The sequence below is a fragment of the Macadamia integrifolia genome, unplaced genomic scaffold (assembly GCF_013358625.1).
Source record: "Macadamia integrifolia cultivar HAES 741 unplaced genomic scaffold, SCU_Mint_v3 scaffold1901, whole genome shotgun sequence".
Lineage (NCBI taxonomy): Eukaryota > Viridiplantae > Streptophyta > Magnoliopsida > Proteales > Proteaceae > Macadamia > Macadamia integrifolia.
The window spans coordinates 6791-77465 of record NW_024868410.1 but is presented as its reverse complement, the minus strand read 5'-3'; the positions used below and the strand labels follow the sequence as shown (position 1 = coordinate 77465).

Genomic DNA, 70675 nt, shown 5'->3' with positions numbered 1-70675 from the left:
CAAAAGCCTCCGGTACTTTCCGTGAGAACGCTCTGGTCAGTGTGTTCTTCGAACAAAACCAACATGGGGAGAACTGTTATGTCGATGCTCTAGCAACAACTTTCTTTGTTTTGAAAACAGGGAAAGTAACATCGCATGTTTACCGTGATAAACTGAAGGCTCCAAAGTTTGTTTAAAAGGGACCTATAGTTTATTTTATGCTTTTGTTTTAATTTATTTTAGTTTGCTTAACTTATGTTATATATCTGGTAAAAATATATATGCCTGAACTGTAATGATTTCATACAAGATTTTGTACATACAACTCATATCCCATTATATTGCAGTATTATGATACATATAGTATTATATTGCAGTAGACAAAATTCGAAGATCATATCCACATGAACAACATAGTCAAAAATAATGGCAAAAGATTACAAATCACATGAGAAATCATAGAATTCAGGTGGTTTAGATTTCGTGTTTCATATGTTTTTTTTGGTAATTGCAACATGTTGGTCACAGGTTCAAAACTTGAAAACAGCCTCTTTTGCAAAGCATGGGGGAAGGCTACGTACACTTGCCCCTCCCAGACCCTACAATAGCGAGAGCCTCGTACACTGGGTTGCAAAAAAAAAAAAAAAAAATATAGATTTTGTTCTCCTCCCACAAATGATTAGCTACTGAATATTTTTTGGTGATTTTGGACTTAAATATGTTGAGATGTCAAACCCGGAAGTTCGGAGAAGAAAGATTTGGGCTTTGTTGGTCGACAAATCCAGCTTTTGACTTGAGAGTAGGATGTTTAGAGCATCAAAAACATGGTACAGTGTATGAAATTCCATAAAGAATACCAAAGATCGTAGGTGATATCAAGGAAAAAAAATAAAAATTCAGATCATGGAAATGAAAAAGTTGGAAATTTTACACCTCAAATTGGGTGGATCAGCTACCACCTATCAACACCCAATCCACTTTGCCCACTCCTGATCATGCTCGAGGGATCAGTAGCAGATTAGAGGAATCAGCTGGGTGGAGGGAGATCTTGATACTGGGCGGATCTCCATTTTTGGTCAATCCTGTATCGGCATATCTGTGCAAAATAATAATAAAATGGTAAAAAAAATCTAATTTTTAAAGAAAACCAAGGATGTATTTATATAATCCAGACCAATACGGGCCAATTAAGATCAGAATCGATTGAAAGAAAACATTGCTCTGAATCGACATCTATGAAGATCGGCCAATTCAAACTTTGCCCAAATCAATTTAAATTGATTAGTGGCATGTAGCCTCAACGAAATAAAAGCTATGATTACATAATGATTTTTTTATGTATCTATTTCTCACTTTCTTTCTTCAAATTCTTTTTTTTTTTCTTGGCTTTCAAAGATAGTTCTTTTATGACTTGCAAACATAGTGACTAGTTTTTGGACTCTTTTCTTTACCTAGTTGGCTATGTTATGTTTTGTTTTGTTTTTTTTTATTATTATTCTTTTTATCTTCTTCTTAGTTCAATTTTCTTCACATATATTCTGCATTAAAAATCTCTTATTCTTTATCCCCTCAATCCTAATATTAAACCAACACCTATTCTCCGGCATAATGAACCATGATTGAACATTAACCCTATCCAGCCTGATTGAAACCCTCTTCCAACTATCCGTTTTGATTGGAGAAATTCAATCTGAAATAACCCCCCCCCTTTTCCTCTTCCAACTTTTTGATGGATCTGGTCAAATTCAACCTTAGAACCTTGACTTGAAGAAAGAAAGTACCATTGCTTGTTTTCACGGAGGTTGGTTCCAAAGGACTCCCTCTTGTAGAGATTCAGACACTCATACTAGAAACATCAACATTCTTCCATTTTCTTTCAGAAGAAGGGGAAGACATAATCATATTCCCTTCTAAAGCCAGGTGGCACAAGCAAAAAGGTTTCTTATTTTACAGCCAAATTAGGGTCAATCAGCCACAAATTTGTTAATTAATTAAGGAACCCAGGCAGTGTAATTAGTTGGCCAACTGGTCTGAGAAGTTATAAAGGATTGCTTTAGTTTTAGAGGCCTGCGACATTAAATGATTCATGGATGTTCTATGAACAGACTTGATATAGGACAATTCAACCAAAAAGATCAAATATATCAAGAATAGTTAGTAATCCAAACACAGTCACGGAAAAAGCAGAAAAAGAAATGCAGAGAATGAGATGGTACAGAGCAAGCAATCTGAATTGAGAGAAATTAACAGATCCCATGAAGCTAATTCCTCTGGATCAAAGAAGTTATAATACTTCTTCTCATTATGTATAACAAAAAGCTTGACTAACACATTCAAGCTTTCTTGAGCATTTCGTCGAACACCACTGGCTCCAAATTTCCAAAGCAAGAGAGACAGAGAATGGGTCATGGAATGGGGTGATCCCTAATCAAACTTTGATTATTATATAAGTCTCTTCATTTGGACATTTTTCTTGTCAAAAAAAAATAAATAAATAATTGCCTGGAGTTGCAGAAAGAGAGAATACAAACCTAGTATATCTCAAGGAAGGTCACGGTTTTCCTTTTATGTCAGGTTCAGTCACCCAAGTACTTCTCTTCAAGGATCAATCGAGGCCTGAAGTAGGCTTCAACCACGTCGAGTCACTGTCAAGGGTTCTCAAAATGGGGATCGAATCGGTCCATTTGGTGGCCGACCCCGATTCCCGTTCTCTTTTTTTTCTGTCAAAGAAAAGCTTAAAATATATTATCAAATAACCACGTACATTACTTCTAAAACTCGGATTGTATCGGTCTGTATTGGCTGAATTGGAACGTTATTCGACTTTGGAACCATCAAGATGGAACGGATAAAAAATCTAACCCCAGAGCAAGAGAACCGGAAGATAGCTCTATGCAATCAATGGATATGGAATAGTGGACTTGCCCTTAGCCATCATGATCAGTAAGAGAAGATCGTGTGGGACGCCGTTGTTGCCGTCGTTGCTAGTTGGGCCGGACGGATCCCAATTCTGATTGTCCTGATCTCAATCCCGGTACACATGTATGGTTAAAAAAGAAAAAAAAAAGTGGTAAACCTGTCGAGGCCAATCCATATTAGGATTGAAACGCTATCGGCCTTGACTGATCTCGTGATCGTTCCTGAGTTCTAGAACATTGCTACATAATTTAGCAACGTTCTTTAAAATTAATTGAAAAAAAGAATGTTATCTGACTGTATTAGATACATCTTTGTACACGAAAAAGTGAAACCAAACTGTAAGAAAACACTCAAGCCACAACTATGTAGAAACCGCACGGGTCGAAAGCAAGGGTACTGCCCAACAGATTGCAAAAGGCAAGACATGTTAGGAGTATTGCATGCATGCGATTTATTAAGGTCTATATTCTAAAGGATCTCGTAATTATCTCATATATTGATCAAATTTCAATTTAAAATTAGCATATTATAAGTTGTTTTATCACCTTGTGAACTTGTATAAGTTTGATCCATTTTTTACCATATCATACATACCTTGAGGAGGGGAGAGGGGAGAGGGGAGAGGGGAGGGGAAATATCTCTAAGCTACTGGCAAAGGCTATGCCAGCAGCTGTTCTCTATCTCTCTTAGCCTACCTTTTTCTATTGACAAACCATGATTTACCTCCTTGATTGGTAGGTTCTCTACACCGCGAGTTCAGAAAAACTCTCTCATGCTCAAGTTGAAATTTGAATATTGAGATAGGTATGAGATTCTCTACAATATTAATTGACCTCTATCCCTCATATCTTGTAAACTTATGGAATTCTATCCCCCTCATAGGGGCTTATAAATATGGAATTCTATCCCCCTCATAGGGGCTTACCTCCTATATTTATAAGGACTGAGTTACTTAGCTCCTGTTGTCTCCCACTCCTCCACGTTCTCCTCCGGATTTGTGTATTGGAGGGGCAATATTCTGAATATTCTCCCCTTTCAAGGAGTTATAATGTCACACTCCGTTCTCACAGAACCAGACTGGTGACCGAGTTAACTCCTGTTAACCAAAAACCTACTAGGATCATCTGATGCAGTAACCACAACACAGCACACACACAACTATAGAATGTAAAGTCTGTATTTCAGCGAAAGTTTTGTATGTATATATCTGTAAATAACCTAATACTCTTAATACCCAAATTGTGTTATATAGTATATTTATATGTGAGCCCGTAGGCGTGATATATACACAAGAAATACAATTTAAATATCCAAAGCACAAAAATGGCAACATAACAAAATAATCAAAAAGAATCCTGGGTCGGGTATCACTATTGCAGTACTGCAACACAGCTCTCGCCCGGGCTCTTAGCACCATGCCCAAGATCTTCAGGGACCCACCGTCCTCAATTGAAAATTTTACAGTGAGTCCCGGCTCTAACTCCTCAGTCGGATAACCTGTAAAATTATCTAAAAATCAGGATTGGGATCTGTCCGGACCAACTAGCAACGACGGCAATGACGGTGTCTCACACGATCTTCTCTTACTGATCATATATCCATTGATTGCATAGAGCTATCTTCCGGTTCTCTTGCTCTGGGGTTAGATTTTTTATCCGTTCCATCTTGATGGTTCCAAAGTCGAATAACGTTCCAATTCAGCCAATACAGACCGATACAATCCGAGTTTTAGAAGTAATGTACGTGGTTATTTGATAATATATTTTAAGCTTTTCTTTGACAGAAAAAAAAGAGAACGGGAATCGGGGTCGGCCACCAAATGGACCGATTCGATCCCCATTTTGAGAACCCTTGACAGTGACTCGACGTGGTTGAAGCCTACTTCAGGCCTCGATTGATCCTTGAAGAGAAGTACTTGGGTGACTGAACCTGACATAAAAGGAAAACCGTGACCTTCCTTGAGATATACTAGGTTTGTATTCTCTCTTTCTGCAACTCCAGGCAATTATTTATTTATTTTTTTTTGACAAGAAAAATGTCCAAATGAAGAGACTTATATAATAATCAAAGTTTGATTAGGGATCACCCCATTCCATGACCCATTCTCTGTCTCTCTTGCTTTGGAAATTTGGAGCCAGTGGTGTTCGACGAAATGCTCAAGAAAGCTTGAATGTGTTAGTCAAGCTTTTTGTTATACATAATGAGAAGAAGTATTATAACTTCTTTGATCCAGAGGAATTAGCTTCATGGGATCTGTTAATTTCTCTCAATTCAGATTGCTTGCTCTGTACCATCTCATTCTCTGCATTTCTTTTTCTGCTTTTTCCGTGACTGTGTTTGGATTACTAACTATTCTTGATATATTTGATCTTTTTGGTTGAATTGTCCTATATCAAGTCTGTTCATAGAACATCCATGAATCATTTAATGTCGCAGGCCTCTAAAACTAAAGCAATCCTTTATAACTTCTCAGACCAGTTGGCCAACTAATTACACTGCCTGGGTTCCTTAATTAATTAACAAATTTGTGGTTGATTGACCCTAATTTGGCTGTAAAATAAGAAACCTTTTTGCTTGTGCCACCTGGCTTTAGAAGGGAATATGATTATGTCTTCCCCTTCTTCTGAAAGAAAATGGAAGAATGTTGATGTTTCTAGTATGAGTGTCTGAATCTCTACAAGAGGGAGTCCTTTGGAACCAACCTCCGTGAAAACAAGCAATGGTACTTTCTTTCTTCAAGTCAAGGTTCTAAGGTTGAATTTGACCAGATCCATCAAAAAGTTGGAAGAGGAAAAGGGGGGGGTTATTTCAGATTGAATTTCTCCAATCAAAACGGATAGTTGGAAGAGGGTTTCAATCAGGCTGGATAGGGTTAATGTTCAATCATGGTTCATTATGCCGGAGAATAGGTGTTGGTTTAATATTAGGATTGAGGGGATAAAGAATAAGAGATTTTTAATGCAGAATATATGTGAAGAAAATTGAACTAAGAAGAAGATACAATAAGAAAACAATGGGGATATCTATAAACATACACACACACACAAAAATGAAGATAGCTGTAGAAAGTTGTCTTCATTTTTCAGTGTTGGATTTGTTGACAAGCCAAAAGATAGCCTTAAAAGCATTTTTTTCTTATCTGGTAATTGATGTGGTAGATATGGGGTTTAAGGTGCGGGAGGTTTTCTATGTAGCTGTTTAGTTTGCAGATTTCTGGATGCTGGACCTATTGAGGATGATGTGGCAAAATGTGTTTCAACTGGCTGGTGCTTGTTGAGTAGATCTCAGTCTGTACAACAGTAGGAGGTTACTGATGTTTATCCTCCCATGCAAGATAGAAGTCTTTAGGGTCTATCTGGTGGAAGGTTAGGGTTCCAGGTCTTGAATCTGCATCTAGATGCCTCAGCATCTTGATATAGATTTTGTTTAACATTCCTAATCCTTCAACAGGATGATGCTCCTGCATCCTCGCATTGCGTCTTAATTCCTTTCCTCCTCCCCCCCCCCCCCCCTTTTTTCTGGATAAACCAATGACTTTTATTGAAGGGATCTACCTCTCTAAATGCACAAAGACAATGTCCAGAAGACTTCGTGTTGAGCTATATGGGTAGAATACTTGTTATTAAATAAAAGTTCCAGCCAGTTGTTGCTGTATGGAGGATGGGTACCATCTTCCTCAAATTCTTTACTCTAAGAAGTCCAAAAAAGAGTCAACTCCTCCTTACCCGTGAAACAAGCTTCTTAGCTGGTTCCATCGAGTTCTCAATTTTCTCCTGTTTCTTTTGAGTAATGGAATGGTGACTGTTATATAGCATCAGGAGTTACCGAGCTATATTGTTCTTGTTTGCCTACCTGATTATTTGCAAAATTAGTCAAAGAGTAGCTTCTCAAAAGTCCCTTGTCTGTTTCACCAAGCCCCCATTTCTCCCTGGATAGAATCTTATCTCTCTGGTGCATGAAGGCAGTAAAGTTGGGAGATAATACACATGGTAAAGCATTAGAGAGTGTGGGCACCTCTAGCATCATCCAAACAAAGACCAAACCTTCATTAGAAATGGATAGTTCCATTACCTATTAGGGCCTTCTATTGGGTCTGGGCCAAATAAATTCCAATTTTCTCCAAAGCCCAATAGCTCTGTTCTTGATGTGGTTTTGATTTTTAAGATTGATCTACATCCTTCAGTCTTGATATTGAGTTAATCTCCTTATCATTGAGATTACAGTGAAGATAATATTCAAAGATAACTCGTGAATGTTGAATCAGTGAACTTTTAAAATTTATTTTTTATGAGAGAGAAGTCGGAGATGTCAAAAACTAAGACAAAGATGTCTGCCCATGCATCATATATTATTTTAAAAGCCTGTTCATTTTCCCTTCTCAGCTTTACCTTTGTGCCATAAAGTTTACTTGTATTCAGTTTAAGCAATAGATTTCATAACTAGCCCACTTTGCAGAGGAGAAAAAAAAAAGAGGGGGGGGGGAATAAACCAGGTGCAATTTAGAGGGAAAATGACATCATAGGGAATGAATCAAGTACAAGAATCATTTTAGTTGCATTTTCTAAATTGCCTTGGGAATGTTAAATCAGAAGTCTTTCTTTTTAATTTTGAATTCCATCTTAACAATCCTCTCTCCTATCACGGACTGTGTATGGCTCCTCTCTTGAACCATGTCTACAATATAGGTTTGTGTTTTGGTATTAATTTATGTAATATCTTATAAATAAATTTTCTTTGTGCTTCTGCTGCACAACACAAACATTGTAATTATTTGAGTTCTTGATGTAATTTAATCGCAAATAGGGTTCAGTTTTTCTCTTTCAAGAGTAGGAATTGAGTGGTTGAAGATCTATAATTATAACCAAGGCATTTGGAGTTGGTGGTGATCTTTCATTTTAATCAATTAAGAAGAGTTGGGTATTTTCTGGTTATCTATAACAATGCTGTTCACTGTTTCAGTTCTTTATCATTTATTTCTATTGCTGCTGCTAGTTTCTTGTGCTCTACTCTCTTCTTCCTTCCCACCCCACCCCTTTTTGGGGTGAGCTGATCACTACAATATCTGCTGCTGCCACTACCTGTTTTATTATTAGTTAAGTTGTTTTTTTTTTTTTTTTTTTTTTTTTTTTCTTTATGCCCAATAAAACTTCAATCTGATTGTTTAATGACAAAATTTTAGTACAAAATCTCCATATTTTAAGCCTGTAAATAATGCATAAAGCAGCTGATTGCCTAGTTTTTACTCTGGCTCTGGTGCTTGAAATTTTGGTTTGATGCTACAACCAGCTACAAGATTATTGGAGGTTTGCAGGCTCATGATTGTTTGTCAGTAACATATTCAAATTTTACTTATCTTTAATTTATCCTTGGTTCTCTATGTTACTTTTTCTAGTGAGGGAGCTAGTTACCTCAACAATGGTGCAAGTTCTTGCGTTGTCGTTATTCTATTATTTTGGTTTAATATCCAATTCCAAAAGGTTGAGTTTGTTGTTGTTATTGATCCAATTCCAAAAGTTTCATAGAGCTATACAAATTTATGGCATAGATAGATTCAATTTGTATTGCAAAAACACTCGTGATCATCCATATGCATTTTAAATACTATCTAATGTTTCCTTCTGAAATGGAAAAATAAAAACCGTGAATATACATACCATTTTTGAATGCTAAATATGCCAGTGACCCATCTGTAAAAATTTAAAGCAATAAGGTGTAATTATCTTAAGGGACTCACTGTTTCTGCTTAGTTAGAATTTATAAACAATGCTATTTCCTCTAATAAGTATTTATTCAACATTTATAATCCAAGTTATGGTCTAATCATTCTTCAGGCTGCCTTGAAGTAGTAAGAAAACTGTGAGCTACATAGAACTTAGATAACAGGTCAGATTTTCCTCTTCTAATAGCTATTTGTATTTTCTATCTTGAAAGCTCATTGATTTTAAAATATAGAAATCTTAAATTTGATCCATTTGTTCCTGCAGGGTGTTCAAATTGAAGTATAGGTAGCCACATACATCAGTAAAAGGAACCAGATCCTTTCCTTTGCCCAGGAGAGGAAGGAAGGTGAGAAAGGATGAACAAAAAGTTTGGTGGAGGGAAGCAACCAATTGGAACACCATCGTTAGCATGGTCATCCGTTGTGGTTGTTGTTTCACTTTTAGCAGGTGCCTCTGTTGTGCACAATATCTTCAAGCCTGACTTGGTAAATTACTCTTTCTTCCCTTCTCCACTGGGAAATTTCTGCTTACCCTGGTTGGGTTCCAAAATATATGATGAAAAGGTTTCCTCATACAACTATTTTTCTCACCTGATGGAATTGATGCAGACATTGCCAGCGATGGAGAATGTCACTGGGACTAAGGAACAAGCCCCTGGAAAAAATTAATAGTCGTCTCTTCAAGGCTCAATATGAATTTCTGAGATCGTTAGACTGCAGATTGCAGTATATGGACTCTTGACTTACCAAAATGAAGCAGGTTCTGGGATTGTTCCTTCTTGTGGATTCACATTTTTCATGTCGATTTGATTGGCATCACATGGCGTCATGAACGGGGACATAGTTTTGATCTTTAAACTTAATTATCACCATTTCTAGTGTACTCTTTTTCATACCCTGTTCTGGGTTTCATTACAAAGAAAATTTATCTCGTATTTCTGACAATATTTTGAGTTGCTAAATTGCTTTCATGGTTTTATGTAATAACTTTGTGGCAAATCGCTCTACCTTACTATGAGATGGTGATTCGCGAGACATGGCTAAAACAAGCCAAAACCCTTACTGGCTGGTGATTGCTTCTAATTTGGTTAAAATGAAAAGTTTATTGAGATCAAAGTTGAGCTTTATACAGAACTGCCAATAAATATTGGGAAGTTTCAATGATATGATTAGTATTCCTGTCTCCTTCAGTGACTCTGTTGTAGGTGTTGATGAAGACAGCATGAAGAAACAAAGTATGTCTTAGGGATCAAGCTCTCTCAAGGCATGAGCTTCAATTAACTCCATCGAAGAACACCTATTGCTCTTTCAAGACCTACAATCCAACAGTCTTTCCCAGCTCGTAACATTGAGCTTGGGGTTGGCTAATCTAATTAAACCCACCATATTTTTTTAAATGATTTTTTTACCTTTGGTTCAATATCAATACTGATACCGATACTCTCGATCGATGATTGGCCAGGTATGTTCAACTGAACCGCAGTTCTATGCTCTTTCGTATCCGAACAAGTGGTTTGTGACCATATCTTTCGCCTCTCAATATCCCTTTTTCAGAGTTGGGGCTTGGAGCCAATGGAAGAAAATGTTCATAAACTCAAAGGGTTAGTAACCAAACGGGTCCATGTAGATTGAAACTCATGCTATGCTGATTGTGGCTGATGTTGGTATTTCTTTCTCTAAGTTATAGAGCATATTCATAGAACCCTAAATACAACAGAGATATGATTTAATTGAATCGATACCAATACCGATACTTAGAGCCTAAGTATGATGCTGTTTTGATATTTGAGGGTGAGGTGGATTTGGAGTTTGGACACCATGAATGAAGAACAGCATAAGAGGAGATCTCTATTGAGGCTATTGAGCAGTGTGTGAGAGTGACAGTATTTGGTTACTTTGGAAACAATCCCACATCGGATAGGTAGGAACAATTCCTCCCATCAACAGAATTATAAAACTCTCACATCAAGCATTGATAAAATCACGCAGCCGTGCGGTGAGCACAGAGCGAACTATTCTTTCGCCTTTTACTAAAGAATACCGTGTGCTCGCCGTAAAAAACGGCATACGCCAATTTTTGAAGGGAACCCCTGGAAAGGGGGGCCCCACATGGCATATCATAAAACATTTTTCATTGTCTGCATTGACACCATCATATGGCCCATATGCCCACGTGTGCACTGCAATGGGCAATTATGATCGAAGATACCAATTTTTGGTTTCAAACTACGGACTCATTATTACAATGTCAATTGATTCGGTTCCGTTGGATTGAACTAGTTTGTAGAATTTTGGTTTTGGTGCAGTTGATCTTTTACTAATTGGATTGTTATCGATTCTTTTTCAAAATTTTCATATATATATATATATATATATATAGATACTTTTAAGAATGCTAAAAATAAAATTATTTATTTTTCCATTTTTCATCGTTTTTCCTATCCTTCCAAAATACTTTTTTTTTTGGGTTTAATTAAATATCTTATTTTGATTGGTCCATTTGATCAATCTGATTTGGTTTTGATTTGTATCTTGTTTTATAAAAACCTCAAATCTTGGCTACCAAGGTGTAATTTGTATCAGCATTCTAGAGGGCGATTATCCTCTACATTGAGCATCAAAAAAGAAAATTTTTGGTAAAAAAAAAAAGATTTCTATGTTCAAATTTTCTTTGCACAGATTTTTCTTGAAAACAAATGGATCATGATCTTCTCCAATGTGAGAGAGAGAGCCCAGCCACATTTAGTAGTTGGGACTTGGAAGTCTCTTGCGATGTGCCCCCAAGTGTTGGGATATGTGTCAGGGTGCTCAGCCAGATGTTTATTGTTAGAGAAATTTTGATTCAAAAAAAGATGGGCACCATATCACTTTCTCTCCCTCTTCTTTGGAAATGACCCAGATAGGTCTTGCATCCTAACATCTTTTAGCTTCAAGAAAACTAGCTGGGAACCCAACTCTCTCCCATTTTAATTATACTTGTATTTGACAAATTAATTTTTGAAGCAGTTTTTACAATTTTTTTTTTTTTTTTTTTTTTTTTTTTTTTTTGTCTTTATCAAATGATTGTGCTTGAAGTATGTAATTTAGCTTACCAAAAAAAAGAAAAAAAATGTAATTTTCTTTCAAAGTTCTAAATTTTTCTTCTTCTTTCAAACTTATATCTATTGTGACTTAGAATATTAATTTCAAGAAGTGTGTAATGCATGGATTTTAGATTCATCAAAGTTAGAGATCTTAGAGTAATAGATGTAAATATGGATTTAGGAGATGGTATTGGTATTGGTATTAGTGTTTTGGATTGGATCAGATCGGTGTGTATCGGTTGATTTTGCCCTTGTTTTTCTTAAAAAGTATAGTTTTTTATTTTTTTTTTATTTTTATTTTTCCCTTGAAATGATACGGATAACCAATCCGAATTGATCAGGGACCTAAGATTGGTATCAACTGATACCGATGTGATACAACTAATACGGTCGACACAATTCCAATACTTGAAACCATGATGTAGATAATGAGAAAACCTTGAAACTGATAGTGAAGGCCGATTTAGGAATGAGGTTGATGACTTTAGAATTTATTTAGAAATACCACCCTTACTATGATTTGTCTTCTCTATTAGTTTTAGATTTACTTGTAACTACGTGAAATTTAAGATATTCATTTTAGAGTTTTAGGCAAGTGTTCTTGAGAGACTTCTAGTGTAATTTTTTCTTCCAACATATTGAATCATTTCTTCTTAATTCAAAGATAAAACATATCATATCGTTGTGTTTATGCAAATTTATAGTGAAGAATATTTGGGCTTGGCCGGGTCAAGTGAGTAACTCCGTGATCCAAAAACCTAGTAGGAGAGCTGTCACCAGGATCACCGTTAACTCTTTCTCCAATGGTCCAGAAAGCGAGCTCTTATAGATTTTAACCGGTTCAGAAAGGACCATGTGGGTCCAGTTTATATTTCGAATCTGGAATTCTGGACCGACACGAGTTGGTGAAGGCTCACTCTACACTCTTTGGTCTTCGGCTTCATTTCTCCTAAGTTCTAATCTAGAATGTTCCATCGACGGAGCACAGCATGGGATCAGCGTCACTGTGTCTCTATCCATGGCTGCTTCGTCTCTCCGCAACTTTCGTTCTTTCTCGTTACCATCACAAAAGCTTCCCACCAAGAAAACGAGCACTCAGCTCTTCTTTTCTTCTTCCTCTGTCCCTTCTGGTTCTTCTCTTTCTGTTTCTTCGTCTTCTTTCAGATTGTTTCCAAGTGGTATATACAGACATGGGTTAGTTCCAGTAGTAGCTAATGATCTTTCTTCTTCTTATTCATCTAATTTATTGTCTGTAGAATGCCCTTCTCTTCTTTACTTGAATACCCTCTTCTGTAAATCTGACAACAAAGAACCGAAATGTAACTTAAGAAAACCCTACAACCTTAAGGTCCTTGTGGCCGCTGATGAACCTGAAGAGGCCTTGCTTAGGAGGTTCAGGAAGAAAGTAATGAAGGCTGGAATTATTCAGGAATCCAAGAGGAGAAGATTTTTTGAGAACAAGCAGGATAAGAAGAAAAGGAAGACCAGAGAAGCCGCTAGGCGGAATCGAAGAAGGTATCTTTTTTGGGTTCCCTGTTATTTTCCTTCTGGATTGTTTTCCTTTACGAGTTTGGTATTCTTCCGGTAGTGATTTCTCCATTTTGTTTGATTAAATTTATTTTTTTGTCTTTTGGCACCATCTCTCTGTTCTGTAATTAGGCAGAGCCGCGGAGAGAATTTTATTTCTATGTAGTTTTCTCTGTCATTTGGCTAGGAAGTTTTATTGCTTTCTCTTGTTTTACCAGTTTGATGAGATGGGCTTTGTGGGTTCTGGTTGTTTCCCATGTGGTCTTAGCTTCTAAAAATCTAAGTTCTTTTTGGTTTGCCTTTCTTGCATCTGAAATCTCATAACTTGTATTGCATTTACAGTTCCATTTATATGTTTAAGTGCTATCTTCGTTCTACTATGTTTTCACAGAAGGGAATCTGCTTCCAGTATGTACTTTATTTGTCTGTGCATTTTATTTGTTAGAAGAAAATTTTGTTCACTTTGTTTGTTTTCTGTTTGGTTAATGACTATTTCAGTTTTCTCATCCCTATTGCTCTCTGTTTTCAGGCGCCCATCATCGAGAACTACACCACCTGAGAAGAAAGAATCATCGAAGAAAAAGAAGGATGAAGATGAAGAAGAAGATAACTGGGCACTTCCTGAAGGAGATCTTCCATATTGATAACCATTTTTCGCCATTCTTTCTTTGTGTGGTAATTGCATCCTCTGAGGCCTCTTTCTGTTGTAAGTTTCTGTGTAAAATTCTCTTTCTTTGGCTGTAAAGAGCAAGGAGTTTTGGTTCCTCCTTTTGATTAACCATTTATTGTTCAGAAATAGAATAGTGTTGGCTGTATTGATTCTGAGATCTATGAGTAGCGTGTTCACCTGTATTAATTCTACGAGAATTCGTTTATATGATTTGAATGATTTGAAGAGCTAGAACCAAATGCAGGACCACACCGTTTTATATCCTAATTCCTGCTATAATTCAACTGAGTTGAAGGATACTACTTCTGCTTCTGTTTTGACTAATAGGAAGTGCAATTAAACCAAAGAAAGTAGGTCTTGTAGTTCTAATTTTCTATTTAAATACATACAGAAATAAAAATCCTGATATCAATACTACCATAAAGATCAAATGAAAGCATTTCTGTTGCTTCCTGGTTTCAAAGTAACACTAGATTTAATGAATATCAAATTGATCATCTGAAGAATGAATGAATCACACAGGAGCACAGTAAGTCAAAATAGGGGTGGGGTGGGTAGAACAGAATAATACTCTCGGTACGGCTATCACATCTCTGCTGCCCCATTTGTCACCAAAGCTACGTTTTTTATTATGCCTTTTTTAATCACTTGATGCTTTTTGGGGCCACAGAACAATAGTATAAATTGAAAAGTGAAGGTCTCAACGTTTTTGTGATTCCATGAGGCATGAGGTCATTATTACAGGGAGGCAATCACTATGTAACACCAAATTTTCAAGAGTAATGCCACTTTACAATCAGGTTGAGTATTAAGTGAAATATAATGTCCATATCTCCTCTTCTTAATTTGCTCTTTATATTCTTATAATATGTTTGATGATATATATTTTTGTTAAGATGGGATAAGTTAAAGACGTTTGATTATGATAGTAGGATCAGGAATATCCAATGTTGTTACATGTTACTTTCTGCAAGCTATCGAGCTGTATGGCTTTTTGGGTGGAAAAATAGAGCTGACATAGAGGTGTAAGGTTTTCCATCCAAGTGATCACATGGAAGTCCATTCCTATTAAAGGGGGAATTCTCCGTGTTTTCTTTTGTTTTAGTTCATGATCGAAGGTTGTTGCCACACCTATTGGTATACTTATGGTTCATAGCACATTTTTCAAGAAAATGGAGGGTTGCTTAATAGAATCATTGGAAGAAGAAATCGAGAAAATTCAGCAAGATTTGATGAACTGTTTGTTTTCTGCGGAGGGAATTAGTGTGAATACCCTTTGATGAAAGATAGATGAACTGCGCACCCTAATAACTGCTGATATGCACTTGATAAACCAAAACTATATGGGTATGCTTTAGTATCCAGGATCTGAAGGTGGAATAAGCATCTCTATATTGTTGGGCAAGTAAATATTGGTTAGATTTTCCTAGCCATACGATATAATGCAAATAGCAATACTTCAGATAAGGAGAAGATCGAGCTTTTTCCCATTAAGCTTTGGCAAGGTTAGATTCCTTGAGTTTGGTAAAGTACTTCGCTCGAGGTTCCGAAACTGTGAACATGCAGGTCTAGCTGGTGCACTTAAACAAATCTTACTTTGTAGAGTCCTAAGGGAAACTGGAGCATTTATCAGATTTCTGGCCTTGCTGGATCTTCTAAATCTTTTTTGCGTGTGTGACTGGATTGAGGAATGGAAACAAGGTAGTCTGCAGCTTCTCAAACAAAGCACTTTAATACAGGCTTTGATGAAGAATTGAAGACTTATAAGAGAAGGGGAAAGAAGGTCGACCACCACCACAGTGGCTGAGATCGACCAAGGCTATTTCCAAGCCCCACGGCTCGGGTATTGATGGGGATTTAGTTTGGATTTAGTTAATGAATTAGTTTCTAATTTCAGTTCCATATTAGTTTCTAATTCCAGTCTATATCTAGTTTCCTTTTTCATTAGTTTACAATCTCAGTTTTTAGTAACGACATATTAGTAGTTTTGTTATTTCAGTTTTAGTAACTTTGAGTTACCAATATTTGTAAACATTCCCCATCATTATAAATAAAGGAAAGGGGTTCTTTATGCCCTACGATTTTATGAAAACAAAAGCATGCTGCTGTCGCCTCTTCTCTGTGAGAGTCTGCTGTTTGTTTGATCACAGTGTGGGTTGTTGTGTGATCCGACGAGTCCTTGCTGCATGAAGTCCAGGAGGTTTTCTCTGGTTCTATGATTCTCTTCAAGGCTTTTCTCTTCTTAAGATCTTACACTGCTGCAACACAGGTATTTATTCTGCAACTTTTCTGTCCAGAAATTCTGAAATAGTACCTTTCAGCCTCTTTTGCAGAAGCTAGTTCCAGCCACTGTTCAGGCCTCAAATTGAGGTCGATTGTTCCCCTAAACTTCCTTGTGGATCGACCCAAAGAAGAACTGGTTCTAAGCTGTCGTTAGAGAGATAATCAAAATCTCTGGATTTTTGTCCTGTAGTGAATCTGCCAGAATTTAAACAGAATCGATATTCTGTACTGTTAATTCTGTTCTGCTATTTTTCTGCTATTGTTTTGGGACTGCTGCCTCTTATTAATACTGTTGGATATTAGCTTATTGGATCTACTGAAATCTGGGCTAGATAGTGTTGAGCACTGTGATCGATAGTTACTGTTATCCTTATTTCTGTGGTCTGATTTTGCTTGCTGGAATATCAATCTGCCGTGGATTATTGTGGAGTTATGTGGTTGTTCTTTGGTTTAAATTTTCCTGCAGTTTGGGTCTAGTTTGACTTATCAAATCTAGTACTACATTAGCTTTGAGCATTGCAGTAGTTGTGAAGGTTCCACCAAAGTATACCTTGTTTAGACAAGATTTTAGCTCAGTAAAAATTTTTTTTTTAGACCAATTGCCCAGCTGCCAGCCACTGAGCGACACTTATTGGAGCTAGAAGCTCATCCTGTAGTTCAGTAAATTTAGTACCTTTTTCAAGTAATCTTTGGCTCACAATTCTATCTGGATGGATCCTTGGGGTCCTGGTCTTCATAATTCCATCCATATTTGGTCTTAATGAGGAGCACAATACGGTTAGTGAATTGATGCTTAATGATCGTTGGAATGTTTCACATTTTCCCTCCTTGTATTGCCAGGAATATTGCTCAAGTCCCAATTACTAGTCCTTCCACATTAAATGATGGTTGGTTCTGTCTTTTAACTAAGACTGGTAAATTGACCACACATATTTTTATCAAGTTTCTTTAAAGGTTATATGCGTTATCAAAGTAATTTTGCAAATGAAGGTTTGTGGAGTGTTGTGGAAGCTTAAACTCTATCCTCATTGTAAATTGTTCATGTGGAAAGTTTTAGTTGAGGGATTTAACTAAAGATGAACTAGTTTATATTATGGAGGTGGATCCTTTATGTTCTCTTTGTAAGCTGGAGAATGAGTCCATTTGGCATCTCTTCATATCTTGTAGTTTTGCAACACACATTGGGATGGTAGGGCCATTGGGAATTCACACTGAGTACCTCTCTGCCTCTTCTCTTTTTGATTTATGTGTTTCTTTCGTTTCTTCTTCAGCTCTTTCCCATGCTGAAAAAGATTATATGCCATCAATCTCAGCTACGACTATGTACTCATATGGATGGCTTGGAATAGGAATGTTTTTTCAAAATCATGATATCTCTCCTACAGCTATCATACACATTATTTTTAGATGTGTTTCTGATCTTGGTATCCTTGCTCCACCTTTCCAATGTTGTTCTCCACTGACTCAAAATAATTTGTCTTTGTTGGGGTATCAAGCACCACAGTCTTTGGATAACCAAATAATAAATTTGTCTTTGTCGGGATATCAAGCACTACAGTCTTTGGATAACCTAATTATTATTTGCTATTGTTGCTTTGAACTAATTACATGCACTGCTGGTTGGGCTGCTGTTTGTTTGTTTAGATCCCCGACTTCATTTTGCCTCTATGAGTAATGGTTTTACAAGGAACTTGTTGGAATCAAAGGTCTGGAGTATCCTACAGGGTTTATGATAGGCAATGGCAGAAGGAATTCAGAGACTTGAAGTTTGGACTGATAGTTTGCAACTGGCTGAGTGGCTGTCGCAAGGGAAGTATGATGGGTGGCCATGGGATTATTTCAAATTCTGTTAGATAGTTATGAATTTTCCTCTTAATTAGTTTTAACTTTTAAATTAAATGATTCTAATTTAGTTTTAGTTGCTAGGAGAGTAGCAGATAAAGCTAGGATAGCTAAGTTGTCTTTTCTAATCAAGAACGATGTAACTGCTGATTTCAATTTGCTTAATATTTTAGTTTGTTTCTCATAAAAAAAATGTTTTATGTATGCTGAAAGTTGAACTTCTCCATTATAACACTGTTGGACTACAAATATTTCAAAGTTAAACTTCTCCATTATAAGAACATTGTTGGACCCCGAATATTTCTTTAGAATAGGAGGGGGTTGGCTGGACAAAGTAGAAGATTCTGAGAATTGAAATCAAGGACAAAGTTGATTACCCTGCCCTGTTGGGGGTGGATGTTAACGTCTCTCTAAATTGTAGATGTTTCTTATAATAGGGTTACTTGAACATAGGATAACTTCTGAGGTTGGATCTCTCTCTCTCTCTCTCTCTGAATTGTAGATGTTAGTTATAATAGGGTTACTGGAACATAGGATAACTTCAGAGGTTGGATTTCAGTAGACAACAATAATTTGGTGATTGAATCCAATAAAATGAAGATGACTTGTTTCTTTTAGGAGAGAGAGCAGAATGAAATATCTCCTACTCAAGAGATCAGAGGGGGCAGGTTCCCCCATGAATCAGACGCTTCCGTCTTCGCTTCACATTGTTCTTTATTTTTACTTTGTCTAGTCGTGAGTAAATTGTAATGAAATTAAAACAAAAATAAAAATGAAAAATTTTCAAATCATTTTGAGTATCAAATTACTTAGATTTGAATAGTAAAGCATGGCAAAAAATGAAGGATTCTGTTTGGGTAGTGATGCGGAAAAATTTGACCGGACTATCTCTCCTGTAGTTCCTGATGCTTTGGCCGACCTGCACAGAAGAGATGACAAGGAGAGTCGGGCTGACCCGACGGGGGACTCTTTGATGCCTAAGTTAGACCTTTTCATAACAGATGCTCAAGAGAGCTTTTACAGTATGAGAAGTGAGTCCTCCCTCCCTTGTGATGGAGGCTTACCTTGGTATTTATAGGCTGCTCATGAAGGGCAAGTGGGAGACGATTGTGAAGAGTCCTGCTTAGGCGTGGAGTCCTCAAGAGGAGTGGTTCTGTGATTCTGGGAATATTCTTGGAATATTCCCCTCTTAACTAGGAAAGATCAACCGTGTGACGTCACGATGACGTGTAGTGGATAGAGTCCTGTCCTCCGGAATAGACAACGTTCCTTGAATGTAGTGGTGGACGAAAACACGTTTCTGGAATCCTTGTTGTTGACGTCGGGCCGAGGTGGCAGCTCGGCCAGATGGAGGCCGAGGTAACAGCACGGCGTTATGGAGGCGGAGTAGGCAGCACGGCCTAATGGATGCCGAGGCAGTAGCACGGCATGTTGGAGGCCGAGGCAGTAGCACGGCATGATTGAGGCCGAGGCAATAGCACGGCCTGATGGAGGCCGAGGTGACAGCACGGCCTGATGGAGGCCGAGGAGGCAACACGGCCTGATGGATGCCGAGGTAGTAGCTCGGCCTGATGGAGGCCGAGGTGGAGCACGACCTGATGGAGCACGGCCTGATGGCCTGATGGAGGCCGAGGTGGAGCATGGCCTAATGGATGCCGAGGTAGAGCACGACCTGATGGAGGCCGAGGTGGTAGCTCGGCCTGATGGAGGCCGAGGTGGAGCACGGCCTGATGAAGGCCGAGGCAGTAGCTCGGCCTGATGGAGGCTGAGGTGGAGCACGGCCTAATGGATGCCGAGGTAGAGCACGGCCTGATGGATGCCGAGGCAGTAGCTCGGCCTGATGGAGGCCGAGGTGGAGCACGGCCTGATGAAGGCTGAGGCAGTAGCTCGACCTGATGGAGGCCGAGGTGAAGCACGGCCTAATGGATGCCGAGGTAGAGCACGGCCTGATGGAGGCCGAGGTGGAGGCACGGCCTGATGGAGGCCGAGGAGGCAGCACGGCTTGATGGATGTCGAGGCGGCAGCTCGGCCTGATGGAGGCCGAGGTGGAGCACGGCCTGATGGAGGCCGAGGTGGAGCACGGCCTGATGGAGGCCGAGGTGGAGCACGGTCTGATGGAGGCCGAGGCAGTAGCCCGGCCTGATGGAGGCCGAGGTGGAGCACGGCCTGATGAAGGCCGAGGCAGTAGCTCGGCCTGATGGAGGCCGAGGTGGAGCATGGCCTAATGGATGCCGAGGCAGTAGCTCGACCTGATGGAGGCCGAGGTGGAGCACGGCCTGATGAAGGCCGAGGCAGTAGCTCGGCCTGATGGAGGCCGAGGTGGAGCACAGCCTGATGGATGCCGAGGTAGTAGTACGACACGATTGAGGCCGAGGCAGTAGCTCGGCCTGATGGAGGCCGAAGTAGCGACTCAGTCCTTTCCAGGTTTGCGTACATGCTTCAGCTGTGCTTAGGAATGTGATATATTTTGCCTCATCACCAGCCCCCCGCTCTAGCAGTTCGAATCGACCTACTAGAGCATTTAATCCGATTCGAGATGCACTGCTTCACTTTCTCAGCCGAGGCTGCTCATCAGTTCGAGGACGAAGGAAGCAAAGCGCTTTCATGGGGGTCGAGAAGAAATGGCCCGAGGTGGCTGATCCCTTAGTCTAACCAGGAGTTGTTGGATGACGTTAACATTTCTTCGTTTAAGGGCGGCTCAGACGATGTCATCTTGTTCCTTCAGGATAAGATGCTCGGCTACAATCCGATGGACTATGAGCGACGCGTTCTAGTCCATGCTACTCTGGAACAGCCCTGCAGCTCGATCGATGTTGGTGAAGAAATGATCCGACTCGAAGGATTTTCTTGTGCTGAGCTAGGCTTGTGGATCAGCCCCCCGAGATTAGCCTCATATATATAGATCTATATTTATGTAGATGTCTCCCTCGGTAGTGATGTATTTTGAGGGCTCGTGGATTAACCCCCCGAGCTCGGTCTAGTTGCTGCCGAGCTAGAGCACTGTCTTTGTGCCTCATTGGATAAGGTCTTTGAGTCGCCAGACTGGGGTCTGGTCTTGTGGTGCCGAGCTAGAGCCTGGTCTTTGTGCCTCATTGATTAAGGTCTTTGAGTCGCTAGACTAGGGTCAGGTCTTTAGGTGTCGAGCTGGAGCTCGGTCTTTGTGCCTCATTGATTAAGGTCTTTGAGTCGCCAGACTAGGGTCTGGTCTTTAGGTGCCAAGCTGGAGCTCGATCTTATTTGTTGCCGAGCTGGGGCCCGATCTTTGTGCCTCATTGGTTAAGGTCTTTGAGTCACCAGACTATGGTCTGGTCTTGTGGTGCCGAGCTTGAGTTCGGTCTTTGTGCCTCATTGATTAAGGTCATTGAGTCGCCAGACTAGGGTCTGGTCTTGAGGTGCCGAGCTGGAGCTCGGTTTTAGATGCTGCCGAGCTGGGCCCGGTCTTTGTGCCTCATTGATTAAGGTCTTTGAGTCGCCAGACTAGGGTCTGGTCTTGTGGTGCCGAGCTTGAGCCCGGTCTTTGTGCCTCATTGATTAAGGTCTTTGAGTCGCTAGACTAGGGTCTGGTCTTGTGGTGCCGAGCTTGAGCTCGGTCTTTGTGCCTCATTGATTAAGGTCTTTGAGTTGCCAGACTAGGGTCTGGTCTTGTGGTGCCGAGCTTGAGCCCGGTCTTTGTGCCTCATTGATTAAGGTCTTTGAGTCACCAGACTAGGGTCTGGTCTTGTGGTGCCGAGCTTGAGCCCGGTCTTTGTGCCTCATTGATTAAGGTCTTTGAATCGCCAGACTAGGGTCTGGTCTTGTGGTGCCGAGCTTGAGCCCGGTCTTTGTGCCTCATTGATTAAGGTCTTTGAGTAGCCAGACTAGGGTCTGGTCTTGTGGTGCCGAGCTTGAGCCCGGTCTTTGTGCCTCATTGATTAAGGTCTTTGAATCGCCAGACTAGGGTCTGGTCTTGTGGTGCCGAGCTTGAGCCCGGTCTTTGTGCCTCATTGATTAAGGTCTTTGAGTAGCCAGACTAGGGTCTGGTCTTGAGGTGCCGAGCTGGAGCTCGGTCTTATTTGCTGCCGAGCTGGGGCCCGGTCTTTGTACCTCATTGGTTAAGGTCTTTGAGTCGCCAGACTAGGGTCTGGTCTTGTGGTGCCGAGCTTGAGCCCAGCCTTTGTGCCTCATTGATTAACGTCTTTGAGTCGCTAGACTAGGGTCTGGTCTTTAGGTGCCGAGCTTGAGCCCGGTCTTTGTGCCTCATTGATTAAGGTCTTTGAGTAGCCAAACTAGGGTCTGGTCTTGAGGTGCCGAGCTGGAGCTCGGTCTTATTTGCTGCCGAGCTGGGGCCCGGTCTTTGTGCCTCATTGGTTAAGGTCTTTGAGTCGCCAGACTAGGGTCTGGTCTTCTGGTGCCGAGCTTGAGCCCGGTCTTTGTGCCTTATTGATTAAGGTCTTTGATCGAACACTAGGATAGCCTAGTGGTGGTAGCTTCGGTTTGTGGAGCCGGCTCCCAGGGGAGCAGATCGTGGGATCGAACCCTGTCGTCATATCCGTTGAAGATAGGTATCACAAAATTTGAGGGCAGCTCGGCGTTAATCAATTCGTCGGAAAGTGCATTATGGGCCGGGGTTACTGTCATGTCGGCCGGGTGCTCCTGCCTCTGCATTCCCTCTATTCGCTCAGTGAGTCGCTGGACTCGGCTCTCAAGGTCAGCTCTTCTCTCGGCTCGGCCATCTATTGATCGGCGTGACCCTTCTCTCCTGGGGCTTCTTCCTCGGCCTTGGTGACCCTGCCGTGGTGCACCTCTGGTAGGCCCGATGGGCGAGCTCTAACCAGGATGGGGTTGATCTCGCCGAGCTTGCCTCTGGTAGTTCTCATGTTCTTCTCTGTGCGGACGAGTCTGATGAGCACATTTATGTGTGAAATCTAGGGTAGTAAAACATGCATTTTACATATTTAGAATGGAGCTACCTTGGGTTTTACTTTCTTTTTGCAGGTTTTATATTTTCAAGGCCTTAAGGACTATCGGGAGCTATATCTTCAATTTTACACGTAAAGAGGTCTATTTCTTTCCATGGTTGCGAAGAGGACGAAATTCTGAGCAAGATGGACGTGTTCAATTAAAAGTACACATTCGTTTGGTCACCCGTACAAATGATTATTCTTTTTCGGGTCAGAAAAAGAATAATGGATCAGAACTGAACCGAGATGCAGAACCAGCCCGTTTGTAATTGTCCCAGAGGTACAAGGAATACTCCAAATGCCAACAAGGATCGATGGACCACATCTTTAAGTGATTAAAGATTTGTTTTTGGTAACAACAACTACCTAGCTTAGTTGGTGAGCTATGGTGTACAAAATTCTCTTGCTCACCAAGAGGTCTCAAGTTCGAATCTTATGGTTGTTTTTTTTAGAAGATTTTGTTGAAGATTTTCTGCTTTAGAAGCAAGCAAAATCGTGGAAGCAAGAAGAGAAGAAAAAGAAAAAAGAAAAAAGGAAAGCAAAATCGTGGAAGCAAGAAGAGAAGAAAAAAAAAAGGAAAGAGAAAAAAAAGGGGAGAACCAAAGATTGTCCAAATCTTCTCTCTCCTCCACATCATCACCAAATATTGTTCAAATCACACAAAGAAGAAGAAAATCGTCCCTAGGAGAGAGAAAAAGAAGAAAAAAAAATTAGGAAAAAAAAAAGGAAAGAAAATAAGCAAAAAAAAATTATAGGAAATTTATTTCTCTCTTCTCTCTCCTCCACCTTAGCACTTTTGGACTCAAAAGATCTCACAATCAATTGTGGGTTTCTCTCTTTTAGGAAAGAGAAAATTGTTACCCTACCTCTCCATTCCCTATAAATACAACTCATGTAAGAGGAGGAGACACAATTCATTCTTCTTCTAGTTTTTTTTAGTTGCTCTCTCTCTTCCTCTCTCTCTCTTTAGTTCTAGTTCTTCTCTATTTTTGCTTTAATCACTTTTGTAATAGTTTTTTTTATGTCAATTAATGCAAGCACTCTTTTATTTTTATTCAGTTCTTTTTATGTTTATGATTTATGCAATTGAGTTGTAATTTTTTAAGTTATAGTTCTAGGCTTAGATCTAGGTGACAAGATCATGAGCCGTGGAGCAATTTTTTTTCAAGTTCAAGCATTGATTCAAGTAAGTAGGCTCCTTCAGTAGTCTTCTCTCCCCCCTCTCATTCCCTCTTCTGACTACCCTTTCTTTCTTAATTTAGGATTTTTATTCAGTCATTACATTATTGCTATCCCTTTCCCCCAAGGTTCATGGCTAGTGTATGTGTTGGCTTTGCCCCTCCTAGCCATAGAACCATCAATTTATTGCTTTTATTTTAATTGTCTCCCTTTCCCTAAAGCCAAGTAGAGAAACCCTTGTAAGAGTGACTCTCTGGTCAAGTAGGGAAGCTCATATTATGATGCATCCCTCGGGCTAAGTAGAGAAACCTACTTGTGAGTCTCTCTCTAGCTTTATCCCCTTTCTTTTACTTTATTTTTATTTTAGCATTTTTTTCTTTATTTATTTATTTATTTTTTATTGCGTGGGTTGTTTATTTTTAGTTATTTATTTATTTAATTTTAATTGCGTGGCTTGCGTCTTTAAATTCTTAGATGACGAATGGTTAGGACGTTATTTTTAGGACGGTAATTAGAATTAGATCACAACCATTAATCAGTTCACTTTCGCATTATTAAAAGAAATAAAAAATAAAGTGGCTGCTCTCCCTGTGTTCGACCCGTAGCTACACTGATCCGTACGCTTGCGGTTACATTTTAAATCTCAAACAAGTTTTTGGCGCCGTTGCCGGGGAGGCAGTTCCATGTTATTTTTCACTTTCTTTTGGTAAATCGGAGTGCTTTGTTTTATTTTATTTTATTTTTTTTTATTGAATTCCTGAGAAGAACAACTTGCAATAATAGTTGTATCAGTGGAGGTCGCCATGCCTCACAGTATGATAAAGACAGGTTTCGCCCTGTAGCAGTACCTCAGGAATTGACCTGAGCAACCCCGGATCCCTGCCGGTAAGCTCCCAAAAAAACAAAAAACAAAAAAATCAAAAAAAAAATTCAAAAAAAAATCATAAAAAAAAAATAAATTTTTGCTATCCATTCTTTTGTGCTTGCTTTACTTTAGTTGTGGGTAGTTTTCTGTTGCATGAGTGTTAAGTGGGTACGTAATACTAAGAATCGGTTAGAAAGAAGAGATCCAACAAGTAGTGACCCTATACGTTTGCTCTCTTTAAAACCCTTCAATATGGGAGACCAACAGCAAAACCCTTCACCTAAATCTCTGAAAGATAGGTTCTACCCTGCTAGAACAGCCCAACCTTCCTGCATAGTTCTACCACAAGCCCAGGGCAATAATTTTGAACTCAAATCTCAATACATCACTATGTTGCCCCACTTCCATGGGTTGACCTCTGAGGATGCATACCTATTTCTAAGGGAATTTGAAGAGGTATGTGTTCTAATTAAGATCCAACAGCTTTCTGATGATGCTGTTAAGCTTAGGTTTATCACTTTTGCATTGAAAGACCAAGCTAAGAAGTGGTTGTATGGATTACCCACAAATTCCATAACCTCATGGGAACAGTTCACAGTTGTCTTCCTTAAGAAGTTTTTCCCAACTCACAAGACCAATAAGCTTAGAAGTGATATCCTTCAGTTTAGGCAAAAGCCTAGTGAGTCATTTTCCAAGCTTATGGAGAGATTCAAGGATCTACTCCAAGAATGCCCTCACCATGGCCTAGACCTATGGCATTTATGTCAAATAATTTATGAGGGTATTGATTACCCAACTAAACAAATGATAGAGTCTATGTGCCCTGAGGGATTCACATCCTTTACAGATGAAGGAAAAGCATGGGAATTTTTACTTGACTTAGCTGACAAAACCCGTGAGTGGGAATCAACCCAAGAGAGTGAAAGAACCATAGGAGGAAAAGGATATTTTGTGGATGGGATAGTAGCCAAGGAAGCCCATTTGGATAGCCTAATCAAGAGGATTGAGGCTATTGTTCCTAGAGAGCCATCATCAGTCAATTTGGTTAAGATTTGTGCTTGGTGCCAGTCCCCTGGACATGTCATAGAAGAATGCCCCAACACCTCTGGGGGCACTTCTAATGATAGTGTTAATGCCTTATACCAGAATAATCCATATAGTAACACTTATAATCCAGGATGGAGAAATCACCCAAATTTCTCTTGGAATCAGGGCAACCAAGCAGGACCTTCCAATTTCTATAATCAAGGTCAACCTGGACCCCAAAGGCCTCCCTTTGCACAACAATCTTTTTCTCAAAATACTTTTCCTAGGTCAAATGTAGGACCTCAGGCGAGTTTTCCTAGGGCCCCTCTTCTATCATCTTATCAGCAACCCCCTGGGTTTACTAACACTGGAGAGGCAAGTAGAATTAGTGACTTGGAAAAAAATATGGCCCTTCTCATGACAAGCCATCAAAATCTTACGAGAGAACTTACTCAAGTTGTCTCAATTATGCGTGAGAGGGAGAAGGGAACTTTACCCAGTCAACCAGAGCCTAACCCTAGGCATCATCAGCCTGTTAGTTCACAAGGACCAACTAATGCACCACTGAATATAGTACAAGGTCAGACTCAACAAGGGCCCTCTAACCAATGTAATGTTGTTTATGCCCTTAGGAGTGGTAGAGAGTACCTACAGAGCGTTCCTAAATCTTCCCCATCTATTACTCCTGTTAACTCTTCTTCAGTTGAGGACACAAATGTGCCTCTTGTTCCAGGTTCGTCTGATGAACCTAAAGATTTTTCTGAAACTAAAGATGATTTGGTTGAGGAAACCAAAAATGATTCTTCTGAACAGGGGCAAATCCCTAACAGTCCTTATGTTCATCCTGTCCCATTTCCTAATCGCTTGGTAAACAAAAAGAAGACTGCTTCCATGGACAAAATTTTAGAAGTCTTCAAAAAGGTAGAAGTAAACATCCCTCTTTTGGATGCCATATCCCAGATCCACCGCCTATGCAAAGGTACTGAAAGATTTGTGTACTCACAAACGTATCACTAGTGTGCCCAAAAAGGCGTTCTTGGCAGGTAACATTAGTTCCATAATTACTCAGCCTATAGCAGCCAAGTATAAGGATCCAGGGAGCCCTACCATATCTTGTGTCATAGGCAACACCTATATTGAGCATGCCTTACTTGACCTTGGCGCAAGTGTGAATCTTTTACCTTACCATGTGTACAAGCAACTAGGATTGGGAGAATTGAAAGCCACTGGAACTACTCTTCAGTTGGCAGATAGGTCTGTTAAGATTCCTAAAGGGATGGTTGAGGATGTCTTACTAAAGGTGGGGGAATTTATTTTCCCTGTTGATTTCATTGTGTTAGATACTAAGCCCTTCTCAACCAAGGATGAGATCCCAATAATTCTAGGAAGACCATTCTTGGCTACCAGTAATGCATTAATCAATTGCCGGAATGGTTTCCTAAGATTATCTTTTGGTAACCAAACTGTTGAGTTTAACATGTTTAGGATTGGCAAGCAACCACATATGGAAGAAGAGATCAATATGCTTGAGGATTTTTTGGATTTTTCTGATGATTTAGTTACCAACTTTGATATTGATTTTGATTCAGAATTCCAAGAGTGTATGGATGAGTTGGATGATGATAGTGAAAATTTCTTTTCTGAAGTCTTGAGTCTTCACACACTTGTGGAGCCCTTAGGACCCCTTTCCAATTCCATTCCCAAACCTTCCATAGTTGAGCCCCCTAAGCTAGATCTTAAGGAGTTGCCATCTAATTTGAGATATGCTTTCCTAGGGCCTGACCAGACTCTTCCTGTAATAATTTCTTCAAATTTGACTTCTAGCCAGGAAGAGGAGTTACTTAAAGTGTTAAAAGATAATAAGGAAGCCCTAGGTTGGACCATGGCTGATATCAAGGGTATAAGCCCTTCTATTGTGCAACATCATATACATCTTATGGAGGATTCCAAACCATCCACGGAACCCCAAAGAAGAGCTAACCCAGTGATGATGGAAGCCATTAAGAAAGAGATCCTAAAGTGCTTGGATCATGGAATAATTTATCCTATTTCTGACAGCCAATGGGTAAGCCCAGTTCACGTAGTGCCTAAGAAGTCTGGTGTGACTGTAGTTCCTAATGCCAATAATGAGTTGATCCCTACCCGTGTCCAAACAGGATGGCGTGTGTGCATTGATTACAGGAAGTTAAATGCGGCAACCTGGAAGGACCACTTCCCATTGCCATTCATTGACCAGATGTTAGAGAGGTTAGCTGGACATGAATACTATTGCTTTCTTGATGGATATTCCGGCTATAACCAAATCCCAATTGCTTTAGAGGACCAACATAAGACCACTTTTACATGCCCATATGGAACATTTGCTTACAGGCGTATGCCCTTTGGGCTTTGCAATGCCCCTGCTACGTTCCAACGATGCATGATGAGCATTTTTTCTGACATGGTCGAAAAATTCTTAGAAGTATTTATGGATGACTTTTCAATTCATGGGAATTCCTATTCTGAATGTCTTCATCATCTTTCCCTAGTTTTGAAAAGGTGCATATCTAAGAATTTGGTTTTGAATTGGGAGAAATGTCATTTTATGGTTAAATCTGGTATTGTTTTAGGCCATGTAATATCCAAGGAGGGAATTAAGGTAGATAGAGCCAAAGTGGATTTAATTGATAATTTACCACCTCCTCAATCTGTTAAGGATGTTCGGTCTTTTCTAGGGCATGCAGGCTTCTACAGAAGGTTTATTAAGAACTTTAGTCAGTTAGCCCGACCTCTCACCTCATTACTTGTCAAAGATCAGACTTTTGAGTTTTCCAAAGAGTGCCTAGAATCCTTCAAGCAACTTAAGAAGGAGTTGACCAATGCACCCATTGTTCAACCACCTGTTTGGACTGAACCTTTTGAACTGATGTGTGATGCTTCAGATTTTGCCATAGGAGCAGTTTTAGGTCAAAGGATTAATAAGTTACCCACTGTCATTTACTATGCTAGTAGGACCTTAAATGATGCACAACTCAATTATACAACCACTGAAAAAGAATTTTTAGCTGTTGTGTTTGCATTAGAAAAGTTTCGGTCTTACTTAGTTGGCTCACATGTGGTGGTGTATACTGATCATTCTGCCCTCAGATACCTAGTTCAGAAGAAGGATGCCAAAGCCCGTCTCATTAGGTGGGTTTTACTTTTGCAAGAGTTTGATTTAGAAATTAGGGATAAGAAAGGAGTTGAAAACCTAGTTGCAGACCATTTATCCCGGCTTCCCAATTCCTTGACTGTTGATTCTCCAGTCAACGAGAACTTTCCAGATGAACAATTATTTGCAATGTCCAGTGAACCATGGTTTGCTGACATTGTCAACTTCTTAGTTTCAGGTGTGACTCCGGATCACTGGTCCACTCAAGATAAGTATAGGTTTCATTCCCAAGTTAAACACTTTTTCTGGGATGATCCTTATTTGTTTAAGATATGTCCGGATCAGATTATCCGACGATGTGTTCCTGATCATGAGCAACATTCTATTCTCTCTTTTTGTCATGATCATGCATGTGGTGGACACTTTGGACCTAAGAAGACTGCCGCAAAGGTTCTCCAATGCGGATTTTATTGGCCCACTCTTTTTAGAGATGCTTTTGATTTTTGCAAGGCTTGCCCTGCCTGCCAGTCTTTTGGCCGTATCAATAAAAGGAACATGATGCCCCTCAACCCTATTTTGGTAGTTGAGATCTTTGATGTATGGGGCATCGATTTTATGGGACCATTCCCTAATTCTTTTGGGAATTTGTACATACTTTTGGCCGTTGATTATGTTTCTAAATGGATAGAGGCCATACCTTGTAAAACTAATGACCACAAAGTGGTGGTCCAGTTTCTCAAAGAGAACATTTTTTCCGCTTTGGTGCACCACGTGCAATAATTAGTGATAGGGGTACTCATTTTTGTAATCGGCCTTTTGAGGCCTTAATGAAAAAGTATGGGATCACCCATAAGTTATCTACCCCTTATCACCCTCAAACTAGTGGCCAAGTGGAGGTGTCTAATATGCAGATTAAACAAATCTTGGAGAAAACTGTTAATCCCAACCGTAAGGATTGGTCCCTTAGGCTCATTGATGCCTTGTGGGCCCATCGGACTGCATTCAAGACCGACCTTGGTCAGTCTCCCTACCGTTTGTTGTATGGAAAAGCTTGTCACTTACCAGTTGAGTTGGAGCATAAGGCCTTTTGGGCCATTAAGAAGCTTAACTTTGATTTGTCTGATGCGGGAATTCATCGTAGGCTCCAACTATCTGAGTTGGAGGAACTTAGGAATGATGCCTATGAAAGTTCTAGGATTTACAAGGAAAAGACCAAAGCTTTCCATGATAAACACATTCTGCGTAAATCTTTTGCAATTGGTGATAAGGTCTTATTGTACAACTCTCGATTGCATCTTTTTCCTGGTAAGCTTATATCCCGATGGGATGGCCCGTTTATTGTCCATAATATATATCCCCATGGGGCTGTGGAGATTTTGAATCCAGGAACAGGGGTAATTTTGAAGGTTAATGGTCAGCGTTTGAAACCGTTCCTCGAGTTTCCCACTACTAGTAGTGAAGAGGTCATGGATCTCCATGAACCTCTTTACACTGATGACTAACTGTTATTCAGGTATGACCCCCTTGCATTGTCTTTGCTTTTAATTTTTTCCATGCATTGAGGACATTGCATGACTTAAGTGTGGGGGAGGGAAACCAGTTTTTATTTATTTATTTATTTTTTTTTTCACTTTGTTCTGTTTGTTTTTCTTTTTATTTTTTTGAGCTTGCTAAGGATGAAGTCCTACTTTGGCTTTTGGCTAATGATCATACCATTCGGTTGCTTGATGTATGAAAATAAAATTTTTGATTCAGGTACCCATTTTGAACGTATAAAAACCCTGTTGAGAAGAAAGAAACAAGCATGTGTCTTGAGATGGGACTTTCTTTTGAAAATAAGAGACCCCTGTTTTATGGTGATGGACCATATGTAAGTCTGTGGGTTCCTTGTACTTTTGATTTGGAGTTGAGACCTTCTTTTTAATTTGGCATGGGTTGACAAATGCACAATTTTAAATGAAATGTGAAATGTGGTATAAAGAAGAATAAGAGTTGATTCCCTTGGAACTAGACAGGGCATTGCGCCTCAGGAAGCGTGGTGTCTTGATCGAAATTCCTTGGGAGGAAACTTCTGAAGTAACTCTAGCATCACTGCCTTTGTGGACATATGCAAAAAGCGAAGCTACATAGTAACTTGGGTGTCTGGTGTTTGCTCCACCATGTCATTCAAGCCAAAAGTAGTGGAGTAGAATAGAGTTTATTAAGCATAAAAAAAAAGAAAAAAAATGTGCAAATGTCATTATTGCTTGGTAACATGTTCAAAAACACTCCAACGCTTTAGTCTTTGGTTCCCTATTTCTTCACAAGTGGTTTTGCCTTAAGATAAGGATGTTTTGGAAGAGATGAGGTGAGTTCCAAATTAAGAAATATGCTAGTGCCTGGAATTGATAAAGGGTAATAAAAGTTCAAGTGTGGGGGTCCCTTGTAAGACAAATTATCTTTGCTCCGGATCGGTATAAGCCTTACCTTTAGCCAAAATTGGGATTTGTTTATTCTGAATTTTGGGTGTATATTCACTGCAAACACCCACGAGACACAACTCGTCCACTAGGGGTGACCTAGGGGTTTAAAGGCTTGTTGCACATGCTAAGTGCAACCGTGATTCCTACAAAAATGAGTTTGGTTTTTTTTGTCTTTATTCTTTTTCTTTTTGTTTTGCTCGAGGACTAGCAAAGTCTAAGTGTGGGGGAATTCTGATGAGCACATTTATGTGTGAAATCTAGGGTAGTAAAACATGCATTTTACATATTTAGAATGGATTTACCTTGGGTTTTACTCTCTTTTTGCAGGTTTTATATTTTCAAGGCCTTAAGGATTATCGGGTGCTATATCTTCAATTTTACACGTAAAGAGGTCCTATTTCTTTCCATGGTTACGAAGAGGACGAAATTCTGAGCAAGATGGACGTGTTCAATTAAAAGTACACATTCGTTTGGTCACCCGTACAAATGATTATTCTTTTTCGGGTCAGAAAAAGAATAATGGATCAGAACTGAACCGAGATGCAGAACCAGCCCGTTTGCAATTGTCCCAGAGGTACAAGGAATACTCCAAATGCCAACAAGGATCGATGGACCACATCTTTAAGTGATTAAAGATTTGTTTTTGGTAACAACAACTACCTAGCTTAGTTGGTGAGCTATGGTGTACAAAATTCTCTTGCTCACCAAGAGGTCTCAAGTTCGAATCTTATGGTTGTTTTTTTTAGAAGATTTTGTTGAAGATTTTCTGCTTTAGAAGCAAGCAAAATCGTGGAAGGGTTCTTGCACAAGAAAAAAGAAAAAAAAAGGAAAGGAAAATCGTGGAAGCAAGAAGAGAAGAGAAAAAAAAGGAAAGAGACAAAAAAGGGGAGAACCAAAGATTGTCCAAATCTTCTCTCTCCTCCACATCATCACCAAATATTGCTCAAATCACACAAAGAAGAAGAAAATCGTCCCTAGGAGAGAGAAAAAGAAGAAAAAAAATTAGGAAAAAAAAAAGGAAAGAAGAAATTTATTTCTCTCTTCTCTCTCCTCCACCTTAGCACTTTTGGACTCAAAAGATCTCACAATCAATTGTGGGTTTCTCTCTTTTAGGAAATAAAAAATTGTTACCCTACCTCTCCATTCCCTATAAATACAACTCATGTAAGAGGAGGGGAGACAATTCATTCTTCTTCTAGTTTTCTTTAGTTGCTCTCTCTCTTCCTCTTTCTCTCTTTAGTTTTAGTTCTTCTCTATATTTGCTTTAATCACTTTTGTAATAGTTTTTTTTTTTATTTCAATTAATGCAAGTACTCTTTTATTTTTATTCATTTCTTTTTATGTTTATGATTTTATGCAATTGAGTTGTAATTTTTTAAGTTATAGTTCTAGGCTTAGATCTAGGTGACAAGATCACGAGCCGTGGAGCAATTTTTTTTCAAGTTCAAGCATTGATTCAAGTAAGTAGGCTCTTTCAGTAGTCTTCTCTCCCCCCTCTCATTCCCTCTTCTGACTACCCTTTCTTTCTTAATTTAGGATTTTTATTTTCAGTCGTTACATTATTGCTATCCCTTTCCCCCAAGGTTCATGGCTAGTGTATGTGTTGGCTTTGCCCCTCCTAGCCATAGAACCATCAATTTATTGCTTTTATTTTAATTGTCTCCCTTTCTCTAAAGCCAAGTAGAGAAACCCTTGTAAGAGTGACTCTCTGGTCAAGTAGAGAAGCTCATATTATGATGCATCCCTCGGGCTAAGTAGAGAAACCTACTTGTGAGTCTCTCTCTAGCTTTATTCCCTTTCTTTTACTTTATTTTTATTTCAGCATTTTTTTTCCTTTATTTATTATTATTATTTTTTTAATTGCGTGGGTTGTTTATTTTTAGTTATTTATTTATTTAATTTTAATTGCGTGGCTTGCGTCTTTAAATTCTTAGATGACGAATGGTTAGGACGTTATTTTTAGGACGGTAATTAGAATTAGATCCCAACCATTAATCAGTTCACTTTCGCATTATTAAAAGAAATAAAAAAATAAAGTGGCTGCTCTCCCTGTGTTCGACCCGTAGCTACACTGATCCGTACGCTTGCGGTTACATTTTAAATCTCAAACAGTCCTCCTACTTTTATCTTAGCTCATAAACTCAAGAGGCTTAAGCCTATCATTAGAGCTTGGGCTAGGCAATCCTTCCCAAATTTTGATATGGAGTTGGATAAATCAAAAGAGGCTCTGGCAGGGATTCAGAGTCAAATTGAAATATCAGGGATGACTGATGATTTATTTGGGAAGGAAGCGGACGCTAAAATAGCATATTTAAATGCTTTAAAGAATCATGAAAAGCTCTGGGCAGAGAAATCTTACATCACTTGGCTAAAGCATGGTGATAGGAATTCTAAATTCTTTCACCTTTATGCCAAGATTAGAAGGGCAAGAAACACTATCAGACTACTTCAAAAATCTGATGGGTCAAAGATTTTTGACAGAGATGGGATTGCGAGCAACATGGTAGATTATTTCCAATCTTTTCATAAAAGTTCGCCTATCTCTGATCATTCAGATCTGATTAACTCCATTCCTGCTTTAGTTGATGAGGTCGACTTGCTTTCTTTGGATGCTATTCCGAGTGCAGTTGAAATCAAGAGGGCTGTTTGGGACCTTGATCCGGATAGCTCTCCGGGCCCTAACGGCTACCCTGGGTATTTTTTCCGGCATTGTTGGGAGGTGGTGGAAGGTGATTTCACTAAAGCGGTCAGAGAATTCTTTCTCTCAGGCGTCATGCCCCCTGGTCTAAATAATAATTTTTTAGTTTTGATCCCAAAAGTTGTTGGAGCCATCTCGCTGGACAAGTTTCGGCCCTTGTGTATGGAGAACTTTGTCTGCAAAGTTATATCAAAGATTTTAGCTACAAGAATGTCTTTCTTGCTGCTGAGGTTGATTTCATAAGAACAGGGGGCATTCCAAAAAGGCAAATTGATTCACTCGAATGTTGGTTTGGCTTCTGAGCTAGCAAATATTATGTTTTCTGCCACCAGAGGAGGAGGATTAGGAATCAAACTTGACGTTCAGAAGGCCTTTGATTCTATCTCTTGGGATTTTTTACTGCAAGTGTTGAACCATTTGGCTTCTTTGATAAATGGGTGAACTGGATTCAGCAGGTCCTTTGTTCTTCAAAAATCTCTATTCTTTTGAATGGCGGTCCTGTGGGATATTTCAATGTGGAAAGAGGCTTAAGGCAAGGGGACCCCATGTCTCCAATTCTCTTCATTCTAGCGGAGGAGGTTCTGTGTAGAGGTATGCAAGCTCTCATTCATGATGGGAAAATCAAACCCCTCCAGGGGCCTAGAGGTGAGGTAATGCTGGTCCCCCTTTTATTTGCAGATGACATATTTATTCTCATGAATGCATCTATTAAGTATGTTCGTAACCTAAATAAGTTTCTGAGGAAGTATCAAGATTTCTCTGGCCAGCAAATAAATCTAGATAAAAGCAAGCTTTTCATGGGGAAAATCAGGCATGCTCGTATTAGGGACGTTGCTGAGGTCTTGGGCATCTTTGTTTGCAACTTCCCTACTAAATATCTTGGGGTTCAGATCTTCAAAGGAAGAGTGAAGAAAATCTTTTTGCTGCCTGTCCTAGACAAAGTAAAGGAGCGCATGGCGGGATGGAAAGGAAAACTCATTTCAATGGCTGGAAGGGTTCAGTTAGTGCGCTCGGTGATTATGGGCATACCAGTCCATAACATGGCTATCTATTGGTGGCCAAATTCCTTAATTAGCTTGATGGAAATGTGGATGCGTAATTTTATATGGACTGGTGATGTGGACAACTCCAAAGCAGTGACAGTTAAATGGGAGCAGGTTTGCAAACCAAGGGACGAAGGAGGCCTAGGAATCCATCGGAGTTGAGACATGAACAAATCTTTATTGTGCAAGCAAGTTTGGAACATCAAGCATGGGAACTCAGGCATGAGTAGGCTATTCAAGGCTAGATTTTTGAAGATTGAAAATATTAACCCATCTTTTAAGTCATCATCAGTTTGGGCTAGATTGCGCAAAGTTTGGAATTTTGTTTCTTCTAGAGAGCGATGGATTAGTGGAAATGGGCAGGATATTAGGCTTTGGTCTGACATTTGGATAGGTGATAAATCGATTGCAAAGTCTTGTGGTTTAGACTATGGGTTTCTGAAGAATTTGACTTTGAAGGTTTGAGATGTCATCTAGAACTCTAAATGGATTTTACCACCTGTTCGCTCCCCTCTCCTCCATCAATGTTTTGAAGCTGCTCGGGCTATTAGGCTGCCCCTATCAAACTTGAATGATCAATTTGTTTGGTCTTGTACCTCCTGGGGTTCTTTCTCCTCTTCTTCTGTGTGGGAGGAGATAAGAAAACCAACCCCAAGGTTCCTTGGAGCTCCTTGGTTTGGGGGAAACTCATGCAACCAAGACTATCCACTTTTGGATGGAGACTAATGCACAAAAACTTCCTACAGATGATGTGGTTTCGGCGAAAGGAATCCCTCTGGCCTTCAAATGCTGCTTATGTGATGAGCAAGTTGAGTCCTTTCATCACCTGTTCATGGGTTGCAAATTTACCGTGGCAGTTTGGAAAATGTTCTTGGATTGTTTTGGGATGACTTGACCTGACATTGAAGACTTGCCTCTGCTTGTTCGGTGGTGGATCAGAAAGTGCAGGATCCTAGTGCTTAAAGAACCTTGGTCTATGGGGTTAGTCACTGTGGCTGACAACATTTGGACAGAAAGGAATTCTAGGAGATATGGGAGTAGATTCCTTTCTCCCTTCTCTGTATTTGATAAGATTAAAAGAGTCTATCAAGACTCCAAAATCTCAGTCTTTGACAAACTGCCTCACCTCTCTGATATCATGTGCTGCCGGCGTCTGGGTTTGATCATTAATCCTAAGCGCCCTCCTGAGCCTTTGGAAATTTTCTGGTTCATGCCTCCTTCTAGTTGGACAAAATTAAATGTGGATGGTAGCTCCATGGGCAACCTTGGTAGGGCTGGCGCAGGTGGAGTTATTCGTAATGACCTTGGGGCTGTGATTGGTTCCTTTAAAAATTTTATTAGGATTCAATCAAACTATGTAGCAGAATTTCAAGCTTTGATCATAGGTCTCCTTATGGCTAAGGAGCTGAGAGCTTCGTCTCTTTGGATCGAGTCAGACTCTGCAGTGGTGGTGGTGGCAGTTCAAGCCAGATCCATTCCATGGTTTGTCGCTCAACAATGGATCTCCCTAGAGCCTTTCTTGCTTTCTATTTCCTGGAAGATTTCCCACTGTTTTAGAGAGGCTAATAGTATAGCTGATTTTTTGGCTCGGGATGCGGAAAAATCAGGATCATCCGAATATAATGCTCAGCTCTCGCAGCACATTTGGGATGAGATAGCTCATGACGCCGACTCTAGACCTAGATTTCGGTTCTAATTTTTTTTTTTGCATTTTCTCCTTGCTGATGGCAATGCCGAAGGTGGGGGAAAATGTGGTCTCTGAGATGTAATTGTTTGTCATTTTTTCTTTTCTCCTTAATATATTTGAATCATTAGCAAAAAAAAAAAGAAGTTGAACAAATACAAAAAATCAATAAAAATTTAAACTAAGGCCTTGGGCCCTTACTAAACAATAAATGCCAAGAGGGACCAAACAATAAAACAGTGATGGCACAATATATAGGGCAAAACACCGAAAACCCCATATAGCGGAGTGTAACTATAGATCAACAGAAATTATTAAGACCACCAAACCTGAATTAAATTGTATCAATGCTACGCAAGATAAGTGTTTCCACAGTTAGACCTGGTCCAAACCCTAATAGTACACCCCAATCAAACCCTTCTCCAGTTGTAGCTTTCCCTTCCTTCGTAGACTTGTTCCTAATTTCATCCAAAATAAACATTACAGTTGGGCTCGACATATTACCAAATTCGCTCAACACTTTTCTTGATGCTTTTAGTTTCTCCTCCTTCAAACCAAGGGTCACTTCAATAAGGTCCAAAATTGCCGGGCCACCAGGGTGAGACACCCAAAAAATGGAGTTCCAATCACAAATACCAACCTTGCTAAATGCTTCCTCCATGCATTTCCCAATGTTCCCAGCAATAGTTTTGGCCACATCCTTGGATAAGCTGATTGAAAGACCTGATTGACGCAAGTGGCCTTCAACCATATCATCTGAGTCTGGGAGAATTCGTGTACCAGCTGAGAATAGTTGGAATAGTGGGCGTTCAACTGAAGTGTCAGGGTCAGCACCAACTATTAAAGCTGCAGCACCATCTGCAAAGATTGCCTGCCCAAGTAGGGTGTGGAAGTCGGTCGCGGTAGGTCCCTTGAAGCCACTAACGGAGTTCAACTCCGAGCAAACAACAAGGACACGTGCACCTTTATTGTTCTCAGCAAGGTCTTTGGCAACACGGAGGACACTGCCACCACCGTAGCAACCTAGATGATACATCATCACACGTCTGACGGTGGGTGAAAGACCAAGGAGTTTGATGAGTTGGAAATCGGCACCAGGTGCATCAACACCAGAAATGGTAGTGAATACAACATGGGTGATCTTTGATTTGGGCTGCCCCCATTCATCGATGGCTTTTAAGGCTGCTTGTTGAGCCAACTTAGGAACCTCGACAACCATAATATCTTGGCGTGCATCAAGTGTGGGAGCAATAGGGTTGTAGAATTCAGGGTTTTCCGCAATAATTTCTTCTGTCATGTAGAGATGACGTTTTATGATTGTTGATCTATCACCTGTTTTATAAGCATAGAGAAAAGGAATAATGTCATTTCAATTAGAAATTGGTTGAGGAAACTTGTATCCTAGCTAGTTCAAATTTAATGCAGGAATTAAACTTACTAGAGCAGTAAGTACTTACAGATACGCTTGAACTTGTCTTTCAAATCAGTCATATGTTCACTCTTTGTGGATCTGAAGTAGAAATCTGGGAACTCCGGCTGATAGACACAGTTGGTTGGATTTGCTGTGCCGATGGCCAGAACTGTGGCTGGACCTTGCGAGCGGTGCGCTTCATAGATTTCTCCAACTGAACCCATTGCTTGTTGCTCTTTTGTGGATAGAAGAATAAATTAAAATGGAAGGGAAGGATATAGAAACTAGCAAGCGATGATGATTCGATGAAATAGAGGAATGAATTAAGATGGAAGGGAAGGCTATGGAAACAATAAGGAAGCAAGTGATGACTTGACGAAATAGCTAGACAGATGGATGGGGTTTTATAGAAGTTGGAAGTTTGAATGGATCCAATATTGGCAACTTAAGGTTGAAAAAGTATATAGCCTTTTTTTGAAAACAAGTCAAATAGTCTTAAGAGTGATACAGCTAATAATTGACAAAGTTTTGGGGCATCTTCATCACCTCTGTTCGTAGACTCTGTCGCATTGACTTGTGGTTTTAGTACAGAGTTTTTTTTTTTATTATTTATTTTTTGGGGCGAGGGGATGGTGTGGTTGAGTTTCGAAGAAAGGATCAGGCTCTTCTCCAACGCGTTGAGTGTTCAACCTGACATCTTATAGCTAGGAGGACCCAATATACATCCCAATACATGGGTGAACACCTCCCGATCCTTCAGCTGCCGGATGCTTGATTGAGGAGATATTTTTCCTCAAAAAAAAAAAAAAAGGTTGGTATTTTTTTCAACCCTCCCCCTCCCCCCTCATGTGAGACAACATTGTTGAAAGAACGCTGTTTCGTATTTATGTTTAAGCTACTGATAGTGATGTTTTGTATCCATCCAATTTTGGTTGTGTATAAGAAATACGTGAACAGGCGCCTTGTTTGACTAATTAGGGTTATTAGCATCAGTTTTATGTTAATATCAATTATTGTACCTTAAATTTCCAACTTTTGTAATCCTTTATAATTTTTATTTCCAATTACTAACTGCTGTTTACTTATGATTTTTTTTTTTTTTTTTGGTAGGAACTTAGTCATGCATCAATGCAAGGTGATGGGGTTTTAAACGATGAAAGAGAAAATGGAGAGCAACTATATTTTATTATTAAATTCAATTTTGTTCATTAGTTGCATAGAACGGGACTAGGTCATTGGTAGAGATATTTGACAGGAGGACAATTTTTAATATGCATTTGGAAATACTTCTTTAATGCAATGTTTAATCACAACAAAGAGGAGTTCGAGTCCCAGAGATCTCACCGGAAGCCCCAAGGAAATTCAACGATCAGCCTTCATTTATGGATTTAGTTCTCGATATCGGTACTGGTATCCGTCTTTGTCGATATTGGAGAGGATCTTTGCGCATTGATCACTTTTACCTCTTGTTTTTCAGAAAAAAGTACATTTTTACTGGTTTATCCCTAAAACGATATGAATAACCGATTCGAATCAGTCAAGGATTGAGGATCGATTTCAGCCAATACCAGTACAATATAACCGATACGATACCCATACTTGAAACCATGGACCCCATAATAGGTGGCACATATGGTTCTTAGTAGCCCAAACCCAAACAAGTCTTGATCCATTTGAACTATTTCCTTCTAGGTAGCACGAAAATAGGACCTAGTTAATCAAAACGATAGTCAAGACAATACTAAGCGATCTGATTGAGTTCTCTTTGATATCTACAAGTGTGAAGTCAGTCCCTGAACTATTACTCTCCAGATAGTTGAAAATTAACATTGTGCAAGGTCGGACAACAAAAATTATGGAAGTAATTTGGCAGCCTCTTAAGTAGGATATTATCAAGATAAACATAGATGATTGCTTTCTTAGAAACCATGCCAAGCAGATGCGAGTGGTGTTCTTAGTGACTGCAATGGGAAGTCAATCAGATGTTTTGCAAATTATCAAGGCATCTCTACAAACTTTGTGACTGAGCTCGCAACTTTCATCTTGGGTATATTGTGTAGAATGTGACTCTAAATCTATGGTGTTATGCATTAAAAATCATAACATTCCATAGATGTTCGAATAACAATAGTGGTTCTACAAAGCCTTCTTTGATATCTCCTCATGGAAAATTATCCATTGTTATCATGAGGTTAACAATTTTGCAGACAAATTACCAAAGCATGCGGCTGCCACAATGCCTGCCACTCACTAGGATGCTGCTCTCTCTTTTCTTGTCGAGGATGTTCACTTGGATGCTCAACTAAGACCAGATACAGATTCTCATAAACAGTTTTTGATATTTTTTTTTCTGTATTTGAGTTGGTTCTCTACTGGTGCCATGCCAAAGGTGGATAAGTAGCTCAAAGTTATTGTATTCTCTAATTCTTTCACTCCTTTATTAAATGTCTACTTGTTGATTGTTAGTTCTTAAACTATTGGGGATTTTCTAATCGCATTTCTTCTATTTCCACTAAAATTACGTCTTTATTAATTGTTTTCTTTTCTTTGTATTCAATCTCAATTGTAGGATTAGTAAGGGTAGAGGCTTGAGATTAGGATTGTTCTCTTTAAATAAGAGGTTTGTACAAGAACAAATTAACCAGTTGATTTTGATAAATTGAAATAAACTTTTGAGTGTTCGGAGCCTAGAATCCTGCTATGTTGTCCAATGTGACTGCTGCCTTATCTCCATTAATTTTGGTTGCCTACAAATACTCAAACAAAGATTGTTTCTAGAACGAGGTTTTTGGTTTATGCTCTCTGTCTCTCAAGACAAAGAAGATGATAAAATTTTCTACAACTCCCAATGAAGCCATGGAGCCCTTCTAACCACTTAATAACCACTTCCCCTTCACCTTCCATCAAGGTAAGTTGGGGGTGATTATAATGGTTTAAACAAGCGTCAACTTTCGGAGCTTGATCAATTTCTTTTTCTAAAAGTCAGTAAAAGTATATATTGAATAAATAGAGAGTTACAATCACAAAGAATGAGAGAAAAAATCATTGAATTACCTCTATACCTTCGGCATGGCCATTAGTAGAAAGGTAACCCAATCATAGGAAAGCTAGCTAACACAATCTATATCGTGGTCTCATATTTTGAGTCCCAAAATATTTCATGGAAAACAAAGGATGGCGCAGAGTTCCAACTTGTAGTTAATCGAGTTGTTGCAGCATGTTTAGCCAATCTATTAGCTACCACGTTTCTTGTAGAAACCAACCCTAAAATGATGCAAAAGATAATGGAAAACAAGAACAAGTAAATTGAACCGTGACCAGTCTTAGATTGTTCCCCCATAGAAATTTCATGAAAATCTAAGCGCATCTCTGGGATGAATGATTGCAAAAACTTATTCTCCATCTTCTTGAACCTTATTTTCATACCAAGAAGAAGAAGTGAACATGTAAAGTTACGAGACGAGATGAGGTTTGATTTTCCTCTTAGTTCTTTCTACCATAACCTTTTTGGGAGGTTAAAATTAATTAATATTAAATGTGAAAATTCAAAAGAATGGGAAATGAATTCATATTGGATTTTAGTGTCCATAAAAGCTTGGTAGATTAGAATTTAGTTTCAAACAATCATTTTTAGTCGTAGATTTTTGCTCCTAGATTTTTACAGAGCAACCGTATTAAACATGTATTAAAAACATACAATATCATTGTTGTACGTGTTTTATTGCACTGTATTTTTTGAAAAGTATTATTACCGTATGGTCCATTTAATTGCCGAAAGTATCCCTTCCCATATTATTACCGTGTGGCCTGCGATCGACACTCTTCCTGAACCAATTCAAGTAGGGAATATTAGGTGAATAGTGATACCACAACAAGATTATGAGTCCAAGAGGCAGATTTTTCGGTTTGCGTTAATAGGACGGGGTGAATTTTCGTCTGATATATTTGGTTGATCTACGAGAAGAGGCAAGTGAAAAATGGAATTTGAGCCAAAGTGTAATCATGCATCCATTGGGAAAGGGTTATGTGATTTTTCAATTTCATTGTGAATGTGATAAGGCGGGGGTTTGGAGGCGTAGTCCTTTAAGGATTGGCGACCAATTGATTCGGTTTCAGCATTAGAAGCCCAACTTCAACATCCATGAGAAGCAGTCATTTACAAAACTCGTTTGGGTTCATCTCCCTGATCTCCCTCTCGAGTATTGGCATGAGAACGTGCTCCTGTCAATAGCAAAAGCAGTTGGATGTCCACTCGCGTTAGATCGTTGTACAAGACAAGGTCTTCTGGGATATTTTGCTCAGGTCTTAGTTGAAGTGGACGTTTCTGAATCGGCTGCAAGGGTTGATGAGGTTCCAGTTGAAAGGCTTGGACCAGGTACAACCAAAGTGTTTGGCTTCCGTCAAAAGATTGTATATGAAGATAATGTCGATCGGTGTGGCTATTGTAAGCGACTTGGCCATCAGCTTTCAGAATGTAGGCAGAAGAAGGTGGATGATGAGAAGCAAAGTGCAACAGAAAAGGAGGTGGAGGAACCAGGGGCGGTGTACGTTGAAGATGGAGTTGACTCAGCCATGGCAAACTCGTTGAGGAAGTCTCCTATTTTGGGAAAATCTCTTCAGGATAATTCGTCCATATTTGTTGCCTCTAATGGATCTCCTAATGTTGCTAGATTAGAGGGTGAAATTCAAATAAGCCAGAAGGTTCAATCAAAATTGTGGAACGATGGATGCGTAACTTTCTTTGGTCAGGTGACATGGAGGTGGCTAAAAAGATTGTTGTCAAATGGGATGAGGTATGTAAACCCAAGCAAGAGGGAGGATTGGGGATAAGAAGGCAGCATGATGTGAATGTATCTTGCTTGAGTAAGCTGGCCTGGCAAATCAAAGATGATGATTCCATCATGAGTTAATTTTTCAGGGCTCATGTTATCAAAGTAGATGGTTCCCTTGGACATGGTTATAAATCCTCTTCCATTTGGCCTGGTCTAATAAATGTTTGGAGTGTTGTATCTTCAAATGTGCTATGGACAGTTGGTAATGGGGGAAAAAAAATTTGGAGGGATAGATGGCTGGGTCCAAAATCCATTGCAGAGTTATCAAATTTTGATAGGGTTTTTTTGATGGTGCAAAAGCAAAGGTATCTGATTTCATTCTTCACAACTGTTGGAATTTTCCTCAAGTGGAATCTGATTTTGTGGCAGGATTGTTTGAAAAAGCTAGAAGTATTCGTATCTCTAAGGAAGCAGATGTTTGTCATTGGCGTCCCTCATCTTCAGGGATTTTCTCTATCAAATCAGCATGGGAGTGTGTTAGAAGGGGTATGCCAAAAGTCGGCTAGTATGCTATCTCATGGAAGTCTAAACTTCAGCCGCGTAAAATAATCTTTGGGTGGAGGTTATTAAAGAATAAATTAGCTACTGATGAGAATGTTGAAAAGCGAGGTGTTGCTATGACATCGAGGTGTGAGTTTTGTGGGCGAGCAGAGGAGTCTAAATATCATATTTTTTATGAATGTGATTTTGTGATTTGGGTGTGGCGTGAGGTCTGTGGTCGTTTTGGAGTGCAATGGCCTGGTTTTGTTGAGGTTGAGCTCTAATTGCATGGTGGAAAAATCAAATGAAGATGGTGTCTTTTAAAAGTGTGTGGCAAAGTAGCTTTATTTTGATTCCATATTTTATATGGATGGAGAGAAAAGCGGGGCGTTTTGATAGGGTTGTAAAGACTCCAAAACATTGTTTTGCGATGGTCAAAAGTGAAATTAGCTCTCATGCCTTAGTTCAATCAGGTTCAACTATTTCTTTTTCTGATCTGGTCTGTGTGAGAAGTATAGGTTTCCCTGGTGTTCAACGTAGAGCTCGAGAAATTTTTGAGGTAGATTGGTGCCCAACTCCGATAGGCTGGCTGATATTGAACACGGATGGTTGCTCACTTGGGAATCTAGGCAAGGCTGGTGCTGGTGGTGTCTTTTGGAATGACAAAGCTGAGGTAGTGGCAAATTTTAGAGAGTTCCTGGGTGTTCAAACCAATTTTGATGCAGAGTTCATGGCAATTACCTCAGGGATTGAGAATGCTAAGAGATTAGGTATTCATCATCTATGGATTGAGTGTGATTTGGTAGCAGTGGTTACCTTGATCTTGAAAAAGAAAACCCCATGGAATGTTCGTCAGCGATGGATGAATTTCCTTCCATACTTGGAAGTAGTGGATTGGAAAATCACTCATTGTTATCGTGAAGCAAACTCAATTGCTAACTATTTGTCGAAATCGGTTGCAAGAGCTGAAGATTCAAATCCTCTTCAATCTTGGCCTCCTATGGTCAATTTTGATTTGAAAATTGATGTTGTAGGAAGGCCTAGGTATGGATTTACCTAGTTTTTTGATTTTTTAATTTCTCTAGTCTGGGATGAGTGTTAGTTTGATGTCCTTATCTTCTATTGGCAATGCCGAAGGTGGATCTATGACATCTCTATTCTCGTCTTCTTTTTGATTAGGTTGTTTTTGACCTACTTTGTATTTGGTATTTTTCCCTTTTTTTGTTCATATTCTTATTTTAATACGAAGGACTTCTTAGCTAAAAAAGATTAAAATACTTAATGTCGAAATCATCAAATGTACGTATCAATGTCCTAATGAACATCATACATGTAAAGATTTATATAGTTCTATATGACCCACCTAAACAATAGACTGATCTAGAGCATACATACTTTTGTGGAAGGGCCATCAATCATTTTCCAAGTACTAACTTGTTCGATCGCTACTATCCGGCCAATCCCAAATTTTTGCTTGTGGAGCAACAATATCATTACGTTGGATTTTTAGAAAGTATCATTGCCGTGAAGTACTAGTTCAGTTAACTGTTGTATATGAATTATTGCCGTTCTGAACTTACTAGCCATGGAAGAGAGACATATGGGGTAAATTTAAGGTAGTATTTTATCAAAAAAAGCTTAACAAGTACAAAAAATAATTAAAAATCAAACTAAGGCCTTGGGCCCTTGCTAAACAATAAATGCTAAGAGGGACCAAACAATAAAGCAATGAGGGCCCAATATATAGGGCTATACAGAAAACCCCATACAGCAAGGTGTAGCTACAAATCATTGGAAATTAGTAAGATCAGTAAGCCCGAATTAAACTGTACCCATGCTACGCAAGATAATTGTCTCCACAGTTAGACCTGGTCCAAACCCTAATAGCACACCCCAATCAAACCCTTCTCCAGTTGTGGCTTTCCCTTCCTTCTTAGACATGTTCCTCATCTCATCCAAAATAAACATCACAGTGGGGCTCGACATATTACCAAATTCGCTTAGCACTTTCCTTGATGCTTTCAGCTTCTCCTCCTTCAAACCAAGGGTTTTTTCAATGAGGTCCAAAATTGCTGGGCCACCAGGGTGAGATATCCAAAAAATGGAGTTCCAATCACAAATACCAACCTTGTTGAATGCTTCCTCCATGCATTTTCCGATGTTCCCAGCAATAGTTTTGGCCACATCCTTGGATAAGCTGATTGAAAGACCTGATTGACGCAAGTGGCCTTCAACCATATCATCTGAGTCTGGGAGAATTCGTGTACCAGCTGAGAAGAGTTGGAACAGTGGGCGCTCAACTGAAGTGTCGGGGTCAGCACCAACTATTAAAGCTGCAGCGCCATCTGCAAAGATTGCCTGCCCAAGTAGGGTGTGGAAGTCAGTTGCAGTAGGTCCCTTGAAGCCACTTACAGAGTTCAACTCCGAACAAACCACGAGGACACGAGCACCTTTATTGTTCTCAGCAAGATCTTTGGCAACACGGAGGACACTGCCACCACCATAGCAACCTAGATGATACATCATCACACGCCTGACGGTGGGTGAAAGGCCAAGGAGCTTGATGAGTTGGAAGTCGGCACCAGGTGCATCAACACCCGAAATGGTAGTGAATACAACATGGGTGATATTTGATTTGGGCTGTCCCCATTCTTCAATGGCCTTCAAGGCTGCTTCTCGAGCCAACTTGGGAACCTCGACAACCATAATATCTTGGCGTGCATCAAGTGTTGGAGCCATAGGGTTGTAGAAGTCAGGGTTCTCCGCTATAATATCCTCAGTCATGTAGAGATGACGTTTTGTGATTGTTGATCTGTCACCTGTTATAGAAGCATAGAGAAAAGGAATGTCAAACCAAATGCAGTAATCCTATTAACTTTATAAGTTAATTTCAGAAATGTAATAAAGTACATACAGATTCGCTTGAACTTGTCTTTCAATTCAGTCATATGTTCACTCTTTGTGGATCTGAAGTAGAAATCAGGGAACTCAGGCTGGTACACACAGTTGGATGGATTTGCTGTGCCAATGGCCAGAACTGTGGCTGGACCCTGCGAGCAGTGCGCTTCATAGATTTCTCCAACTGAACCCATTGCTTGTTACTCTTTTGTGGATAGAAGAATAAATTAAGATGGAAGGGAAGGATATAGAAACTAGCAAGCGATGATGATTCGATGAAATAGAGAATCAATTAAGATGGAAGGAAGGCCAGCTATAGAAACAATAAGCAAGCAAGTGATGACTTGATGAAATAGCTAGACAGATGCATGGGGTTTTATAGATGTTGGAAGTTTGAATGGATCCATTATTGGCAACGTAGACGTTGAAGTGGTATATAGCCTTTTTTTGAAAACAAGTCAAAGAGACTTGGAGTAATACAACTAATAATTGACTAAGTTTTGGGGCATCTTCGTCACCTCTGTTTGTAGACTCCGTCGCATTGACTTGTAGTTTTCGTACAGAGTTTTAAGTTTTTTATTTTTTATTTTTTGGAGGTGAGAGGTAATTAGTGTGGTTGGGGTTCAAAGAAAGTATCCGGCTCTTTCCCAATGCGTTGGATTCTCAACTCATCTGATGGCTAGAAAGACGTGACATGCACCCCAATATATAGGCGAACACCCCCAATTCTCTCGACTGTCGGATGTTGAATTGAACACCCTACATGTTGGAGAAGATCTTTTCCCTCAAAAAAAATATGTGGTATTTTTTTTCAACCCTTCCCATCCCCTTCATGTGAGAATCCCTTTTAACTAAGAAAAAGTCTAGAAAGTGACTTATGAGACAACATTCTAGAAGGAACTGTGTTTCATATATATGTTTGAGCCACTGATAGCAATGTTTTTTATCCATCCAATTTTGGTCGTGTATAAACAATAAGTGAACAGGCGCCTTGTTTGACTAATTAAGGTTATTGTTACCAATTTTGTGTTAATATCAATCATTATACCTTAAATTTCCAAATTTAGTAATCCTTCTATAATTTTTATTCCCAATTACTAACATCTGTTTACCTAGTCATGCATTTTCTTTTATTGGTAGGAACTTAGATATGCATCAATGCAAGGTGATGGGATTTTAAATGAAAGAAGAGAAAATGGAGATCAACTATATTTTGTTATTAAATTAAATTTTGTTCATAATTTGCATAGAACGGGACTAGGTCATTGGTAGAGATATTTGACAGGAAGATAATCTTTAATATGTATTTATCAAATACTTCTCTAATGTAATATTTAATCACATCAAAGAGGAGATCAAGTCCCAGAGATCTAACCTGAAGCCCCAAGGAGCAACAATCAGCCAGCATTCATACCCGATAATAGGTGGCACATACGGTTCTTAGTAGCACAAATTTGAACAAATCTTGATTCATTTGAACTATTTCCTTTGAAGAAGCACGAAAATAGGACCAACTCAATCAAATCGATAGTTAAGACGATATTCAATGTTCTGATTTAGTTTTCTTCTTTCATATTAGGTCAGTTTCTGAACTATTACTCTCTAGACAATCGAAGGTTAACATTGTGTAAACTCGAACAACAAATATTCTAAAGGAAATTTGGTAGCCTCCTAAGTAGGATTTTATCAAGCTAAACATAGATGGTTGCTCTCTAGGAAATCCAAGTTGATGAGGAGCAACTGGAGTTTATAGAGACAACAATGGGAAGCCAATAAGATGTTTTGCAATTATCACGGTATCTCTACAAACTTTGTGGCCGAGTGTGCAACTTTCTTCTTGGGTATCTGATAGGCTATGCAAATGAACTTGAGGAAGCTTTGGGTAGAATGACACTCTCAATCTGTGGTGTTATGCATTTAAAATTGTAACATTCCATGGATGCTCGAACAGCAATGGTGGTTCTGCAAAGTCTTCCTTGATATCTCATCATGGACAATTACCCATTGTTAAAATGAGGCTAATAATGTCATAGAAAAATTAGCAAAAAAGCACCCATCTGCCATAATGTCTACTACTCACTGGGATGTTGCTCCCTCTTTTTTTGTCGAGGATGTTCATTTGGATGCTCAACTGAGAACAAATATAGATTCTCATAAATAGTTTTTGAGATTGTTTTCTTCTATGTGTGCGTTGCTTCTTTACTGATGGTCATGTCGAAGGTGGATAATGTTGGGTCCCGATTGACACTGAGGGGGGGTGAATCAGTGTGCCAAATATTTTTTCATTTTCCAACTGTACCCTTGATGTGGCAATCACTATTTACACTTCAATAGCACAGTCTATTGATGCTGCCCAGAGCTGCTATGTATACTACTGACCATTCTTACTGTTGCATGAAACTTACTCACATAACCTGTATTGCTGCCCAGAGCTGTCTCATAAACCTCACACGGTAATCACTGTCATATACATACACAGTCGTATGCACATCCACACTGCACCACCAAGTGGTCAGGTCTACCAGATGTACAAACCCATTCTGTAGCCAAGCACTCCAATCCACAATACAAATACAAGCATATACATCCACAACACAAGAAATACGTGCTTTGGCCAGTTGCCTACATGCACGGAGTAATGCCCACTGTCAGGCTCAGCATTTATTCAATACTAATTATGACTGCACCCACAGCCAAGGGAACACATTCCCAGTTTCCACTAATGACATACAATGGCTAGGTCTTCACCCTAGTTTTCTCAGAATGATCTAAGAGGCCGCACCCACGGAAAATAGGTTTAGGTAGTTGCACCTACCAAGGAACACATAGCCCCTGTGTCCAGCACCCACTGAACACCAATATAATAAAGTTGGTCTTATAACAATGCCCTATAGTGAAGCACTCATACATGTAAATTTCCCCCAAATAGACTACAACTATCACTTAGGCATTTTATCAAACATCTTGCCTACAATGATTTATAATAATATAAATTTGGTAAAAGTGAGGTTACCTTGGCAAGGAGTAACCGTCGGAGATGCAATAATGTTGATCTCCACTTGATGTGGACCACAACCACGTTGTCTCGGTGCCGCCAATGCTTTAACCCCGGTTGGCACCCCGGTTGGCACTTGGGTTTCTTTTCTCCTTGTCTTTACTTTCATGGAGTAACAATGGCATTCACATTCACATTCACATTCACACACACACAAAGAGAGGGGAAAACTTCTTCTCTATTTCCCTCTTCTTCTCTTCTCTTCTTATTTTTTTTTTCTCTTGGCAACAACCAATAGAGCTTGCTACCTTGGTTTTCAGCAGCTCCCTAAGCCTCTAATGGGGGCTATAGATGAAGTGCAAGAGGATGGAAGTCTTTCATTCAAAACCCTTAGCCTTCCACGAGCTTCAACTCGTTTTTCTGACCACCTCAGCAACTTCTCTGCCTGATTTCTTCCCTCTGATGTGTAGAGCTCATAAAGATGAAGAATCCCCAACTTGAATCACCCAAATCGGAGTTAAAATGAGGGAGATATGACCATTTGAAGTTGGAGCAATAAGATAGCCAGAAATAGAATCTTCGTAGGGGTGGCGTAGGCTACACTGGCGGCGCGCGCAACTGAGGCACAGATCTGGCCGTAGATCTCATCAAAAGGTTTCTCTTAATTGGAGCCGTCTGATTAAACCAATGGACAATAGATCTAAACCATAGGTTTTGAATCTCGATGACGTCATCATGACGTATGTGCTGACATTGTCAAACCCGTTGTCGAACACCGATTGGTGGTGTAGCACGTTTCATGGTACACTGTCGGCTAACTTTAATAAAGCTATATCAATATTGACCATTAGATCGGAACCGATCTGATATGATTGGCTCAGATCAAGATATAAAGAATCTCTTTATAGATTCTATGCACATGCGCTACACAAAATCAAGACTCAATATGGTGAGGCGCCACACCATCATATCTAATACACTCCACCGATGAAAAGCCTCAGATAAGCATCTTCAACCCAAGCTCTTGCATGAACCGTCAGATCTAAATCTGACCAACGTGGCTCAATCTGAATCGTGTATTAAGGATCCCTCTGATTCTCTTATATACACATAAGCCCCTGCTTCCATAAACTTTAATGCCAAAAACCCCTTATCAACTCAGACCTTTAAAACCTTGAAATTACATAATGCCCCTGAAATTTTAAAATTAAAATCTAGAAAATCCACCCAACACTGAGAGCATCTGTTGATTTTCTAGTTCGGATTTTCGAACCAGCTTCACGGAAACACTTATAACTTTTTCATACGATATCCGATCGAGATAAAACAAAGTGCGTTGGAACCGTAACTGGATGCTCTATGACTTTCCAGAAGACTTAATCATCCGAATCAGCCATATAAAGACCAAAATGCCCCTATACATTTCTAATGATGCATCTTTCTCATACGGAATCGGAATACAATGAAATTAGAACCGTTGGAAAGATTGGATTTTTTTCGTATTGTTACATATAGAACACTTCCTTTAAAAAATTCATCTTCAATGCTGAAACTGCTCTCGACTGCCACAAATTCCGTAACTTCTTCATACGGTATCAGAATGTGACGAAATCAAATGCAGTGGACTAGGTAAATTACAATCTATCTTTTTCATGCAAAAATGATCTTCCAAAAATGTCATTTCCATTACCAAAAATGCCCCCGAGCATAAATAGGCCAATTTTACCAGTTTTGACCCAGAAACCCGCAGCACCTATTAAGGATGTATTAAACCACTCCATGCATACCAAGCGGCTCTGTTATCTCATCGGTGATACTGGACACTGCCATGTCATCATTTTCATCCATGTCACCCAAACTGACCACATCATCACCGCCACGTGGCCGGGTTGCAACAAGGACAACCATAAAACAGCAGATAAGTGGTTTAAAGTTGATATATTCTCTAATTCTTTTACTTCTCTATTAAATAAAGTCTATTCAACCTCTGTTGTCACCTCCGCCTAAATTGTCACATGCTAAGAAATTTCTTGAATTGCAATCCGATTGTATAGTCACACTTTATAGTTCAGTCCTTATGGAATGCTTCATTTTCAAAATGAAAAGTTAACTCACGAATCATGACAACACATATTCAATATGTAGGTAACTCTTTTCTATGTATTACAATGAGCTATTCATTCAGAAATGAACCCTTATGTGTTAAGCTTTAACTTTATCTAATCAACCTAGTGATTAATTCTGAATCAAGCTCATGATCAATTATCCATATAGGTATCTATCATTTTAAACTTTATGTGCACAAACTGAATAAATGACTAAAATATTTAACCCAAGGGGGTAGTATAGTTGGTGAGCAACGAACTTGGTACGAACCGTAAACTCGGACGTCTTGAGTTCGACTCCCACTAGGCACACCTTGGGCCACTCACACGGGGGGGTGTTTAGTGCTCTTCATTGCTTTCAGTAAAAGTTGAATGGTTCTCATGACTTAGTCCATCCAGTTGTGGGGCCAGTATGGGCCCGTGGGACTAGTCAGGCCAAAGGCCTGGATACCCGTCACTAAAAAAAATAAAAAAAAGACTTAATGTTGGAATCATCAAATGTACATAGCAATATCCTAATGAGCATCATACACTTAATCATTTATATAGTTCTATTTGACCCACTTAAAAACAACAAACTCTAGAGCATACATACTTTTGTGGAAGGGCCATCAGTCATTTTCCTAGTACTAACTTGTTCTGTCTCTGCTATCACTAACTTGTTCTATCTCGACAACGCTTCCTTGAAGGTTGACCGATTTATCAATAGCTTCTAGTGGTGTTTGCCTCAGGTTTGGTCATCTACCCTGAATGATATTTTTTATCTGATAAAAAATATCAGGATCCCTTTGTATAATTGTGAAGATAGATGATTTTGGAAGGGGTCAATGGATGGTGCCTTTTCCGTTAAATCGGCATGGGATGAGATAAGATCTCGAAATCCCAAAGTTCCAGGGTTCTCCATGGTGTGGGCTAAAAGCCTCCAGCCTAGAATGTCTATTTTTGGATGGAGATTAGTTCATGGAAGTTGCCTCTTGATGATGTGATAAGGGAAAAAGGAATTGTTCTCGTCTCAAAATGTGTTCTGTGCGGTGAGGAGGAAGAATCCCCAGAGCATGTATTTATTCATTGCTCTTTTTCAACTGAAATCTGGAATTTTTTCTGTGGGATTTTCTATACCAAATGGCTAAACCCAAGGTCGATGAACCAGCTTCTTCAATGGCGGAAGTGGCATATCTTGCATACTCGATGTAAGGAATTATGGGAGATAGGGCTAGTCATGGTGGCTTATAGCATTTGGAGAGAGAGAAATAGAAGGCGGCATGATGAAAGGGGGAGGACGCCCTGGTTTGTCTGTAACTCTATTTTGGATGAAATAAAAAATTGCAGACATTGCATTAAAGAGGGACGGTGAAATTAGTGGACGATCTGATTTGTTATAGGAAGTTGGGTTTCTCTGCTTAGGGTAAACCTCCAAATAAAACTCTTGAAGTTTTTTGGTGCAAGCCTCAGATGCACTGGATCAAGTTAAATTTTGACGGTAGCTCTATGAAGAATCCTGGGCGCACAGGTGCTGGAGGAATTTTTAGAGATCCATCGTGAAGAGTTTTGGGGACCTATAAATTGTTTATGGGTGTTAATGGAGTTTTTGAGGCAGAGATGGAGGGTCTCATGGTGGGTCTTCTGCAAGCAAAGGATATTGGTGTTGATAGACTCTGGGTGGAGTCCGATTCCACTGCTATGGTAACACTGATTCAAAATAGAAGAGTGCCCTGGTTTGTTACTCAATGATGGGCCTTCCTAAAGCCTTACCTAGATGGGATTAACTGAAAGATTTCTCACAATTTCAGAGAGGCTAATTCCATTGTGGACTTTTTAGCTTGGGATGTGGCAAAAACAGGTGTCTCAGCGTCCAATGCTGCTCTCCCTGATCATATTGTAGCATGCCTCAGCAACGATGCTAATGGAAGACCAAATTATAGATTCAGTTAGTGTTTCCCCTCTTTCCCCTACTGATGGCAATGCCGAAGGTTGGGATTTGGAGAGCGAAAATTCTTGTATTTCTTTGGTTTAGTTGCTTCCTATAAAGGCCGACTCTAGTAATTGATGCTTCAATTTCAATCCTGAATAAATTCTCTATTCAACCAAAAAAAAAAAAAACCTGTTCTATCTCTACTATCCAATCCCAAATTTCATCATTAATCATGACTAGGTATTTTATTTCATTGTGTTGAGTCAATGAACATGTGTAGTTAGAGAAACGAACCATCGTGCAATATTATAACAGAAAATTTGTATTCCAAAGCAATTTTAAGATCAGTGTGCCTCATAGCATGTCATAACGTACATCCAAAGTGGAAGAAACAATCATATTTAAATGTTTCTAAAAATCTTATTTTGAAAATAATACTAAATTTCGTGCAAATTTGAGCATATATCAAACTGCCTACAATAGAACCTTAGTTAGTAAAATACACATATAATACGCATATCCAAACATCTGAGTGTTTACACAAAAAAAATTCTAACATACGACAAAGTTTATGTTTTATATGTATTTTCGTGGAAGAACGCACGTTACACTCTAGCATGTACCTGTACCTAGACACAATGGGACCGTGCTACCCCATGCTGAAGATGCTCCCGCATGCTTTCCTATTGGTGTGTACCTACACTAAGAGGTAGCGTTCTCTTGCCCTATTTTCGTTTATATAGAGAAATGTATATTTTAAAGATCCCTTAGTTTTTATTTGTAGCCTAAGGTCAGGGTGGCTTCCCTGCTGATGGCAATGCCGAAGGTGGGCGGTCATTCCTTCCTCTTAGTCTAATTCTATCTGTTGCTGTTTTGCTTATTTGTACATTCCATCTTTTTTCTTAATACAAATGTCCTTTTAGCGGGAAAAAAAATCCAATATTAAATATATACAATACGTTTAATTTTTTACCAAAAAAAAAAACATATCATGCGCCTTACAAAAAGTTGTTTAAAAAATCCCCTCAAACCCCAATTCCTTAATTCCCCAACCTCTTCCCCAACTCTCAAACGCCTGGCAGATTATGCCAACTGGCGACTGAAGATGATACCTTTGTCGATGGGTGATTTTGCCTTCCTGGTAAGAAATATCACAATTTTTTTTTTTTTTGCTTAAGGTCAGCAAAAGAACATATTAAAATGATATAAACACAAATAGATTACAAATACCCGAAAGGGCATGAATATCAATTCTCAATACCCACTCCACCTTTGACATTGCCATCAGCAAAGAAAAGATTGAGAGAACAGACCACCTCAAAGTTCAAGTACTCCTAAATCTTGGTTTACCCATAGCGTCCCACTCAATGTCACTAACAGAGAACCTTAGAGGAGTCTCCCAATTATATGATAAACATATCGCCGCCACATGCTTCGCCAATCCATCTGCTACTGTGTTAATTTCTCAAAAGCTGTGTTGAATACCCCATCTAATCGAGTTTAAGAAGTATCACAATATTTGATGTTGTTTCTGAGAAATTATCAATCTTGAAATTTCCAGATTTGGGTTGGGATTCGAATGGGCACTTCAAAGGTGCTTTTCGTGGGAATTCGTTAGTGTTATGGAACTATTCTTGGCCGATTATTTCCTTCCTTGTATCTTATAATTTGTCTTCTTGGAGCCCCCATTCTTAAAGTTGATTGTTCTTCTTAATGTTACAGTTGTATAGAACATGCTTATTGGTTATCCCTCATCCCGCTTTTCTAAACCATACGGTGCTCATTGTTGGCTTCAATTTTTCAAGTTAATTCTTGAATTTGTTTTATTGCTGTTCTGAACTTACTAACTATGCAACAGATACATATGAGGTAAATTTAAGGTACTATTTTAGTAAAAGAAGCTGAACAAGTACAAAAAATCAATAAAAAATTAAACTAAGGCCTTGGGCTTTTACTAAACAATAAATGCCAAGAGGGACCAAAAAATAAGACAATGATGGCACAATATATAGGGCAAGATACAGAAAACCCCATATAGCAGAGTGTAACTACATATCAACAGAAATTATTAAGACCAGCAGACCTGAATTAAACTGTATCAATGCTACGCAAGATAAGTGTTTCCACAGTTAGACCTGGTCCAAACCCTAATAGTACACCCCAATCAAACCCTTCTCCAGTTGTAGCGTTCCCTTCCTTCTTAGACTTGTTTCTCATTTCATCCAAAATAAACATCACAGTTGGGCTCGACATATTACCAAATTCACTCAACACTTTCCTTGATGCTTTCAGTTTCTCCTCCTTCAAACCAAGGGTCACTTCAATAAGGTCCAAAATTGCCGGGCCACCAGGGTGACACACCCAAAAAATGGAGTTCCAATCACTAATACCAACCTTGCTTAAGGCTTCCTGCATGCATTTCCCGATGTTCCCAGCAATAGTTTTGGCCACATCCTTGGATAAGCTGATTGAAAGACCTGATTGACGCAAGTGACCTTCAACCATATCATCTGAGTCTGGGAGAATTCGTGTACCAGCTGAGAACAGTTGGAATAGTGGGCGCTCAACTGAAGTGTCAGGGTCAGCACCAACTATTAAAGCTGCAGCACCATCTGCAAAGATTGCCTGCCCAAGTAGGGTGTGGAAGTCGGTCGCGGTAGGTCCCTTGAAGCCACTAACTGAGTTCAACTCCGAGCAAACAACAAGGACACGCGCACCTTTATTGTTTTCAGCAAGGTCTTTGGCAACACGGAGGACACTGCCACCACCGTAGCAACCTAGATGATACATCATCACACGTTTGACTGTGGGTGAAAGGCCAAGGAGTTTGATGAGTTGGAAATCGGCACCAGGTGCATCAATACCAGAAATGGTAGTGAATACAACATGGGTGATCTTTGATTTGGGCTGCCCCCATTCATTGATGGCTTTTAAGGCTGCTTGTTGAGCCAACTTAGGAACCTCGACAACCATAATATCTTGTCGTGCATCAAGTGTGGGAGCAATAGGGTTGTAGAATTCAGGGTTTTCCGCGATAATTTCTTCTGTCATGTAGAGATGACGTTTTATGATTGTTGACCTATCACCTGTTTTATAAGCATAGAGAAAAGGAATATGTCATTTCAATTAGAAATTGGTTGAGGAAACTTGTATCCTAGCTAGTTCAAATTTAATGCAGGAATTAAACTTACTAGAGCAGTAAGTACTTACAGATACGCTTGAACTTGTCCTTCAAATCAGTCATATGTTCACTCTTTGTGGATCTGAAGTAGAAATCTGGGAACTCTGGCTGATAGACACAGTTGGTTGGATTTGCTGTACCGATGGCCAGAACTGTGGCTGGACCTTGCGAGCGGTGCGCCTCATAGATTTCTCCAACTGAACCCATTGCTTGTTGCTCTTTTGTGGATAGAAGAATAAATTAAGATGGAAGGGAAGGATATAGAAACTAGCAAGCGATGATGATTCGATGGAATAGAGGAATGAATTAAGATGGAAGGGAAGGCTATAGAAACAACAAGGAAGCAAGTGATGACTTGATGAAATAGCTAGACAGATGGATGGGGTTTTATAGAAGTTGGAAGTTTGAATGGATCCAATATTGGCAACTTAACGTTGAAGTAGTATATAGCCTTTTTTTGAAAACAAGTCAAAGAGTCTTAAGAGTAATACAGCTAATAATTGACAAAGTTTTGGGGCAACTTCATCCCCTCTGTTCGTAGACCCCGTCGCATTGACTTGTGGTTTTAGTACAGAGGTTTTAATTTTTTATTTTTTTTTTTTGGGGCTAGGGGATGGTGTGGTTGAGGTTGCAAGAAATGATCAGGCTCTTCTCCAACGCATTGAGTGTTCAACCTGACATCTTATAGCTAGGAGGACCCAATGGTCCCAATATACATCCCAATACATGGGTGAACACCTCCCAATCCTTCAGCCGCCGGATGCTTGATTGAGAAGATATTTTTCCTCAAAAAAAAAAAAAAAAAAGTTGGTATTTTTTTCAACCTTCCACCCTCACCCCTCACCCCTCATGTGAGACAACGTTCTTGAAAGAACGGTGTTTCGTATTAATGTTTGAGCTACTGATAGTGATGTTTTGTATCCATCCAATTTTGGTTGTGTATAAGAAATACGTGAACAGGCGCCTTGTTTGACTAATTAAGGTTATTAGCATCAGTTTTGTGTTAATATCAATTATTGTACCTTAAATTTTCAACTTTTGTAATCTTTTATAATTTTTAGAGAAAATTGCATTGCCAACCCCTGAACTTTGGTCCTTATTCAACGCCACCCCCTGAACTTTTCGAAACGTCAAAGCCACCCCCTAAAAATTCAAAAAATTTCAAATCGGTCCCTGCCGTTAGCCGACCGTGTGAAATGAATGAAAACCTGTTAGTTTTTTAAAAATATACCCAAAATACCCCCACCTATTGTGAGAGGACAATATTGCCCTCTCTTTTATATGCTTCTTCTAAACCCGTCTCCCATCTCCCATCTCACTCCTCTCACTCACTCGGTCGAACAAGAAGAAGATCAAGGTACGGTAACCTGCAACTCGATCCATCCCTCCGACGTGCGATTCTATTCCCTCTCATCACAGGGGAAACGAACTACGGAACTCCCACACTTTTTCTCTCTCTAGCTTCGCTAAACGGTTCTTCTCTAATTTTTGTTTTTGGAAATCCAAGCTCATTAGAACCTCAAAATTCCACTTTCGATTGGAACCAATAAAATCCGAAACCTAGAAAGAATCTATAATTCAGTTGCAGAGCTCGAATCCTACTTATCAGAGTCCGTTAATCTTTACAAGCAATGGAAACTTCAGCAATTTTCAAACCCTAAGATGATTGATGCTTGTGATCGGGATGCCAATGTCTGCGATGGCTCCGTCTCCATTAACAGTACCTCCGTCGGACAATCCTCCATCTTCTTATTCAATGAGGTCGCCTTCTTCTTCTTTACAATCCCAGCAGCTATCTCTCGGCTTGCTCTCCTTACCTCCGTCGACGTCCGGGGTAGCAACACCGGTGAATCATCCAGCACCACCTGATCACCATGTTATGGGCCCGGAACCGATTTCCATTGTGCAACCACCGCAAGAGCCAACTGTTGCAATGGCACCAGTTGCAAGAATTCGGCTTTCAGACATTATACCTTATGATGGAGCACCAGTAGGAACATATAGTAGGTCAGTGGAGGCACTTTCTGGTTCACTTACTAGGCATAATGCGGCGGTGATTGAGCTGGGAAGTGAGGAATTGGCACTGATGCGATGTACGTTAGAGTCGGCAAGGCAATATTTCAGGATGGGAGCTCAGAGTAGCAGCAGCGGAGGGAGTTGGGGAAAGGCCAGTCGAGGGTACATCTACCGTGGTGGAAGGTAAGGAGTTTTGGGATTCTGAAGCTTGGTTTTTTTCATTCATATTTGATGAATCCTTTGTTTGAATTTGGCAAGAAATGTTGTTTTCAAATTGAATTATTTTGGTTGAGGTGGGCATGATTTTAGTTCCTTCATAGAAAATAAATGCTAAGATGAAGCTAATGGATTAGGCCACCTCAAACAGGAGGGAAGAGCTTCGCACGCCGGAGGGAATAGAATCGCGTTGCAGGTTACCGTACCTTGATCTTCTTCTTCTTCGACCGAGTGAGTGAGAGGAGTGAGATGGGAGATGGGAGATGGGTTTAGAAGAAGCATATAAAAGAGAGGGCAATATTGTCCTCTCACAATAGGTGGCGGTATTTTGGGTATATTATTAAAAAACTAACAGGTTTTCATTCATTTCACACGGTCGGCTAACGGCAGGGACTGATTTGGAATTTTTTGAATTTTTAGGGGGTGGCTTTGACGTTTCGAAAAGTCCAGGGGGTGGCGTTGAATAAGGACCAAAGTTCAGGAGGTGGCAATGCAATTTTGTCTAATTTTTATTTCCAATTACTAACTGCTGTTTACTTATGCATTTTTTTTTTTTTTTTTGGTGGGAACTTAGTCATGCATCAATGCAAGGTGATGGGTTTTAATTGATGAAAGAGAAAATGGAGAGCAACTATATTTTATTATTAAATTCAATTTTGTTCATTAGCTGCATAGAACGGGGCTAGCTAATTGGTAGAGATATTTGATAGGAGGACAATCTTTAATATGCATCTGGAAATACTTCTTTAATGCAATCTTTAATCACAGCAAAGAGGAGTTCGAGTCCCAGAGATCTCACCTGAAGCCCCAAGGAGATTCAACGATCAGCCATCATTCATGGATTTAGTTCCCGATATTGGTACTGGTATCAGTCTTTGTCGATATTGGAGAGGATCTTTGCATATTAATCACTTTTACCTCTTGTTTTTCAGAAAAAAAGAACATTTTTACTGGTTTATCCCTGAAATGATATGGATAACCGATTCGGATCAGTCAAGGATTGAGGATCGGTTTCAGCCAATACCAGTATAATACAACCGATACAATACCCAAACTTGAAACCATGAACCCCATAATAGGTGGCACATATGGTTCTTAGTAGCCCAAACCCAAACAAGTCTTGATCCTTCTGAACTATTTCCTTCTAGGAAGCATGAAAATAGGACCTACTCAATCAAAACGATAGTCAAGACAATACTAAACGATCTGATTGAGTTCTCTTCTTTGATATCTACTAGTGTGAAGTCAATCCCTGAACTATTACTCTCTAGATAGTTGAAAATTAACATTGTGCAAGGTCGGACAACAAAAATTATGGAAGTAATTTGGCAGCCTCTTAAGTAGGATTTTATCAAGATAAACATAGATGATTGCTTTCTTAGAAACCAAGCCAAGCAGATGCGAGTGGAGTTCTTACTGACAGCAATGGGAAGTCAATCAGATGTTTTGCAAATTATCAAGGCATCTCTACAAACTTTGTGGCTGAGCTCGCAACTTTCTTCTTGGGTATCCAATAGGCTATTGGGTAGAATGTGACTCTCAATCTATGGTGTTATGCATTAAAAATCATAACATGCCATAGATGTTCGAATAACAATAGTGGCTCTACAAAGCCTTCTTTGAAATCTCCTCATGGAAAATTATCCATTGTTATCATGAGGTTAATAATTTTGCAGACAAATTACCAAAACATGCAGCTGCCAGAATGTCTGCCACTCACTAGGATGCTGCTCTCTCATTTCTTGTCGAGGATGTTCACTTGGATGCTCAACTAAGACCAGATACAGATTCTCAAAAACAGTTTTTGATATTTTTTATTCTGTTTTTGAGTTGTTTCTCTACTGATGCCATGCCAGAGGTGGATAAGTATCTCAAAGTTATTGTATTCTCTAGTTCTTTTTCTCCTTTATTAAATAATGTCTACTTGTTGATTGTTAGTTCTTACACTATTGGGGATTTTCCAATAGCATTTCTTAGTATTTCTTCTATTTCCACTAAAATTACGTCTTTATTAATTGTTTTCTTTTCTTTATATTCAATCTCAATTGTAGGATTAGTAAGGGTAGAGGCTTGAGATTTGGATTGTTCTCTTTAAATAAGAGGTTTGTACAAGAACAATAGCAAAATTATATATTGAATAAATAGAGAATTACAATCACAAAGAATGAGAGAAAAAAACTCATTGAATTACCTCTATACCTTCAGCATTGCCATTAGCAGAAAGGTAACCCAATCATAGGAAAACTAGCTAACAAAATCTATATCGTGGTCTCATATTTGAGTCCCAAAATATTTCATGGAAAACAAAGGATGACGCAGAGTTCCAACTTGTAGTTAATCGAGTTGTTGCAGCATGTTTATCCAATCTATCATCTACCACGTTTCTTGTAAAAACCAACCCTAAAACGGTGCAGAAGATAATGGAAAAACATGAACAAGCAATGCACACAGATTTACGAGGTTCGGCAAGATTTCTTACGTCCCGGGTGAGATGAGATCCTGCTTCACTATCAATGGAGAATAGGTTACAGTGGTCGTCCCTCACACCTCTCAGTATTGCTTGCATTACAGAGAAAGAAACCCTCACTACAAATATATAGAGAAAAACCCTAATTTGGAAAGTACACAATTGCCCTCAAATAAAAAATTCGAGGCACTGCACTAGTACTTCCTGGGTTAAACTGTGACAAAATACAAGACATCGAACACCAACAGTTTCCTCCCCGATAGTAGTGTGAAATCCTCTATGAAATGTTATCTAAATACCTTTTATGGAACCACCCTTTTTGCTGAAAAATCCATGGAACTTTTTGATTGGTGATGCAATTCACCACAGCCTGCGAGTCTCATTCAATCCACAAATTCACAGCATTCATCAATGAAGCGGTGTGCAACCCATAGAAAAAGGCCCTGAATTTTGCCATGAAGTTGGTTCCCACACCTTCATAGACAACAAAACTTCGCTTTGGAGATCCATTCTTGTCCCTAATAATGCCACCAGCCATAGAACAGCCTGGATTTCCAAGAGAACATCCGTCAATGTTTAATTTGAGGCAATCATATGAAGGAGGTGCCCAAATAACTTCCAGAATTTTTGAAGAAGGTGCTCGGGAAATTGATATCATAAATTTCTTGGAAACCAATAAATCAAGAACTGAAGAAATGTGAATCTTTGCCATTTTAGAAAAGTCCTGGAGATCTTGAATTATTGAATTCACCATCTGATCTAATGGACGAGATTTATTATCAAACCTTCAATTATTCCCTTCCTCCCAAATCTGGTGAGGAATCAGAATAACTGCAGCAAGCAACACCTTCCCAATCGAGACCACTTGAGCGTTTCTCTTCCACCAAGAGAATAACTATTCAAGAGAGGGAAAACCGCTCTATCTTTGATTAAAAAAAAAATCAACAATTTAGACCAAATTTGGCTTGCAAAATCACAGTCCAAAAATATATGATAAAATGATTCCACATTTTTAAGGCAGAGATGACATCGTGACTCCATAGGAATATTGCGCTTCGATACTTTATCATCGGTTGGAAGACTACCATGATCTAACCGCCAGCCAAATAGTGACAACCTGGGGTGCAACCATTTTTTCCAAATTAAATTTGTCCAAGCCGGTGCAGGTAATTTCTCTATAAGGCTATTCCAAGCCCAAAAAACAATGAACTTGCCTGATTCAGAAAGAGACTAAACTCTATTATCTTTAACAGCCACTGTGGGAAGACGAATGGACTTCACCAGATCACCAAGTGCCTTCATATCATCCGAAACAATCAGAGGAAGAGCCCAACATCCTTCTACAATGAAATCTGAAACTTTCGTTGTCAAGTTAACAGAGAAAGGCTGACCATCACACTTTATTATCTTAGTTCAATCTTTATGGAATGCTTTATTTTCAATAATGAAAACTTTTGACTTACGAATCATGATAGCACATGTACAATATGTAGGTTACTCCCTTCCATGTATTACAATGAGCTATCTAAACTTTATGTGCACAAACCGAATAAATGACTAAAATACTTTATGTCACCTTTCTGTGGTTTCTATCTATAAATAGATAGATTCAAGAGACCAATGAAGGGAGGCAACAGTGCTAGGGAGGCAAAGGAGAGCGATGGAGGTGCTAGGGAGTATACTGATCGGGGGCTAGTGGTTCAAGAGGCAGTGGCTGTAGGTGAGGGTTTGGCGGGTACGTCGATTCCTAAGGTTTCTTATGCAAGGGTGGTGGGGATTACATCTTGGCCTATGCATATTTAGTAAAATACGTGTATTATATGCGTATAATACATGCATCTGAATGTTTAATTCAAATGTTCGTAATTTGGTATATCAATCCAAAAAAACTGTTTAATACGTAGATTTTAAAGATAATCGTATTGTACACAAATAATACTCGTATAATACGTTACATACTCAATAACACTTTTGGGTAAAAAAAAAAAAAAGAAAGAGATTAACCCAAATGGGTCAAATCCCGATTCCTGACCCTTGGCTTCTATCAGGAACCCTAATCGATCGAAACTATAAACTTTCTTCTTCCCTCATCTAAGTAAAACAAAAAAAGGAGGAACCTTTGCCCCAGCGACCGAGGGTGATAGGTAAGACATCAATACCCGCTGCTCTCATTATCTTCTCCATTTCTCTTCCCATCGATTGTTGAAAACCCAATTAACCTTCCTCTTATCCGTTTCTCTTCCCATTGGTAGTTGAAAATCCAATCGAGAGCGATTGCATTTGCAAATAATTTTTAACTAGAAACAAGAAAGATTCAAAAGAGAGATTCACATGGACAAAGATGGCCAAGGGCGGGATTCTCCAAAAGGGGTTGAAATGAAAACCTTTCTAGGAAATTTAGTACACAATCGCTATTTGAATTGGACCGACAATTATTTACAAACATAGTTGCAGCTAGACAACGTGAAGAATTAGAAAGAGGGAAATGATACGGGTGTGATCCTCTCTCTGTTCTTGCAATACAGTATCTAAGAAATCAAAGGAGTTCAAGGGGGGAGGTTCTTGAGCCTTAAATTGAACCGTGACCAGTCTTAGATTGTTCCTCCATGGAAATTTCAAGAAAATCTAAGCGCATTTCTGGGATGAACGATTGCAAACACTTATTCTCCATCTTCTTGAACCTTATTTTCATACCAAGAAGAAGAAGTGAACATGTAAAGTTACGAGAAGAGATGAGGTTTGATTCTCCTCTTAGTTCTTTCTACCATAACCTTTTTGGGGGGTTAAAATTAATTAATATTAAATATGAAAAATCAAAAGAATGGGAAATGATTTCATATTGGATTTTAGTGTCCATAAAAGCCTGGTAGATTAGAATTTAGTTGCAAACAATCATTTTTAGTCTCGGATTTTTGCTCCCGGATTTTTACAGAGCAACCGTATTAAACATGTATTAAAAACGTACAATATCATTGTTGTACGTGTTTTATTGCACTGGATTTTTTGAAAAGTATTATTACCGTATGGTCCATTTAATTGCCGAAAGTATCCGTTCCCATATTATTACCGTATGGCCTGCGATCGACACTCTTCCTGAACCGATTCAAGTAGGGAATATTAGGCGAATAGTGATACCACAACAAGATTATAAGTCCAAAAGGCAGATTTTTCGGTTTGAGTTAATAGGTCGGGTGAATTTTCGTATGATATCTTTCGATGATCTACTAGAAGAGGCAAGTGAAAAATTGAATTTGAGCCAGGGTGTAATCATGCATCCATTGGGAAAGGGTTATGTGATTTTTCAATTTCATTGTGAAGGTGATAAGGCGGTGGTTTGGAGGCGTAGTCCTTTAAGGATTGGCGACCAATTGATTTGGTTTCAGCATTGGAAGCCCGACTTCAACATCCATGAGAAGCAGTCATTTACAAAACTCGTTTGGGTTCGTCTCCCTGATCTCCCTCTCGAGTATTGGCATGAGAACGTGCTCTTGTCAATAGCAAAAGCAGTTGGATGTCCAGTCGCGTTAGATCATCGTACAAGGCAAGGTCTTCTGGGATATTTTGCTCGAGTCTTGGTTGAAGTGGACGTTTCTGAATCGGCTGCAAGGGTTGATGAGGTTCCAGTTGAAAGGCTTGGACCAGGTACAACCAAAGTGTTTGGCTTCCGTCAAAAGATTGTATATGAAGATAATGTCGATCGGTGTGGCTATTGTAAGCGACTCGGCCATCGGCTTTCAGAATGTAGGCAGAAGAAGGTGGATGATGAGAAGCAAAGTGCAACGGAAAAGGAGGTGGAGGAGCCAGGGGCAGTGTACGTTGAAGATGGAGTTGACTCAGCCATGGCAAACTCGTTGAGGAAGTCTCCTATTTTGGGAAAATCTCTTTAGGATAATTCGTCCATATCTGTTCCCTCTAATGGATCTCCTAATGTCGCTAGATTAGAGTGTGAAATTCAAATAATATTGGACCCTTCCAACTTGAGTCCAGTTATTTCTGGAAAGGAGATCAACACGTATGAGATGGGAGGCGGTGATTCTGGAATTCAGAATCATGAGGACTGTGAGGTGTCACATGGGTCATCGCATACGGGTTCAGTTTATGGTTGATCGGGTGATGAGGTCAATGTGGAGTAGGGTGATCCTATTCAGGCCGATGTGGTCAATGAGGACGCTGCCACTCATGTGGAACCCATGACTAATGTTGACATGCATATCCATGAGGAGGTTCGGCATTCCTCTCGGCCAAGGAGGATGGTTTCGAACTATGGTCGTGGGCGTAGAGTTTCTAACTCCAGAGGAGGTCGCGGATCTGTTTTGGTTAATCTTCGTGAGGAGTCGATGTTGTCAACTATGCCGATGTCAGAAGTCTCAAGGGGCAGAGGTGGGTGGTGTGGATAGGGAAGCTAGTCGGCGTGAGAAAGGAGATGAGCGTGAAGTGGCGGGTGGTAAGCAGAAGAAGAAAGGAGGAGGTCAGACCAAAAAGTCTGACAAAGGTCACATATCTATTCAGTGATCAATGTGTGTTCTGTTTTGGAACATTCGAGGTTTTAAGAAGGCTACTGAGACTAGAGCATTACGAATGATATTAAAGGATTTTTCTCCGGACATTGTGTGTTTGGCTGAACCTATGGTTCAGGCAAGCAAGTTTCCTACTCTTGATTTTAACAAGTTGGGTTATGCTGTGGATTTCATTCATAATTCTAGGCAGGAGAAAGTACCAAATTTCTGGATTATTTGGAAGCTTGGCTTTCAACGGCCTATAGTTACTGGTATGTCTGAGCAGCAAGTATCAGCAATTATTGATTGGCCAGGTAGTAAGGTGGGTGTATCATTTGTGCATGCCAGTTGTTTGAAGGTGGTTCGTCGTCAATTATGGTTGGAATTGGAGGCTCTGCCCATGTCCTCAATCCCATGGTCTGTTATTGAGAATTTTAATGCTATTTTGGTGTCTCAAGAAAAGAGAGGCCCTGGTATTTTCAATCTAAGTTCTGCAGCGGAGTTCCAAGCTATGGTGGATATGCATTCGTTGTTTCCTGTTCCATCCTAGGGGAAAAAGTTTACATGGACGAATAATCGACGAAGGGGTCATATGGCAGCAGTATTAGACAGAAGTTTTAGCAATGAGAAGTGGCTAGATTTTTCAAAAATATTGCTCATCGTGTCAGAAATATTCCATTTCCAGTGGTTAAAAATGTATGGTCATAGCAGGGAAGGGGAAACCTGATTTATCTTCTTGCTCAGAAACTGAAACTTGTTAAGGAAGCTTTAAATTCTTGAGCAAGGGTTGCCTTCCCTAATTTAAATGAGGAGGTGGAAAAAGCATCGATGGAATTGAAAGTGGTGCAGGACAATACTAAGACTTCAGGGATGATGAATAAGTTGTTCAATAAAGAGGCAGACGCAAGACTGCTGTTTTAAATGTTAGGTGTATGTAAGAGAGATTATGGTCTGAAAAAGCTAAATTGAGATGGATGAAATACGGAGAATGTAATTCAATTCTTTTTCATCTTTCTGTGAAACTAAGGCGAGCAAGAAACCAGATCTCTTCTTTTAAGGCATGGGGATGGCACTTGGGTCTCAGATCAACAGAGTGTGGCCTCTTATATTGCAGATTTTTATAAGAAGTTTCGTGAAGCTTCTCCTGTGACTATTCATCAGGATCTTTAGATTGTATTCCCAGGAAATTGTTTGCAAGTGATGTTGAGATGTTGGATGGGAGACCATCGAGAGAGGAAATCAAGCAGGCAGTTTGGGATCTTGATCCAGAAAGCTCTCCAGGGCCAGATGGCTTCTCAAGTGCATTTTTTAGGAGATGTTGGGATATTGTCGAGCTGGATTTTTATAGGGCAGTTAATTATTTTTTTAGAGTGGGAGATCTCCCTAAGGGGGTAAATAATTGCTTTATAACTTTAATTCCAAAAATTGAAGGTGCTTCTTCCCTAGATAAGTGTTGTCCCATATGTATGGGGAATTTTTTCTATAAGGTCCTTTCAAAGATTCTATCGTCTAGACTCATGGGATTACTTCCTAGACTTGTATTTGATGAACAGGGAGCATTCCAGAAGGGGAAGATCATCTTTACAAATATTAGTCTAGCTTTTGAGTTGGCTAATTTGATGCATTCAATTGTGCGGGGTGGTGGAATGGGGATTAAGTTGGATGTGCATAAGGCATATGGTTCTCTATCCTAGGACTGTTTGTTTGCCACTTTGGACAGATTTGGGTTCTCTTCTAAATGGATCTCTTGGATTCATCATCTTTTGATTTCTTCCAGGATTTCTATTTTAGTTAATGGAGGTCCAATGGGTTTCTTCATAGTTGGCAGGGGCCTACGGCAAGGTGATCCTATCTCTCCAATTTTATTCATTTTAGTGGAGGAGGTATTATGTAAAGGTCTAAAGTGTCTGGTCGGAGAAGGCAAGTTAAAGTTGCTCCCAAGTCCCAGAGGTGTGTCTACTCCTTCTCATTTACTTTTTGCTGATGTCATATTTATCTTCATGATTGCCTCTGCTTAATATGTGAAGAATCTTCAAAGTTTTTTAGCAAAGTATCAAGACTCCTCTAACCAGAAATTTAATTTGGATCAAAGTAGTTTGTTTTTTGGGAAAGTAGCACCTCATAGAAGACAATTTGTTAGTGGTTATTTGGGTATTCAGGCAGCTAGGCTTCCTACAAGATACTTGGGTGTTGAGTTTTTTAAAGGGAGGGTTAGAAGTGATCATTTATTACCTCTGATGGACAAAATTAAGAATCGGCTATCTGGTTGGAAGGGTAAGCTCCTTTCTATGGCAGGAAGAGTTTAATTGATTAGATCTGTGATCTCTGGAATACCTATTCACAATTTTGCAATTTATTGGTGGCCAGAAGGTTCAATCAAAATTGTGGAACGATGGATGCGTAACTTTCTTTGGTCAGGTGACATGGAGGTGGCTAAAAAGATTGTTGTCAAATGGGATGAGGTATGTAAACCCAAGCAAGAGGGAGGATTGGGGATAAGAAGGCAGCGTGATGTGAATGTATCTTGCTTGAGTAAGCTGGCCTGGCAAATCAAAGATGATGATTCCATCATGAGTAAATTTTTCAGGGCTCATGTTATCAAAGTAGATGGTTCCCTTGGACATGGTTATAAATCCTCTTCCATTTGGCCTGGTCTAATAAATGTTTGGAGTGTTGTATCTTCAAATGTGCTATGGACAGTTGGTGATGGGGGAAAAAAAATTTTGGAGGGATAGATGGCTGGGTCCAAAATCCATTGCAGAGTTATCAAATTTTGATAGGGTTTTTTTGATGGTGCAAAAGCAAAGGTATCTGATTTCATTCTTCACAACTGTTGGAATTTTCCTCAAGTGGAATCTGATTTTGTGGCAGGATTGTTTGAAAAAGCAAGAAGTATTCGTATCTCTAAGGAAGCGGATGTTTGTCATTGGCGTCCCTCGTCTTCAGGGATTTTCTCTATCAAATCAGCATGGGAGTGTGTTAGAAGGGGTATGCCTAAAGTCGGCTAGTATGCTATCTCATGGAAGTCTAAACTTCAGCCGTGTAAAATAATCTTTGGGTGGAGGTTATTAAAGAATAAATTAGCTACTGATGAGAATGTTGAAAAGCGAGCAGTTGCTATGACATCGAGGTGTGATTTTTGTGGTCGAGTAGAGGAGTCTAAAAATCATATTTTTTATGAATGTGATTTTGCGATTTGGGTGTGGCGTAAGTTCTGTGGTTGTTTTGGAGTGCAATGGCCGAGCTTTGTTGAGGTTGAGCTCTAATTGCATGGTGGAAAAATCAAATGAAGATGGTGTCTTTTAAAAGTGTGTGGCAAAGTAGCTTTATTTTGATTCCATATTTTATATGGATGGAGAGAAAAGCGGGGCGTTTTGATGGGGTTGTAAAGACTCCAAAACATTGTTTTGCGATGGTCAAAAGTGAAATTAGCTCTCATGCCTTAGTTCAATCAGGTTCAACTATTTCTTTTTCTGATCTGGTCTGTGCGAGAAGTATAGGTTTCCCTGGTGTTCAACGTAGAGCTCGAGAAATTTTTGAGGTAGATTGGTGCCCTACTCCGATAGGCTGGCTGATATTGAACACGGATGGTTGCTCGCTTGGGAATCCAGGCAAGGCTGGTGCTGGTGGTGTCTTTTGGAATGACAAAGCTGAGGTAGTGGCAAATTTTAGAGAGTTCCTGGGTGTTCAAACCAATTTTGATGCGGAATTCATGGCAATTACCTCAGGGATTGAGAATGCTAAGAGATTAGGTATTCATCATCTATGGATCGAGTGTGATTCGGTAGCAGTGGTTACCTTGATCTTGAAAAAGAAAACCCCATGGGATGTTCGTCAACAATGGATGAATTTCCTTCCATACTTGAAGCAGTGGAATGGAAAATCACTCATTGTTATCGTGAAGCAAACTCAATTGCTAACTATTTGTTGAAATCGGTTGAAAGATCTGAAGATTCAAATCCTCTTCTATCTTGGCCTCCTATGGTCAATTTGGAATTGGAAATTGATGCTGTAGGAAGGCCTAGGTATCGATTTACCTAGTTTTTTGATTTTTTAATTTCTCTAGTCTAGGATAAGTGTTAGTTTGATGTCCTTATCTGCTATTGGCAATGCCGAAGGTGGATCTATGACATCTCTATTCTCGTCTTGTTTTTTATTAGGTTGTTTTTGACCTACTTTGTATTTGGTATTTTTCCCTTTTTTTGTTCATATTCTTATTTTAATACGAAAGACTTCTTAGCTAAAAAAGATTAAAATACTTAATGTCGAAATCATCAAATGTACGTGCCAATGTCCTAATGAACATCATACATGTAAAGATTTATATAGTTCTATATGACCCACCTAAACAACAGACTGATCTAGAGCATACATACTTTTGTGGAAGGGCCATCAATCAGTTTCCAAGTACTAACTTGTTCTATCGCTACTATACGACCAATCCCAAATTTTTGCTTGTGGAGAAACAATATCATTACGTTGGATTTTTAGAAAGTATTATTGCCATGAAGTACTAGTTCAGTTAACTGTTGTATATGAATTATTGCCGTTCTGAACTTACTAACCATGGAAGAGAGACATATGGGGTAAATTTAAGATAGTATTTTATCAAAAAAA

General features: G+C 39.5%; 6 protein-coding genes and 2 non-coding genes across 11 annotated transcripts in view; 3 read left to right on the top strand and 5 right to left on the bottom strand.

Annotated features, from left to right (window-relative positions):
* Window positions 1-9562, top strand: part of LOC122065147 — a 12395-nt gene extending 2833 nt beyond the window's left edge. The window contains exons 2-4 of one of the 2 annotated variants that reach the window (XR_006135933.1): window positions 8730-8781; window positions 8883-9103; window positions 9227-9562. The gene's annotated coding sequence lies outside the window, so the exon portion shown is untranslated. Of the gene's footprint in view, window positions 236-8729; window positions 8782-8882; window positions 9104-9226 lie in introns of those variants that run through there. The other variant, XM_042628955.1, reaches the window with a different exon arrangement.
* A 1042-nt stretch (window positions 9563-10604) lies between these two features.
* On the top strand, window positions 10605-10722 carry LOC122065152. The gene has a single exon (XR_006135934.1). It is a non-coding gene; the product is annotated as a U5 spliceosomal RNA (small nuclear RNA).
* Window positions 10723-12595: 1873 nt separating this feature from the next.
* LOC122065146 (30S ribosomal protein S21, chloroplastic-like) lies at window positions 12596-18229 on the top strand. 3 transcript variants are annotated; one of them, XR_006135932.1, is made up of 3 exons: window positions 12596-13215; window positions 13757-13933; window positions 17825-18229. XR_006135932.1 is itself a non-coding variant. In XM_042628954.1 (3 exons), exons 1-2 carry the CDS (start codon window positions 12719-12721, stop codon window positions 13869-13871), a joined length of 612 nt encoding a protein of 203 aa, XP_042484888.1. In that variant the 5' UTR covers window positions 12596-12718; the 3' UTR covers window positions 13872-13902; window positions 17825-18229. The 3 variants fall into 3 exon arrangements, 2 of the variants coding, with proteins under 2 accessions (XP_042484888.1, XP_042484887.1); XM_042628954.1 differs by having other exon boundaries at window positions 13757-13902; XM_042628953.1 differs by lacking the exon at window positions 17825-18229 and having other exon boundaries at window positions 12597-13215; window positions 13757-14102.
* A 7416-nt stretch (window positions 18230-25645) lies between these two features.
* On the bottom strand, window positions 25646-25752 carry LOC122065153. The gene has a single exon (XR_006135935.1). It is a non-coding gene; the product is annotated as a small nucleolar RNA R71 (small nucleolar RNA).
* Window positions 25753-37300: 11548 nt separating this feature from the next.
* On the bottom strand, window positions 37301-38803 carry LOC122065145 (chalcone synthase 2-like). Its single transcript, XM_042628952.1, has 2 exons — window positions 38507-38803; window positions 37301-38381 (listed from the first exon to the last, which is right to left on the bottom strand). The coding sequence occupies exons 1-2, from the start codon at window positions 38682-38684 to the stop codon at window positions 37384-37386; spliced, it is 1176 nt and encodes a 391-aa protein (XP_042484886.1). The 5' UTR covers window positions 38685-38803; the 3' UTR covers window positions 37301-37383.
* A 6579-nt stretch (window positions 38804-45382) lies between these two features.
* Window positions 45383-47001, bottom strand: LOC122065149 (chalcone synthase 2-like). The gene is made up of 2 exons (XM_042628957.1): window positions 46687-47001; window positions 45383-46591 (listed from the first exon to the last, which is right to left on the bottom strand). Exons 1-2 carry the CDS (start codon window positions 46862-46864, stop codon window positions 45594-45596), a joined length of 1176 nt encoding a protein of 391 aa, XP_042484891.1. The 5' UTR covers window positions 46865-47001; the 3' UTR covers window positions 45383-45593.
* An 8546-nt stretch (window positions 47002-55547) lies between these two features.
* On the bottom strand, window positions 55548-57205 carry LOC122065151 (chalcone synthase 2-like). The gene is made up of 2 exons (XM_042628959.1): window positions 56893-57205; window positions 55548-56768 (listed from the first exon to the last, which is right to left on the bottom strand). Exons 1-2 carry the CDS (start codon window positions 57068-57070, stop codon window positions 55771-55773), a joined length of 1176 nt encoding a protein of 391 aa, XP_042484893.1. The 5' UTR covers window positions 57071-57205; the 3' UTR covers window positions 55548-55770.
* Window positions 57206-70664: 13459 nt separating this feature from the next.
* The window catches only part of LOC122065150 (chalcone synthase 2-like), a 1604-nt gene continuing 1593 nt past the window's right edge, over window positions 70665-70675 (bottom strand). Inside the window, exon 2 of the mRNA XM_042628958.1 lies at window positions 70665-70675. This exon is cut by the window's right edge and continues 1183 nt beyond it. The gene's annotated coding sequence lies outside the window, so the exon portion shown is untranslated.

Bases quoted from the DNA above. Each gene is read 5' to 3' on its own strand.
- LOC122065146 (XM_042628954.1), top strand. From the start codon at position 12,719: ATGGCTGCTTCGTCTCTCCGCAACTTTCGTTCTTTCTCGTTACCATCA. The intron at 13,216-13,756 runs GTATCTTTTTTG...CTCTGTTTTCAG, and splicing joins GCTAGGCGGAATCGAAGAAG to GCGCCCATCATCGAGAACTA.
- LOC122065145 (XM_042628952.1), bottom strand. From the start codon at position 38,684: ATGGGTTCAGTTGGAGAAATCTATGAAGCGCACCGCTCGCAAGGTCCA. The intron at 38,382-38,506 runs GTAAGTACTTAC...CTTATAAAACAG, and splicing joins AGACAAGTTCAAGCGTATCT to GTGATAGATCAACAATCATA.
- LOC122065149 (XM_042628957.1), bottom strand. From the start codon at position 46,864: ATGGGTTCAGTTGGAGAAATCTATGAAGCGCACTGCTCGCAGGGTCCA. The intron at 46,592-46,686 runs GTATGTACTTTA...CTTCTATAACAG, and splicing joins AGACAAGTTCAAGCGAATCT to GTGACAGATCAACAATCACA.
- LOC122065151 (XM_042628959.1), bottom strand. From the start codon at position 57,070: ATGGGTTCAGTTGGAGAAATCTATGAGGCGCACCGCTCGCAAGGTCCA. The intron at 56,769-56,892 runs GTAAGTACTTAC...CTTATAAAACAG, and splicing joins GGACAAGTTCAAGCGTATCT to GTGATAGGTCAACAATCATA.